Source organism: Carex rostrata, chromosome 16, assembly GCF_964058835.1.
Source record: "Carex rostrata chromosome 16, lpCarRost1.2, whole genome shotgun sequence".
Lineage (NCBI taxonomy): Eukaryota > Viridiplantae > Streptophyta > Magnoliopsida > Poales > Cyperaceae > Carex > Carex rostrata.
Genome location: NC_135933.1, coordinates 5,505,260 through 5,577,348, shown reverse-complemented (window position 1 = coordinate 5,577,348; position 72,089 = coordinate 5,505,260). Strand labels below are relative to the sequence as shown.

The following is a 72,089-nucleotide window of genomic DNA, read 5'->3' as shown; positions in this document are numbered from 1 at the left end:
TAAATCCATATGTTTTCTGAAGAAATATAATCAAAAAATTATAAATTAATGGGTGTATTAAAGATTAAAATCTTGCCTCTCCCCCAATCAGCGGGCTACAATCTTTTTCTGAATTCCCTTTTCTTCTCAATTTAACAACCCAATAACAAATTTCTCTCTCCTGAACAGTCCATGAAAGCAAAATAGAGTAGTGCATGAAATTAAATTCAGCAAATTGAATATAAACGATCCGTGCACATTGAATAAGATAAGAAGAGAATATAGGAACACTTGAATATTTAGACGTTAAGAAATTAAACATTCCAAGAATATTTATAAATTTAACTACTGCATACATTAACCAAGATAACGTCTTGAAAACCAACTTTTTATTTAGTGCTAAATGAAATGTTTTATATGTGAGAGGTATGTTTTATACAATTATTGTAATTTTTTTGAAGAGTTCATACAATTACTCTTCTTTTACGGAGACATATTTGTTATTATATAATTTATAGGCCGTATTTTAATTTTTTTTTTTATCTTTGACCAGTCTAGTTAATTTTGTTATTTATTCTGCTTTAATTCGGGTTGGTGTTTTAATTCCCAAATCTGAATTACCATAGGAAAATTTAGGCCGGAATAAGCATAAAAAACACTTGTTGTGTTCACAATTTAACATATTAGACATTCGAAGAAATATTTGTTATTATAATCTATAGTCGGTATTTTCTCTTAGGTAAACTAATCTGTAGCTTGTTAGAAAAGAAGGAAACAAAAAAAAAAAAATATATATATATATATATATATATATGATGGTAACTTTTTGTCAATACCACGTGGTCGATAATATCCCATGTGCATTAGATTGGACCACGTGTCACTGTTATTGTTTACATATTGTTATAATTGTTCCCATGTTCATTAAAATTTTCAATTTTTTTTTTAAAACATCTGAAAATGTTATATTTTCATTAAAACTAAATATTAATTGTAAGAATTAAATTAACTAATTCACTCTTTCTCAAATGAACAATTATTTTATTGTGTAATATAACAGAACATAACTATAGACAACCCAAAAAAGAGAGAGATTTGCGCAAATGCAAGTATCCAATTTCATTCTATTAGAAAATGTACTATAATTAGAGATGATCAAGTTCGGAGATAGCATTTAATATTCGAGTGTATAAGGACTATATAAGTATTTTTTATTTACTACTTTTAATCATTAGACTGTGTCAATTCATTAGACTGATAGAACATTTTATAGTCAATTCATTAGACTATATAAGCATTTAACATTCTATTTTTTATTTACTACTTTTAATCATTAGACTGATAGAACATTCTTCCATTTCCGACTAATCTAGCAATACAACTCATAAAATGTGTGAGTGCATATGATTCACACTTTTTAACTTGTTGCTAATTGAAATTGTGTGCTCCTATTTGTTGGTACAACGCGAGGCAGGGGCGGACTCAGGATTTTCATCAGGGAGGGCAAAAAATATATCGAATTGGGTTTAAATAGCTTATCGAATTTAAACTCATTAACTAATTGGATACTCGATAAAAAAACAATGTTTTAACTTATAAATCAAGCATCTAGAAAAGGCAGAGGGAGACAAAAACAATTTCATAAATGGGCAAAATCCATCAGTACCAATAGATCATCGCTAAAACTAGCCCCTGACGCGAGACAAAAATTTCTACGCCAATCCAAATCATTTCCCTTATTTTAAATACATATCATCTTGTAAGTTTCCTAGAGTACCAATAATATTAGCACTCTAAGATTAAAATATAAAACACATTGAAATTGAAAAATACATTATATGACCAAGCTGGGGCCTGGGGGTCATCATGACAGTTCAATAGTCAATTGCGAAATATCTTGAAGTAGAAAAAGAAGTACTGGTTGATCCCTTGTTGATGTACCAAATTAAGATATCATACTTTTCTTATGAAATATCTTGTTCTATATTGGTGAAATAGAGAAGAGCCTAATTGCGAAATGGAAATTTTGAGGGTCTACATTCAATATTTTCCTTTCTACTTTTTCATTTTTATATATTATCATTATCACTCTCTTTTTCATCCATGTCCAGACGAGTTCACCTATTATTTAACATTATTTTACGATATTATCTGATAGATTTCGATGCGAATAATAAGTATAGAAGTGATTAGTGTAGTAGTAAATAAATGTTGTATAGCCTCTTCCTTTCTAGCTAGGCACCCTTAATTTTTCTTCGCGTTATGTTTTGTTATAATGAAATAACTTAGAAGAAGAATAAATCAGTTAATTATTTTTTAATAAATGACTAATTACAAATTAAATGAAGAAAATAAGATAAAAAATAATTTATTAGGACCATAAATATTTTGATATATTAATAAACAAATTGAAGATCATAATTATTTTTAATTAAAATGATCAAATTTCATCATTTATAGGCTTATAGACTTATAGTTGATATTTGGGAGAATTTCATATATACCACTCAAAAACTGTGAAATTACATATTTATCATCCAAATTTTTGTAATTACATATTTACCAACTAAAAATCTAATAACTTACATATTTATCCAATATAACTTTAGTATATATCAAATATACCCAAATCTGAGATTAATTATGTTTAATTTTCTTAAAACTATAATTAATTAAGGACTAACTTAACACCCTATCTTTCTTTACTTAGAACCGTTCTCCTTTATAACTAATATAAAAGATTAAAAATAAATATTCCAAACTAAGCCAGTAACAAAACACATATGATCAAACTCAATTACTAATTTGATAACGGCTTGTGATATCATCTTGAATTCAGTATGAGTTATTTTGTTGGAAAAATTTGAGTGGTTATCTTATTTTTAGACGATCAAGCTAGAGTTGGAATCCTTAAATTCGAGTTTTGCTACCCATTCTCTCCGAGTTTAAGAGGGAGAGACGAGATGAGGAGAGAATTTAAACGAAAATGAGAAGTTATGTCAAAAAAGGCGTGAGGAAAATTTGTGCGCAAAAGAGGAAGAGGCAGAGAAGAAGAAGAGATTAAATAACTTATCAATTATATTTTAAATAATTTTAAACTTAATTAATCTCATTTTTTATTAATCGGGTAAATATGTTAGTTATTAAATTTTTAGATGCTAAATATGTAATTATAGAAATTTGGATGGTAAATATATAATTTTACAGTTTTTGAGTGGTATATATGAAATTCTCCCTTGATATTTCGTCTTAAATAATTCACATTATATTTTTCTTAAGCCCCTAAAAGGTTCTTGTCAAAAGAGGGTCCAGTAACTAGCCAGACAAAAAAATCGGTAAAGTACTAAGAGTAAGGCTTGGTTGCTATGAATAGCATAAGGACTTCCGTATTACGGTCTCAAAAATCTATCATATAAACTTCAAATTTTAATTTAAGTAGTTAAATAAATTGGTCATATAATAAGCTTGTAAGTTACTAATTTTTTACTATTTTTGAAATTTTTTTATTATTTTTTATAATTTATGAAAGATGGCCTAAAAATAAAAGAAAGTTGTCAATATTTTAAACTATTTTTTGTCATCTTTCATAAATCATAAAAAATAGTAAAAAAAATTCAAAAATAGTATTCTACAAGTTTATTATATAACCAATTTATTAAGCTACTTAAATCGAAGTTTGAAGTTTATATGATAAGCTTTTGAGGCTGTAGCACGAGATGACTTTATGCTATTCATAGTAATCAAGTACTAATATACTATTCAACCCGGATTTATATTATTAAAACCCTTTTGGATCGATCTGATTAATTAATTTGTCTTCGTCGAGGTACCCCCAACTTAAATGGCTAATATGATATTGTATGAAAAATATCCGAGCAAATATAACCAGCAGGGAGTTGGTAGCACATGTTGTCCTGTACAAAATACTAAATAGCAAAACAAAATGTCTGGTGCAAAGAGCGCAGATTTGCACGACTTGCATGAAACCGACTTCCTCCCAACCGTGATCTCTTTTTCTGGAAGAAGCACTGAACACAATCTCTATAGCCTTTCGTCCATCAGTACTGTACAGAGATAACGTACCGCCATACGGAGATCTTCACTGATGCTGGCACAGAAGATCGATGTACGAGATCTCATGCCTCGTCTGTATTGAACAAGCCAATGCAGTGTATCTGCGTCCATCCACTTGCGACAAATGAACACGAATGACACTCGTCTTTCATTGGAACTACTAATTATATTCTATAGTATTTTGATCTGAAGAGTATTCTTTTTGTTTGCCGGATGTGGACCGGATATAGTAAAAGAGAATGATTAGTGGTTCCTAATGAAGGATTAAGCAAATATTAATTCTAGCTGCTGATCATACACGCCTCCCCCCACACTCTCTTCTAACACCCTATTTGGATGGAGATATGAGAAAGGAATGTGAAAAATAGAAGAGAATGAAATGCATTAGAAATGAAGATTAATATATTTAAGTTTTTTTTGATTGGATGATTAATGAAAGAAAATAAATTTAATTTTTCTTTCTGTTTTATTTTTTGTTTGGTTGATTAAAATTTAGAAAGTTAATGTGAAATTCAGTGATTGTTGTAGGATTGTGAAAAAAAATTGTATGAAAATTATATAGGTAAGATATAGAGTTGAACATTTGTGTTATTTTTTTTTAAATATATTTGCAACAAAATTTCTTTCCATGCGTTACACTCCGAATTGAGAAAGAAACCGATTCTATTAATTATAATGATACAAGGTTAAACCTTTCACCTCCGACATAATTTTAACAACGAAACATGACATAATTTTCTTATTTTTTTTTCTTAATTATTTGCTGTAGTATGTAAAATGGAAAGAATCATAAAATTAAGATATGGAGTTGGATAACTACGTGTTATTTAATTTCATTTTATGAGAAAATTTACTTTTTGTATAAGTTAAAATTTTAAAAGGACAAAAGTAAAAAAAAAAAAAAAAATTCAATTCATATGAGGTGCTTAGCACCCCTTCCCCTCCATATACATCCACCCTGATTTGTAGGTTGCTATCGTAATTAATTAATTTTTGAATAAAACAGTGCAAAAGTATCACACAAAAAAAATGAATCTCTCTATCTGTTGTTTCATAAGAAATAATATGCATAAAAAAGGGCTTTTTTCTTGCTAGCAATCTGTTCATTTTGTAAGAACAAAAATTCCTTCCTTCTTGTTCAAGGTTAAACTGTGCTAAAATTATAATTTAAAATGTATGTTTCGAAAAAGGCAATTTTCATTAAAGCAAACTTTGAATTTTCAGATACATTTTTCACTCATGTATTACAACTAACCGTAAAAAGGACCTGATATGACAAACATAGATGGAGTGCTAATTATTAATTTATTGTTAAAAGAGTTCCGTTCTTGGCTCGTCCACTAATAAATGTGCATCACATTTGTCAAAATGCGAAATTTATCTTGTGTCAAGTGTGAACCACTTTTAGATTTCATATCTGATATAAAACATAGTCAGCACTTGTAATTAATTTGTGGATCGGTTGATGTGTCATAATTCCCCCAAATGACCAAAAAATCAATTTTAATTCTATAGACAATAAAATATAGTCATCCTTTCGCTTTAAATATGAAAGATATCGGCACATTAATTAACATTGAACTTTTTTTAACCATGCCAATAGAATATAATAAATTGTTGGTCAGTATAAATAATTAATGTTAGGATAAAGAGAGTTACAAATTTAATAATATTAAAGGCGTCGGGTTTGTTATAAAGGTTTGGGGGTGGGGCCCAACATTATACATGTGTGTTATTGTCAGTACAAGTGGGCCCACTGAAAGCTCAACTCCGCCGACCCCATTAATCATTTCTCTGACCACTCTCCGCTGTATATGTAACATAGCACTTACATCAAGCTACTAATTCTAATGCTCGCATTGGACATAGGCACATAGCCTTTGAATGATGCTTTCGATCATATAGTTTGACAAGATTTCTCATAATCATGTCACGTTGTTCATTCATCGTGGAATACGACGAACTAGAAGTAAATATAACAAAATATGGATAAACATTTGGGATGGGGAGGGCCGCAGGGGCGGAACTAGAATATATATTGAGTTGATAGATGTTAGAAAATAAATAGTAGTGCAATTTTATTTTATAGAGAAAACTAAAAGTATACATATAAAAATTATAAAATTCAATGAACAAAATTACAAATTTTTAATGCATGAGAATGACATAGCCTTTTTTTAAGTCCATTACCTTTCGCCTCTGAGGAGGGAGATCCATAGAGTTCGTATCCTGCCAAGTATAAATGAGTACAATTAGTTATTATTAAATCTCAGTCGAGTCGACCAATTGAAATTCCGTGTCCATTTAGATATAGGGGTCTGTTTCAAGATTCGTGTCAAGTTAAAACGGACGACTTAGATCTATTTGTACTAAGTTTCGTCAGGTATTGTACTGGATCTGAATTCTCATATATATAGCTCAAGTTACTGAAAGGTATAATTAGAAAATTCATTTTTTTTAAAATTTTTTTTGGAACAAATCTTAAAAATCAAAACGAACTCCCGATATCCATTAGGGGTGAACCTAGGATTTTCGTCAGGGGGGTCAAAAAAATATCGAATCGACTTCAAATAGCTTATCAGATTTAAACCCATTAACTAATTGGGTACTCGATAAAAAATAATGTTTTGACTTATATTTTTCAATATCATGACTTATAATTTATGATCCTATAACTTATAATTAATATAATTAATATTATCAATTATAATTCGAGAAATTTATTTTGATTTTAACACTAAATTTAACCCGAATTACAATTTAAACATCTAGAGGGGAGCAAAAAAATTTCCAGGGAGGGGCAAAGTCGATCCCCACCCCCCCCCCCCCCCCCCCCCCCCCATACTACAATAGATCTGCCCCTGATATCCACAGTAGGTACTAAATTTGTTTTGTTTCGGCTGAGACTAATTAATTCCAGACCGTTCTTTCTTAAGTGTACTCTAGAAAACGTGAGGAATCCAGATCGAGAGGGGAGAGAAGGATTCATCTCACATAATGTAACAATATATATATATATATAGAGTTAGGCTGGGGTGCTATGGATAGCATAGAGGCCTATATGCTACGGCTCAATATTCGAGTTTTCAAAATCCAAACGGTCGATCCGAACCGTTCATCTTATTCTCCATATTAATATCTGCTTGGAGACCAAATTTTACATTTTTCTGAATTGTTTTACTATTTATTAAGTATTTTACAAAATTGTTGATCCAACGGTGGCTGCACAAAACAGTAAAACCGTTGGATTAGCGATTTTCAAAGTGGCTTAATAAATAGTAAAAAAATTCAGAAAATTATAAAATTTTGTCTCCAAGCAGATATTAATATGGAGAATAAGATGAACGGTTCGGATCGACCGTTTGGATTTTGAAAACTTGAATATTGAGCCGTAGCACGGGAGGCCACTATGCTATCCATAGCACCCCAGCCTAACTCTATATATATATATATATATAAAGAGAGGAGGGTTCCAATGCCTCATGTCCTTCATACCTCATCATACCTCATATTTAATTTATATCTTCGTTTTTAAAGTCTAAATTATTGATCCGAACCGTTCAACATGATATCCATACTAAAATATAGTTGTAGATGAAATTTTATAATTTTTGAAATTTTTTTACTATTTTTTAAGATGAGTTGAAAATCACTGTTTTTTTAACGGTAAAAAAATAGTGATTTTGTACCTATCTTAAAAAATAGTAAATAAATTTAAACAATTATAAAATTTCATCCCTAGACATATTTGTAGCATATGTTGAGCGGTTCGGATCAACAATTTGAACTTTGAAAACAAATATATAAAATATGAGATATAATGAGGTATGGAAAACATAAGACATTAGAACCCTCCTCATATATATATATATAGAGAGAGAGAGAGTGAGTGAGAGAGATGAACGGTTCGATAAGAGTCCGCATGAATATTTAAAGAGCCGTGCATTCTACCTTAAATCGAATTAATCTTAATTTTAATATGACACTTTGCATCTAAACAAAAATATTATATTAACTCAGAGGATATGGACTCGGAGGGGGTGGGAATTTGGGAGTCCATACCCTATGATATATGAACTTTTTAGTTTATCTTAAAATATGTCAAAATTTTATACATAGCCTACTTAGATTTACGAAAGGAATATCAATACGAAATGAGTTGCTTCAAGTTCCATACTATGAGAATATGAACGGTACGGATTCTTAAAAGATTTATCGGAAGGACTAATTGTTATTAAATTTGATAATTCCCTTGTTAATGTTAACCATTCATCCGCTTCAAGATTCCTGGAAATTAAGGACGAGTTGTGAAACTTTTTAATAAATTATCTGTAAGATCAAATTAAAATTTTCTCTTTTATGATTTAGTGATAATATTATTTTAATAGTGATAATACTGATTTCATCATAAATTAAATTGCATTGTGTATAAGCTTTAAAAGGTTGGCACTCTTAATTCTTATATATTAACATGCCATTAAGTTTAACAATATTGGTCATGAGGTGCGTTTGTACAAATATTGGAGTTTCAATTCTAATTAATTTTGACCGGGTTAAAAGTTTGACATGCACTGATTAAATGGATATCTAATTCTTCCACTAATGCAATTATTTCATTTGTCATGAGAAAGCAATTGCAATAAGTTTAATAAGTTTAAGTGAGATACAACTTCCATAGAAAATATAATGAGATAATGACTCAAGGAATTTGACAATGTGCGGCGCACGCAATCATGATGAATTCCTCATAATCACTGTTTGAAATTTCTCATCTCTTATTTACTCTATTTAATTTATAATTATGGTCTTAATTTTACCCGCACGAATCTCAATGCAAAGTTGGGAAATTAATTAATATGCTGAGCTAGAATTCAAATTTTTTTTTTTTTTATCAATGAAATAAAATCCATATATAGTTAGGGGTGTAAACGGAGTGGATTCGGAGCAGATAATGCTAATATCATATCCGTATCCGTCTTTCAATGAGCGGATACGGATAGTAAATATATATCAAAATTTAAAACTATATCCGCCTTAAACGGATACGGAACAGATAATCTACGGATACAGATTGAATATGGATACGAAACAAATAATTGAGTTATGCACTTTAAGATATAAAAGAGTGACTTGTTGTTGTCTTGAAACAATGGCTAAAATCAATTTAGCAGAGACTAAAAACATACTACATTTACAAGCTAAAGTCTTGAATGGAAAAGAATAAAGATTGAAGAAATGGAGGTAAAAATGAAAGAAAATTGCATTATTGTAGCACCATCACCAGCGAAAAAGAGATTAAATTGAAAACTATATCGTATTATCATTTATGCCACAACTAAGACTGAAATGAATATGGGATAATATATAACAACTTCTATCTGGAGCAATAAAGTCAAAGCTGGTTGAAGTAATTTCGAATCCGGATAATTGCGGATTCAGATACGAATATTCACCTTCATCAAATTATCCGTATCCGCCATCTTTTCACCATATGCAAAAATTATCCGAATCCATAATTATCCATATCTGTTTAATCCAGGTTTTGATAATCTCCAAATACAGAACGAATGCAGAGTGGATAATCCATATTCGTTTACACCCCTATGTATAGTCCATTAGTCCAAATATTTTGAACTCTAAGGATGTTATCTTCTTAAAAGAACCAACAATATGGACTGGGGAACAAAATATATTTATGCAACACGATTACAAGGTAATTCGATCATACATTTTTATTCTTATATTAAGCAAATAGATGTCTTGATTCGTAGACAGTTCTGTTAAAAAATAAAAATTTAGATTGTAAATAATCTCTCCAATCAAATAATCTGCCTTTCTTAGATTCAATGCATCTTTTTGATATTTTTTTTATGTGTAGAAGTCTAAAATTAGTTGGACACATACTTTGATTCTAAGGATGCATAATAAGGTCAATCATGTGGTGAATAAATTGTTCAAGGGAGAGAGTATGAATATTTTAAAATCTAAAATTTTTACATTACCATTTTATTTTGTACCAAACTAAAGTTCTAATTTAACTCATAGCAAATCCTTGAGATTACTCAGTTTACCCTTAGGCCAGACCTTTGACCACTTGGTTGTTGCTCGAGGACGATCAACAATTCAAGTTGGGAGGCATGATCAAGACATATTTGTAACGAAATTACGTAGAGTTTTGCCTTGTTTTCTCACCTTTTTGTTTAATTTACCATTGTATTCACTTACTATTGCCCAAGTTTATGTTTTAATGCAGAAAACATGTTTTGGGGCTATTTTACATTATATGGAGCAAAAATCGGGTCGATTGGAGGTGATTGATAACATAAATTTATATAACAAAAATCACTACTTTTTAGTACGGAAAAATAGTGAAAAAACGTATACAAAGTACCAATTTTCCCGAAGTATTCATCCCAAACGTGTTTTTAGGCTATTTTGGCAGGTTTTAAAGAAAGTTGCATATTTAGGTCGAAAACAGAGCAAAAATGTCACATTTAGGTTAATTATGAAGGAAACGTCAAAATAGGGCATCACATGGAGGATGCAAGCACCTCACACGAAGTGCTCAACATGCAACATAGTGAAATAACTGAAATTTGGCTAAGTTAGAGTGCTTTGCGGTATAAGGTATACTGTTTGTGGGTTCCATGTGTTGGGGTTTACGGTGCTGTAACCAAAACCCGTTTAGGCTTAAGCTGCGGAATGACCGTAGAACAAAAATTTCTACAGCCAACTTAAGCTCAGGATTAAACGGGGTATGTCAGGAAACTTTCCAAGGCGGTCCACCTTCAGTATTCCTTTGGCATCAAAACCCAATTTAATCCTTTTTACAGATCTACTCCATGATTGATTTCTAAAACTTTAATCTACTTACCAATTAAATAGATTAATATAGCATATTTATACCTTGTTTCCAAATCACAGTTGGAATGCAGACCGAGCGAGTAGAGCCTCACCAAGGAAGGAATTGACTCGGAGTATCACACGTGTGATACCTCTATTGGTTATCCACCAGGACTAACCGGAGAGCGGTTTATTTCTTCTGCCAGAAATACCGTAAACCGCGGAATTATGCAAAAACAATATTCATGGGGAAAAAGACGAAAACCCGTAAACACGAATTTTCGGTTGCTCAGTTTCATCAATATGCAAAACTGACATACTGTGAAATTCGGTAAAACACTATTCATCAATCCTGTAAATATACTTCACAACAACTCGCAAGATTATACATCAACTACGTATAACTTTCTTTTCTCAACCGAAACACTATTTGGGAGAGAAACCGAGAAAGAGAGAAAATACCGATTCGTTTCTGCACGAAACGATACGTGTGAATTAGTGATTTTTCTCTCTACCCCTCCACCCCTCTTTATAGGGTTTAGGGTCGGTTGCCAAAAGACCAAAATGCCCTCCAAGTTCGGCCTATTTACAAGATATGCCATTGAATGGATAAGGATGACATGTCATGTGGATAAGATCGGTGACGTGTCATCTGGATAGGATCGATGACATGTCATGCAGATAAGGACGAATATGAAAAGACCCGAATGCCCTCGGCCCGAATACAAATAATATTCGTATAATTATTCTGAACAATTATATATATTTTTCTTGCGGTTGTTGTTTCAGTAATTTATACAACGTGTCCTGCACATTTATAAATTAACCGGTTAACTTTTATACAACGTGTCACACACGTTTATAAATTAACCAATGTTTTTGCTTGTTATTTTTACATAACATTTATAATTTAATTATAACACGTATAATTAATTATAACCATCTTACTATTGATCATAACCAATTTATAATCAATCACAATAAGATTCTCCGATTAACTCCTATATGGTGTGACCAAATATGATCTGTGTTATGTTGGTAAATAGAGTTAAAACTGTTTTAACTTCTATAATCATGAGCGGCATCTGGCAACACATCATGACCATCCAATTACACAGATGATGCTGTACTGTACAATATCACGATCCAGTAAATAATTTACTTGTGTCTGTTCTTCTGTCTCATAGCTATCAGATCAGTTTCAAGGTAGATGTGTGTCATCCTTGCTAACTGTATCTTTTCTTGATCTTGAGTAGATTATCAAATAATTACTCTTGTAATTATACCGCATGCAGATAATCTAACTCTACCAAGGGGCCCAGTGATGCTATAGCTCGTATAGAGATACGAGGGACAAATAGTATTCTTGGTAAACTATCACTTCCTCAGCTAAGCTATACATATGGAAAAGCTACCGTTATGACTGCTTTTTACGGACAGCGGTGGATAACAATCACATATACATATTTTTCAGTGGGAACGATAAATACCTCATACTGTAGAACGTGACACTGAATGAAAACATAAATGACACGAACACAATTCTATTTAATGTTTCATTCGGGGTCTGTCAAATACCATGTTCCTAGAACATGTATCTATGTGATTAAAATGACATCTTGTGTCAGGTGGTTTGTAAAACTTAACCATCTTTTAATCCACATACTAACCTTATCGCAGTAATTAGTGTTCCTGCTAATTACCTTGGTCAGTGACCTTTTAAGAGTATATATCATCTATATTATGGAGTTTCACAATTTCAGTCATGAATTCGAAATGATTCATAAATTCAATAATACTCAAGGCAACAAAATGATATATAAATAAACATTCAATTCATGAACAAAGCTTTATGATAATTTATCATAAATATGTGTGCCCTTGTGACCTAGGCATGGTCTAGTTTGGATTAAATCTCAGCCATTGAGCAGCAATTTTCTAAAAGGATGAACCTACAGATGTGGCAGGCCTTGCTATGATTGGAAGTCTATAATTGGAGCTCCATTTATGGCATGAGAGGCTAATATTAGCCATGTAAATGCTAAATATAGCCTCCATGTTTTCCAAAGCTACACCCTTAGGATTACTATACAAACCCCTCATGTAATATGATTTAGTGTGCATGTTTTAGTTGTGTAAGTCCATAGATTATAGTAGAATAGTGCGTGTAAATTCTGGAGTTGGAGAACGGAAAACGCTTGTGATCTAATCAGAAGTACAAATGAGTTTATAAATTTAAAAGCGCATAATACATTTAAGAGCGTCTGGAGGTGACACCAACTTAACCTTTTCCTTATGTTCTGACTCTCTCTTCTTGTTTATGGTTAGCTCCCTTCTTCCTTAACTCGATTATCTTCATTAGGAGTGTAAATTTCGTGAGTTGTTCTAAGATTGGACTCGACTAAGGCTAAAAACTAAAAATATCCTAAAATTTAAAAATTTAAAAGAAAATTGTCCGTGGTTGCCTCCCAGGCAGTGCTTCTTTCAAGTCACTAGCTTGACTAGTTTGAGGATCATCTTATATCTAGTGGTTTAGGCAGAATTCTCATGAGCTTGGATGCGTATGTGTCCCTTGGGGGACTGAATTTTAAATAGTAACTTACATGAGCTTTCCTTACACTATGTTCCTTATCTTTCGTCACTTGGTGCAATTGATACTTCCTATAAGGAACAAGTGTCATTAGTTTAGTTTTCCCTTTTGTTGATAATTTTCGTTGATCAACAGGGCTACTAGTCTTGGGTTTTAGGTCAAAGGGTTCAGGTTTGGACTTGTTATTAGCGAGAGTTTGTGTTTTAGATAAGAACGGGGACCACAGAATATTATCGTCTTGGAATGGATTGTTCGGATACTTGTCCTCGCATAAATAGTCTTCAACATAATTATCCTCATCTTCATCTAGGAATTCAAGACCATATGCTTGATCAGTTTCAGCGGGATAATTCATGGATCTTTTAATGTTGAATTCGGCTTTTTTGTCTCCCACTAGTAGAGCTATTTTTCTGTTCTTCACATCTATCACGGCGTTGCATGTGGCAAGGAATGGACATCCTTAGATGATAGGGATCTTATCATCTTCCTCCATGTCGATGACCACGAAGTCTACGGGGATCCATAGATCTCCAACTTGAATAAGGACGTCGATTAATATTCCTTCGGGGGTACCGGATGGAGCGATCCGCTAGTTGCAAGGTCATCTTTATTGGCGAGAGTTCTCCAAAGCCAAGCTTTTAGAAAATGGTCTTCGGCATAAGACTCACACTTGTGCCTAGATCACAAAGTGCCCACTTAATTATGGTTGTTTCGATTACACAATGTATCGAAAAACTTCTCGGATCTTTGAGCTTTCGCGGTAGTTGACTTTAGCACTGCACTCCATGTTTAGCGATATTGTCATGCAACTTCTGTCTATTGGAGGGTAACTACTTGTGGAACTTATGGTATGTGGGGATGCTAGTAATACCTTCTATGATAAGAATGAAAATGTTTAACTCTCCAACCCTCTCGATAAATTTTTTGAATTGCTTTTCGAGATTGGCTTTCATAATTCTTTGAGGGAATGACAGAGGTGGCTGATAAGGTGAGGTCCATGATTGGGTTTGCTTCACATTCACTATTTTAGGTGCTATTAATTTTACTCGTATTTATGACTAGAATTGGAGGCTTCATGAAAAATTCTATGAGGATTAATCGATCATTTTAGCTAGCTTTTGCACTTTTTCATTTTTAGGATTAGAAGCAATCAAATAAGAAATTGCTTGAATTGGTTAGGCTAAGGTTTAGACAATTGAACATGGCACAAAAATTCTGGATTTTAAAATTAGTAGTGATCTCAAAGTGAACCATTGATTGCTAACCATAACAGTTGACCAAAAATTGATAACCTTAGAACAACTATTTTGGGTAATTTAATTTGCAAAGTCTACTAAGTTTGAGGGTGTTGTAGATTAACCATTTATTATGGATAATTTCTTGTATGAATGAATACACATAATTGTACGTAATATTTATTTATTGCAATGTTTAAATTTTCAGAAAAATACAAAAGTATAAAAAAAATCTGAAAACTAAGAAAAGACAAAAAAAATAGAAAAATCAGAAAAAGAAAAAAAATATAATAAAGATGGAGGTTAGAAAATTGAGAAGACTGGCTATCGATAGGCTCGAAAGAACCTCCCAAATTTTAATTTTTGTACATAATTAAAATTACCAAAATTGTCACATGTACCAACAAACTTTGTTGTCATACTTTGCTCCAATCAATTGCGAAGGAAAATCAAAACTTATATCATTAGAATTTCTATTTGACTGGAAGGGATCGATTCATAATCAAAGAAGAAATTAATACTCTCGGATTTAGGGATATTTACGGGATAGGTTATTCAAAATAATTTTCTAAGGGATGCATACTAAGGTTAATCATGGGATGAATAAATTGTTCAAGGGAGAGAGCATGAATATTTTAAAATCTAAAATTTTTGCATGACCATTTTATTTTGTACCAAACCAAGGTTCTAATTTAATTCATAGCAAGTCCTTGAGATTACTCGGTTTGCCCTTAGGCCAGACTTTTGACCACTCGGATGTTGCTCGAGGACGAGCAACAATTCAAGTTGGGAGGCGTGATCAAGACATATTTGTGACGAAATTACGTAGGATTTTGCCTTATTTTCTCACATTTATGTTTAATTAATCATTATATTCACTTATTATTGTCCAAGTTTATATTTTGATGCAGAAACTGATGACTCTAAATGAGACTACTAACTTTTAGTATATAAAAAAATATACTTAGTTACCCTAATTCTACTATGTCAGATTACAAACGCATAATCCTCCCGTGTAGTAGTGTTGGGTGTTGATCCACATGGATAAATCTTAGAATGATTAACAACGTTATACTAGTCTAGGTTCTTCGGTTTGTTTGGTTGTGTATAAGTATAAAGTGATTTTACAGTTTACTTTAGTTAGGTTATAGGTGGAGATGCTGTAAACCAAAAAATTGGGAGCTTCTAGGGTTTTAGATGATATCCTTCTAATTATTTCAGAATATATTTGTGACAATCATGTTTACCCATATATGAAATTGTCACTAACCCGCATACGGTATAAACTACCCCACAGATAAAGCCGCACACCAGTACTATAATTCCCTACGGATGCCAGGGTTCAGTCTTACGCGTATTTGAAAGGTTCTCCGACTCTAAGGTCGGCTTGTGGGGAACAATTCAGATTGTCACAAGATATAATGTAATTAAACCACTCACACTAATCTAATTAATCACATTCCCCTATTACTCACTAAGTAATAACCTTATACACTACTTATTACGAAGTAATAAATAAATTCCTAATTATAATTCAACATGCAATCTAATCTATATCCTTCTAAGGGAGCCCACTATGTTCTAACCCTAGTCTTTGAACAGCTGCCAAGTCACGTTAACCGAAGTGCTTGGTACTTACTCTTATACGTCTATTACCATATACGATGGCCTTACACTTATTGGTATGTGGAGGGCATTGGCATATAATAGACAAAACTATGTATACAATGATATATTTCAATAATATCCAAAGAATAACGAAATCTCAAATAGATATAAGAGAAAAATAAATATATAAAGAGATAATATAGAATTCAATACATCCAAATTCTAGAGAAGAGAAGTTTAGCTACTCAAAGTCATGACAAAATAAAAAGAATAAAATAAGAAATACATAACCACAACCCTTGAAGATTGAAGACCCTTTTTCTTTAGATGACGCCTTCTTCTCCTACCTTGGACTTCGAGCGCTTTCCCTTCTCTAACTCCAGAGTTACACACACTATATAGTAATCCTAAGTATACAAATAGTTTAGCTACTCTAATATCTGAACTTACATAACTAAAACATGCATACTAAATCCTATTACATGTGGGGTTTATATAGTAATCCTAAGGGTTGAGCTTTGGAGATCATGGAGGCTATCTTTAGCATTTTGTGGCTAATATTAGCCTCTCATGCCATAAATGGTGCACCAATTATAGACTTCCAATCATAGCAAGTCTTGTCACAGTTGTAGGTTTATCCTTCATAAGGTTGTTGCTCAACGACCGAGATTTAATCCAACCAAGACAGTCCACAGATTCAATCCGTGTGCCTGTGTGGCCTAGGTGTGGAGCCCGCACGGCACTTGACTTAGCTGAATTTTCTGTGTTTTCACCATGTTGCATGTTGTGCACTTCATGTGAGGTGTTTGCATACTCCATGTGATGCTCTATTTTGACGTTTCCTTTAGAATTGGCCTAAATATGACATTTTTGCTCTGTTTTCGGCCTAAATACGCAACTTTCTCCAAAACCTGCCAAAATAGCCTAAAAACACATTTGCGATGAATAATTTGGAAAAATAGGTACTTTGCATACGCTTTTCCACCATTTTTCGTACTAAAAAGTAGTGATTTTTTCTATATAAATTGGCATTATCAGAAACCATATTTTGGGGCTATTTTACATCATATGAAACAAGAATCAGATCAATCGGAAAAGCGCAACATCAATTCTACATCTCTGTTATGGACCACATTGAGTGATGCAGAGGTGATGCTCATTACGGACATGCGATAGCCAAAATCTAGCGAACCACTGTATGGTTATAGACCGTACGACCTTCATATGGTCCGTAACAGCAGGCACCCTTTGGTGAATAACTGCTTTAGCTGTATCCAGATCAGATCCATTGGACTCCAACTCATCTCCAAACGCTCCCTCACTCCTATATATACCCTCTGGATTGAAGAACAATATAATCTTAGATCTACTTTGTATTCTTCTTGTATAGTTTAGTTGTGAGGAGTGAAAACATGCCGTTTCACGACTAAACAACTTGTTCTTAGGGCTAGGGTATAAACCTTGTTACTCATGATACTTTGATATATATTTTGTGTTTGATCATTGTTTAGTCTTTGTGGTTTGATATCTTTTGCACTTTATGTTCAATCTCTCTCGGTTTTGCTTTGTTATTCTAGATCGCCATTGTGATGGCCACACATGGTAGATAGTCACATTAAACTAACAGGATTGAAAAAGGGAGAATAAAAATACTAGACTATTGGGGGAGATCTTAACCGAAGAAGCCAATAGTCGGATTCACAAAAGTATGCATGGGAGTCTTGGCATTCGCAGACGAATATCGCATTATCTTGCCTTACCATGAGGACACCCTATAGGATCAGCCGAGGGACCTAGTCAAGTGAAGGTTGTGACTTTGGGCTAATCACAGATCTACTTGCTCTTCTCAAGTCAGGCCTTAACGGGAAGGCTTGATTGGTAGTGTGACTGAACCGTGAAAGCGCCAGTCATTGCGATAGGATTAGAAACCCTCTCACACATAATTGAAAACCAATCCAATCAAACCAAAAAAAGAATCAAAGCGAATTGAAGTAACAACGGTGTGCCGAAATCCTATGAATCCACATCTCCTTTTGACTACTCTATTTTATCTTTCGATTTAGAAATACAAAGTGCATCTCTGATTTAACAACTCTCAAGATCTGGTTTGTCTAGCCCATCAGCGGGTCATGATTTGATTGGCCAAGATGGATAACCTTATTCCCTGTGGATTGACACTCGATTATACTACTCGATAGAATCATGCACTTGTGATCTAATCAGAAGTACAAACGAGTTTATAAATTTAAAAGCCATAATACATTTATGCTCATTAGTACTCAGTACCACAGTTACTATGTATAGGGTATGATTAGAATTAAAATGAAATAGGCTTAAATTAGCGGTGTTCTAATGGAAAAACTATTAATATCTTAATTTTTTTGTTCCCCTTCAATTTTTTCTTTGATTTCCTGATCCTTTTAATATATATAATCTCACGAGTAAGGAATATTTTCTACATGCCATGAAACTGAAATAGGTAATTATTATTTTTCTTTGATTTGCTACATATTATAAAACTGAGAATTCTAGCTAGACAGTTTCATTACATTACATTAATGGTACATTTAAGTTTAAGTTGTACCTAATTTAAAAAAACATATCATAATTTAAGTGAAGAACCACCATTTTTATACGACATATAAGTATTGAGAATTAAATAATTTATGGTCTTAATAATCTTCAACATTCTAAATTTCTTGCTTTTTAAGTTGTACGAGAGTTTACAGAAACTTTTATACCTTGCACAAATATATTTTACTCTTGTACCCCTGCATGCATTATTTTACTGAGCAACATCCTCTAAGCACCATGAGACAAATTTAGTTCAATTAGAGAATAATGTAGCTTGATGATCTAATTTGTCGGTATATACAATAACTTCACCATCTAAAATAATTTATTTTCCTATTCATTTTCGAATTTAGTATATATTTTGTTTTAGTGTTGTAAATCCTAAAGGAAATAAAAATAAAATAAAATGTGTATATGTAATGAAAAACATAGAAGTTTGTTGAATTGAAACATGTCACTTGTTATTTCTTTTACTTCTAATTATTATTTGTTTCTCTGATCAATCTTATAATATGTCTCTGTGGCAACGCATGAACATGATACTAGTCTAGTATGTATGAACATTCATTTGATATCTTGAAAATAATTATCCGAATTAGAATTAGTACGTATAAGTACTCATCATTTCATAAAATACGATGTGCATAAATTTGGGTTAATTTGAGAGAGATTTGAGCTTCTATGAAGGAGACAATTTAAGATTTTAACTGTAGAGAATCAACCTTTGGTCTAATGACAAAGACAATGTTTTCTGTGTGAGAAGTTTCTGATTTGAAACTTAGAAGGAGTAATTCTTTGTAGATATTAAATAATTTAGTGGCTTGACTTCCAACCTTTACTCAAAAAAGATTTTAATTGTAGAGTTTAATAGCTCTATAATGTGTTAACAATCTAATTTTAAATTGTTACAATTTTAATATATGTACTTAATTATCTAGATAATGGAATATACCATATAAATTAGATGTACTTTATCTAAATAGTTATGCTTAACTTATATATATACCACAGTTCTCAGAATCCACTATTGTTGATAAAAAATACTGAAGTAGATACTGCTGCTTAAATTATGGTGTTGATAGAAATTAAATCTATAATATCTACATGTTACAAGTTACAGCTAGACAAGGTGTCATGTGAATAATAAACCAAAAATATATATGAATTTAAGTAATTCGATTGAGCTCATTTTATAGCGGCGGGTCCATGCTAGCTAGCTTAGGTGCTGGTTCATGCATTATAAATATTTTTGTTCTGTTTACTGGTCCAGTATATATATTTATAGCATTACTGTTAAGCTTGAATATTTTATAAGAACAGAAAAGATCTAAAACCTCTTTGATCCAATTTTTTTATTTTTTTATTTTTTTATGTTTCTACGGAACAACACGATATAAAGCAAAAATGCAAGGGGTTTATCTGTTGTCAAAATCTTAATTTGGGATTTTGTAAATTGTATAATACATCACAATCATATTAGAAATGATGTTCTGTTATCTTGAAAAATTATTACAGAAATAGTCATTTTTAGTTTGATGAACTGTCCTTTCTGTCTGTGCTTAATTGGCCAATTAGAATTTGCCACCGATCTCAAACTATACAAGTGGACATCTCCATTTCTGTCAAAACTGAAGACAAGGGAGTATTGCCACTTTACCAGCAAAATGTATGATTCTGTAGAAAATTTTCTAGAATATCTCAACTTGTATATATATTTTGCAAAAATTGCCTTGTTGGTGCTAACCTCCGTGCTGTTAATGTGGTAAGTTGTTGTGGTGGTTGCACAAGAGAAAAAAGGAGAGAATGTGGTGTGATAAACGATAGATTAAAAAAAAAAAAAAAAAAAAGACGAGATAGAAAAGAGAGAGAGATACTACGAACGAGGTAGTTTTTTGTGTGGTTTTCTTGGAGATTTTTAAGGTCGACTGTCATCCCTTGAGATGGTGTCTCCTCTCCCTCCTGAGTGCGTATCCTCTGAGATATCTCTTATTTTGCGTGACCGACGTGTCCGGTGTCTATTCAGGGGTGACGTGGGGGCCAATATTATTTGAGCTTTGAGATTCGTGCAGAACGTATTGTAACGGTTGAGATTTCCAAAAAAGTCAAGCAAAAAATGAGATATCTCAGAGGATGCGAATTCCTCCCTCCTACCCCCCTCTCTCTCACCTTTTCTTATCTTTTTTTTTCTCTTTCACCTCCTCTTTTGGTTTCTCTCTCCTCTCCCCATTCGCCCCACGTTTATTCCCTTTACAATTCTCTCCCCATCATGAGATACTGATTTCCATCTCCCTAGCAGCCTAGCTCTTCTTAGATATTATTTAAATAAAAAAAATAATAGTTCATCGATCATCTATGATTGAGATAATCATTCAACAAATATTGAACAAATTTTCAGATGACCATTAAAATGGACTTAAGGTCAACAATAGAAATGCATTTATGACTTGAAAAAATAGGTGTTCTTTTTTATATCTCTAACTCTTCTACAGCTGCAAAAATTATAGATTAGTTTGGATTGTTGTCAGATTATGAATTTTATTAGTATTTGTTACATGTCGAAAATTTGATAAATTTAATAGGAGTGTCAAAATTTTAAAATTTGGTCATTTTTGTTCCAGAATATTTCTAGATTTATGTATTTAATGTTTAATTATCTAGGATATCTATAAGTAGGGATCCATTCACAACATATTCTATAGTTACAACATCATATAACATAATTTTTCAAAGTCCAAACAACCCTTCAATCCATTCAACATGATCAATATATTAAAATGTGCTTGGAGATCAAATGTAACATTTTTTTAATTTTTGTTACTATTTATTAAGATGGCTACAAAATTCAATGGTCTGAAAACAACAATTTTGTAAAATACTTATGAAATAGTAAAAAAATTCAAAAAATGTAAAATTTGATCTCCATGCACATTTTTATATAGAAATCATGTTGAACGATTTGGATCAACTGTTTGGACTTTGAAAACTCATGTTGTAAAATTAAATGGTTTGGATCATGTTGAACGGTTTCAGATTTAAGAAAGTGTTTAAATCCAATGCTGAAATGTCAAATAAAATAAATAAATTTAGTCATACATATTGCTCTTTAAAATTAAATGGACAATATTACAATCATAGTTCAATTGTACAAGGTGTATAATGTAGGGTGTCGATGATATATATCAATCCGATTATTGTACCTGCATATTATTGGATAAGACTTTGACATAATAAGAGGGTTCAAATACCTCCATTTTTGATTCCCCTATCATGCCTTCATTTAAAAAAAAATAACTAAAAATTTAAATTATAAATGTAAAAATAAAACCGTTAGATGTGATCTATGATATTTTCTCTATATAGTCATAAAATATTATTACATTTCAATTTTGCTTTTATGTGAATTAATTATAAGTTGAAAAATCAACATCTAAAAATTATCCACATTAGTACATTTTTTTTACAATCTCTTGATGATAACCAAAACAAAGTTGAAATGTCGTAATATTTTACATGTGCATAGATAAAACGATGTAGATCATATCCAACAGTTTTATTTTGATTTTAAGTTTCAAATTTTTAGTTATTAAAATTTTTAAAAATGGAGGCATAATGGAGGCATTTGAAATTTTGAAACCTCCTCTTTTATTTATTTATTGGTTAACGTTACAAGTAATTAAACCTTACTTTTATACTCACTAATATCTGTAGTATATATCTATAGTAGCGAAATACAAATTAAATTATATAGAGTATTATACCCATTACACATTACCCTTTTTTTACTAATAGTTTAGTTAATAAACATAGTATGTTCATACGTAGCCAGGGTGAGATTGATTTATACAATATCTATATTTCATTAGTAATTGATGATCTTCTTGAAAATACATAATATGTAATTTTGTGTTACACACACACACACATATATATATTATGGTATTATGTACATTTCTGTCTGTGAGAATATATTAACTTTTTTTACTTTTATAGTTTTATTAGAGATAGATTAAATAATTAATTAATTATTTGTTAATTAAATATTTTTTATCCGTTATCTATTAACATTTTCAGATATAAATAAGTAGGTTTTCGATATAAATAAAACTAATTTTTCACACACAAACATAGATAAAAAAAAAAGTCTTTAATTATACAAATTCATGTGTTGTACTCGTTGGCACTCTTGAGTCATTGAGTGTGAATGTGACGTAACATATAGTCTGCATCATTCTCACAAATAAGTTGTCGTTTTGTAATAAAGGAACATATTTTCACATTAATACATTTTTAACAAATACTGATTATGGTATTTGTTTATCATTAATAGGGAGACAACTGGTGGATTAAATCGGGGAGACATCAATAGTTTCTCTCCAATTATTAATTAATTTTCTACATACATTGGCCCATCTGTGTGTTGTGTGCTTGTGAGGTTTGGTGGCTTCTCTCTATTCTTGCAAACAGCAAAACTAACCCATTAGCTGATTAGCCTATGCAGTGGGAAAAGTTCAATACAAAAAATAAAAATAAAGAAAAATCAGACCGAAAATGATCAGTTAACCACTATATAAATAACTAAACTATCCCAACCTCTCTCGACCTTCCTAATATTTTCTCTCGCACCGTCTCCTCTCTCTCTCCTTTCTTCTCACCTTTAATTTGTACTTCACCTTCAATTTGTCTATTTGCATATAAACTAGTACCCACAATGAGTATATCAGTTAATGGCCAGTCTTGTGTGCCGCCTGGCTTCCGATTCCACCCGACCGAAGAGGAATTGTTGAACTACTATTTGCGAAAGAAAGTCGGAAATGAGAAGATTGATTTAGATGTGATTCGCGATGTAGATCTTAACAAGCTCGAACCATGGGACATTCAAGGTATGTAATGCACTCTTTTTTAAGTTCAAATGTACTTAATTTGGTTCAAAATGGGTATATGTGCAATTAAACTGAGAGTTAAAGGGTGAGTGTGACAACTAGTACGTAGAAATAAAGATTTACAGTTTTGAGTGTGACAAGGTACGTGATACGTATAAATTAATTAGTACATGCTCCTTCAGAAAGTTCATAGATTACTATCATATATAATACTTGGTTTGCTCTTATTGGTTTGCTTTAATTGCCTGACCTCATCTTTGTTCAATAAACAATATTACTCAAAAGTCAAAATGAATATGAAATTAGTGAGGATCAAGAATATATAGATACATACTCTAGTAGTGCAAGTATCTAAAAGGTTTGTCATCCACCATTAATAATTTAATGTTGAGTATTTAATTATACTTTAATTTCTATTGATAAAAAGTTGCATCCTACACCAATTATTTTTTAAGCAGTCAAGAATTCACATCACAATTGCAAATTTGCAATATTTAGAAATGTTTTACATTAAAAGCATTTTATGAAAACGTATTGTTCTATGGTATCAAGTATTAATTTCTATGAGTATATGAATTATATATTCTCACAATATTAATTTTTTGTACGTGCAGAGAAATGCAAAATTGGTTCTACACCTCAAAATGACTGGTACTTCTTTAGCCACAAAGACAAGAAGTATCCGACCGGTACACGTACCAATCGAGCAACTGCGGCAGGCTTTTGGAAAGCTACTGGTCGAGACAAGGTCATATATAATAGCTTCAAGCGAATTGGCATGCGCAAAACCCTAGTTTTCTACAAAGGCCGGGCACCCCACGGCCAGAAATCCGATTGGATCATGCATGAGTACCGTCTAGATGAACTCACCGACACAAATTCTTACTCTCACTCTCATGTAAGTCTGCTAGAGAACTATTCAAATATTTTCTTTCACCAAAACATGCTAAGTTGCATTAATTTAATTGAACAAGCAATACTTAGACAAGTTGCATTTAACTAGCAACTTTTTGTGTGACTCTGATTAATCAAGAAGTATAACAATTAAATACATGTGTTACATGTGTACTTAATTGATATAATAATGAATGTAGGTGGCTAGCCCAATTGCAGAGGCAAATCAAGAGGACGGTTGGGTTGTTTGTAGAGTGTTCAAGAAGAAGAACCATCTCAAATCCATTAGTAGCCCAAAGAATTGTTCTTCTATCACAAGTGATGCAAAAACACAGCTCATGCACTCTACCAGCGATGAGGCACTGGATCACATATTACAGTACATGGGCCGATCATGCAAACAGGAAGCTGAAAAGTGTTCAAATGCATCTACTAGTCTCAGTTTTAAGTATCTCAAGCCGATCGAGACAATTGCCAGCATGCATGAGAGGTTCATGAAGTTGCCTGCACTAGAGAGCCCGACTTTCCAGTCGTCGGTCTCACCGACATGTAATAGTCAAGAGAGTTACATGCAAGATACGGTCCAAGCGGTGGTCAACATGGATCAAAATTGCAACTCCGGTGATGGTATCACCGATTGGGCCGCAATGGATAGGCTCGTTGCTTCACACCTTAACGGGCAGGCTGATCCAGCAAAGCATGAGCTCGCGTGCTTTGACGAACCGAATTTCAATTTCTACCCAACTAGCAGGCTGCTACTGAGCAGTGGTGCAGATGAGTGTACCCGAGGTGCAAGTGTTATTACTAGTAACACAGGTGGCGATGGCTGTGATGGTGATCTGTGGAGTTTTGCAAGGTCAGCTTCTTCAGGTTCGGGTAATTCAGAGCGACTAAGCCATGTTTCACTATAATTGAAAAAGCACCAGTTAATCGGGCTTTTCTAAATCAGAGATGATATGATTGGCACTGCTTTCATCATTCTCAGTTTGTTAGTCTCTACCACCATATTGGACCTATAGGTTGTTAAAGATCCTTGTATGCATACAAATTATTTAGAATTTTTTTTTTTTATTTCCATATATTCTTTCTTTTTGGGAACAGGAGGAAAGGGGGGGGGGGGGGGGGGGGGGGTGTTTGGGGTGTTTGGGGTGTTTGCGATGGACTGGCGCTATCCATAAATGGGGCCTGATCAAAATTTGTTAACACAAGGTAACTAGGCTGGCAAGAAAGAAATGTCTCTTAGTAGAATGGAAGAGCATCAGTTTAATTAGGGTGTGCAAGGAGTGTAATTTTTTTTTTTTTTTTTGGTCGTTTTCACATCCTCTCCATTTTGTACAAAAGAATATAGAGACGTGTGTTCCTCTATTATACCATATGTATCCTGACATGTTAATTTCCTTTTAGTGCTTGTAATATAGCGCGAGAATTTATAATCTTCTGCACATGATTATTCTATTCCATCATATATTTAACTTTTGGTATAATTATAGTTATCAAACAACCATCTTTGCAAATTTGATCTGCAATTATCTCAAGATATAATGCATCTCTTTACTTTAATTAATATGCATGCACTATAGCTTGTTGTTAATATGATGATCACTTGTTTGCGGCAGTTTGTACATAGATATATTATCCGAGAGGGAGACGTGTCTGATGGGCTTTCTGCCCGATTTTCTTCATGATGCATCATGCACGTATCATGAAACGAATCCGACAGAAGAGATCGGGTATCAAACCGATTTGAGTCCAATGCTTATAGGACGCGCCACGCTTCCATATCATCCCTTCCATTAATAACTAGTTGCTAATTAAATGGAGAAGATGATCAACTCATAGTACACTGTACACAAATTAATTGAGCAAATAATTAAGAGGGTTAATGATGGAGTAATAGAACCTACAAACTTTTGGTGCGCTGGATGCGGATGGTCATCTTTTTGTGGTGGTGACAAGAGAAAAAAGGTAGAGTCGAAAGGTGAGCTTCGGCCCCATGTGGGGTACCCTTCATTAATTTAAAGCTGGGCTGTCTTTGCCTCTCATGTCTCTCTCAAGTCACAACACACACACACTCACACACTCACACACTTGGTCTAGCTAGTGTGTATACCCCCTTGAGATATAGAGAGAGGGAGAGAGAGAGAGAGGTTGGCTTTTGTGGCTACCAAAATAATTCTCTAGAGACTAGAGAGAGTAGCGCCCAAAGGAGTTGGAAGTTCGACTACGTGATTATTAGATCAGATAACAACCTTTTTGTGTCTTTCTTCTCTTGCGAAACTTTTCGTACATCCTAGCAACTCCTGTATTTTGTAATTTTGTATGATCACATTTTCGATTATTAATATTTATTGGTGGAAGGTGTACACTGTAGAACCTACCTCTCAAGCATAAATTAGTAGAGGGGGCAATATGCAGGTGCAATCGGGTCAGATTGCATTAGATCAACTTAATTGACATGCGTCATTGAGTCTTGAATTGTTTCTGATGGAATTTTGGATCGCATTAAATTTTGAGTCATTTCAGTCTAGATGACTTGACTTGTTAACATTATCCGATCAGGTCCGTTCAGTTTGGGTAGAGTCGGATGAATTTTTGATTGCTTAGCGTACATTTACTTTGATAATTTTTAAAGAGGAGGAATTAAATGTCTCAGTACTATTAGTGTTCAACATGTTCTCCATATTAAATTATGCTTGGAGACCAAATTTAATTTACATTATGAAAAAACAGTGATTTTTAAAACTCCTTAAAAAATAGTTAAAAATTTCCAAAAAATGTAAACTTCTGATCTTCAAGCACATTTTATATGGAGATTATGTTCAATATTTCATATCGACTATTTAAACTTTGAAATTGCAAAAATACACTCGTTGTACCAATGTCTTCATCATATTTTGTGTCTATTTTGTGTCTCTATTTTGTCTCTATTATCTCTTTTTTGAGAACTACAATAATTTAAAATTTAAAACTTCAATATCAAAACAAAACTGTTAGATATAATTTGTATTATTTTCTCTATACACACGCAAAACACCACAACATTTCATTTTTCTTTGATTCAAAAGGTTGCAAAAATATACAAATGTGAATATATTCTAGACGTTGATTTTTCAACTTATTGATTCATATAAATAAAAAAGAAAAAAAATGATAATTGTTTAGGTCCATGTACAAAAAATAATATAGATCATATCTAACAATTTTATTTTGACATATGAATTTTAGTGTTTTTGTTATTAAAAAAATTAAAAAAGTGGATGCATGATGGAGGCACAAAAAATAAAGGCATTTGAACCCTCCCCCTTTTTAAAATCTTAAAAAATATTATACAAGCTAGAGTAATAAAAATATTGATATATTCTCAATTATTTAAATAGGACATTTATCAAATTTGAGTACATTTAAAATTGAAATGGTACTTTATAAAAAATACAGTTAAAATTCAACAATTAAATTTTTTAAGATATATAGTTTGATTAAAAAAAAACTACATAACTTCCAATCCAAATTTAGTGCTCACTCTACTAAAGAACATGTGTAAGATTTTAAGAATGGGATTGTCCACTAGAATTACACCTCTAATTTTTTTTTGTTTGAAATAACTAATTTAATGTCAATAAATACACATTCACCAATATTTTTCATTACGATTATGTTATAGATAACTATATTACTTTTAAAGACAACCAACTAAGTATTTACATATAAAACATATTTATTAAAAAAATAAAAATAAATGCATTAACATAAATAAAACTGAACACATTTCTCTATTTTTAAAGACAACCATCCGATGTGACTAAATATTACTCTGCCCCATCAGACGCCCCCACCACTATATAAACTGTACAACTATTTCACGTGTTTGGATATATTTTCAACTTTGAGACCTTGTATTTTCCTAGCCAAATGGTATATATCTCAGTGGGGTGGAATATAGAACGACGACAAATTAGCTCCTATCAAAACTGACAAACCAGATGTAGCCACGTGTAAAAGTGGTGACAAAATATGGCAGAGGAGGGACCTTGAATTGAGACCAACCCATGTTAGATTAAAAAAATTTAAGCAACTTTAGAAAAAGTGCCTCTACTATTGCTGGCTGGTAATGCCGTGCAATAGTTGACCTAATTATGCAATAATTGTACATTTCTGCTTATCTCGATCATAATTCAGAATCCAACTAATAATTTTCGGATGAGTCTATCATATTTTCTAAATATCAAATAAGAGTTACAATTTATTATTTGTTTTTAATGTGAATATTAAATCGAGTAGTCATATTGTGTGTGTGCTCTCAACCATGTCTTCATCATCCACTATCACGGTATATATTTTATTACATGAGATGCTTGAGCCGGGACTTGGTTAATATGTGGATTTTTTTTCTCTCTAATTGATGTCATTATTTTTTTCAAAATGATCATTTTCTCTTAATGAGATTATCAAGGTTAATGTTGAATAAGTTTTGAGGTCCTGTTGATTATTGTCCAATTTATTTTTGATAATTTGGCTCATATATGTGATCGTAAATGTGCGTCTATCTTGGAAAATTATAGAAACTTCATTTTATGTATCAAATGATAAGTGTCAATATTTCTTATCTTGATAATTAAGATCATAATAATTATATTCATATTATGTTTTCCTTTTTTTCTACCGTGAATTGACAAGTAATGTATTTATTATACTTGAACTTGTTAAAAAATAGATTATTGAAATCTAAATTATTTTTTTTTTAAAATGTTGCTTTTCTCTATAGCATGTTTTCTATGATTTTTTTTTAATAAAAATATAAAAAGGAAATATATATTTATTAAAATAACAACTCTTCTTTATTATCATAATTCATCGAAATATCTTTAAATTCTTTAGTAATTAATCAAATATATTAGTCTATTCCTGAATATCTCCATTTTTTATTCTAGCTGATAATATCAATATTATCTAGCTAAATGTAGAGAACGAGTAATTAATAGTTATTAGACGAATATATTTTTCAATTAATAGTTGTAGACGAATATATTTTGCTTTGATCTAGCATGTTCGTTGTATTGTACGAACATCACGTGCTTGCTTATGATTGTTCAAAGACAATTGTGTTGGAAAAACAATACATCTTGCTATCTACCTGTCTAATTTGTCAAAATCATTTTTTTTTATATTAACAACTATGATGGTTTGATGAACATGTAATTATTTTTTTATTGACAATTAATATCAATATGTATTACTTATAAATTATAGAGATTTGTTATTAATCCCATTCGTTTACTTAACATTTAGGTACTTATAACTAACATTAAAAAAAGTTATTATAACAAAATTGAGATTTTCAGACCATCTACATCCCAGCAACTCAAATGAGTTTCTAAATAACTGTTAATCACTTTTTAGAAATTAAGGTCTCTAAAGTTTTTAATTAACTCTCACATTTCTGAAATTAATTTTAGAGTTTCTATTAAGGCACATCAACAACAAATTAAAAATGAGAAATAATTTGAGCCAATTATTTGACTAGCATAGAGTTTATAAACAGTTTTTTAATTAAAAAAATTTTACTGCATAATTTCTTCTAAATAAGAAACTCTTTTACATCTCTCAAACTGAATTAAAACTGTTATAGTAGATTAAAAACTCTAATAATATTAAGAATGTAGATGCCCTCATATATAAATAGTAAATGAGTGGTGGACGTGTAAGTTTCATTAATTAATTTACTATGATGCGATGGCCAGAAGAAAAAAAGAAAAATAAAGAAGAAGAAGATGGTAAATGAGTGGAGATACTTGGGTGGACGTGTAAGTTTCATTTATTAATTATTATGCTGCGATCGGTATCCAGTTTTAAAAAAAAAAAAGACGGTTTAGTGGTGGTATATAAATAAAATATGCATGTCATCGAGGTGCAACTGTCATGCATGTAATAATGAATTAGTTCTCTGATATAAATATCATGAGCATAATCTTTTGTTAAGATCTCAGCATTATGGCAATTGATAGAGACTCTTGGACCATATATAACTCAAGTAGCTAGCTAGCATCAATATAATAATATCTGGTATAATATACTAACAACTTACGTCAGAAAGCGTGTTTATATAATTAATTGTGGTCCAAAGTGCTGCTTGCTAATTGAAATTACTTGCCTATGTGCACGTGCATCATATAAAAATTTAACATTCTCCTTTCTATTAAATAGAGAATAGTATGTACGTATTACTAATAACTTTAGTAATCTTCTTTAAATCCTTTACATGCATCCAGCAAATCTTTAAAATACATTTTGTAGTTAATCTTTAAGTTGTTAATTTACAAAAATAAAATAAATTATTGCTATTATAGTACCATAGCACATGGATAATTTAATATTGGAATTAATTGTTAGGAAGAGATTTCAAACACTGATAGGTGAATAACATATTTTATTTTATTTTAATTTTTTAGCAATTGCCAACTAACAAAATTTCATTATACAAAATAAATTTGAATTCTTGCGTGTAGATAAAATCTAAAACGAAATTAAGTAAGAAAGAAAGAAATAAATATATTATACAACAATATTTTTACCCTTATCTAAATCAATAACAATCTAACCAATCTCTAACATCTAAAGTCCCTCCCAGCCATGATCAATATATGGCTCTCCTTGATAAAGTAATCCATTTAAATATGATTGAATATTAGTCCATTCTTTTCATTCCGAAAAAAAAAAACCAGTTCATTTAAATTGAATGACTTGTTTAGTAAAATTTACTCAAAAAAAAAAAAAATAGTCCATTATTTTCATTCCATAATATTAGGTAACTAGCAGTTCAAATGGAATTCCTTGGGCCCTTGGCCAGGGGCGGACGCAGGATTTTTGTCAGGGCGGACCAATAATCGGATGCAAATAGCTTATCGGGTTCAAACCCAATAGCTTATCGGGTACAATTCAACATAACAAAACAAAAATACCAATCAATATAATAAAAATCCTAAATTACTTGAAAAAAATCAACAATTCAACATTTATAGGGAATTTGAAATCAATATTTTGGTTCAACTTGGCAGCCTCTGCCTTTGAATTAAAAAAAAAAATAAAAATAAAAATATTTTGGTTCAACTAATTTTCGCTATTTGGGATCAGCGCCTATTTGGGCTCTGCTAATTTGTTTCGCTCAGAGTTTATATGGGCTCCGTTCTGTCTATTAGAATTCCAAAATGGGCTACAGGGGGGCAATTTGAATTCCAGGGAGGGGCAGAGGTCCGAAAAGCATATTTTTAGCACTATTTTTGAAAATCCAGCGGGGGGCAGCTGACCCCCCCTGTGCTATAGTAGATCCGCCCCTGCCCTTGGCATGCCCGATTGGAATGTAATGATTCATTGGTATTACACTACAACAAAGTAGACACTTTTTGCGAGGGAAAAAGCGTTTTTATGACGGTCGTCCGTCACAAAAAATACCGTCGCAAAAAGAAAAAGCTGAACAATGAGAGTAATTCGTCCTCTCGAAAAGTGTCTATTCTTGTTGTGTTAATCCAAACATTATCCTTTAAATGGGGGTGAGAAAAAAAGGTTCACATGAAGTGAGATAGAAAATAAATCAAAAATGTATTTTCAATAGTAAGAGTTCAAAATAAATTGTGCACTTTCAAGGTGAGATGCAACACATTGCACACAATTAACAATTTTAGGTCTTTTGATCTATAAATTTATTGAACTGTGTCTGTCTAAACAGAGTACTTTTTTTAATAAGCAAAATCCATAACCACCTAAAGAAACAATTCATTAATTTGTGCTATCAAATCGAATAATAAATGCAATCCATATCCGAATAGCAAATTAATTTTGTTCCTGTAATATCATAAAACATTCGAGAATATATGAGCAGGAGCTCTGTATTATCTATGGTACAACAACAACTTATCTTCAAGACCAGTCCCTTTTAGTTTCTTTGGTTCACATTCACATGTTTCTTAATTAAAAGGTAGATACAAGAAAATTTTATTTCACATGTTCATATCAATTTTGAAGATTGTATTGGTAAAATTGTAACACTTATATGGCATCATGAGGATAAAGGGAGACCACAACCTCCCATGATATCTAATTATATTTTCTTAGGGGCTTGAAAAAATTAAAAATATAATTATACTCTAAGACAGAGGAAGACTACAATCTCCCATTATATCTAATTATATTTTCCTAGACACCATATAGATCCTAAAATTTTCATTTTTTTCTCCAAAGAGGTAAATATCTTTAGATCTAAATATAATAGAAAAGATTGACTTGACAAAAGGCTTTCATTATGTTAATTAATTCATTATTCGAACTGTTGTTATCATGGTGCAATTAACAAAGTTGATTAAGCTCTCACAACTTATTTAGACAAAGACTCGATTCCAGCCCTGCCCCTTGACAATGATACCTTTTTTTGTCATACTTTGGTTTTTATATAAATTAAAATTTGCTAGATAAGATAGTTTGGTAGGTTTTGAGTGTGACACTGAATTCCTACTTCAGTTCAAATTATACACCCACGCACTTGTTGCTTAAATAATTATGAAGAACGTAACTTTGCTTAATGCATTGAAATTTGAGCATATATATTTTGTATGATGGGAATATAAATATATACTTTTTTTAGTTGGATGCATTTGAAATATGGAACCAAAACTTTGGTTTTATTTTTCAGATTGATATTTAATGTGCATCACAATTAGGACCGGCAAAAAAACCCGCGGCTTGCTCATGCTTGGTTCGAAAACGAGCAAGTTATAGGTCACTGTTTTTAGCTCAACTCCAATATTAGCTCGTTCACGATGCATGATACGTTAATTTTGGAAACAAGTGAGCCACGAGCTACGTCTAACTCAGCTCGCTACTATCCAGAGGGCCAAATAGCACGCAGCTCGTGGCTCGCTCGGAAAAAGATTCGCTCATTTTTTGACTCGGTTTAAAATTGAACAAGCTATGAATCAACAAGTTTAACTTGAACTATAACATTAATTCGCTCGCTTTGAAAACAAGCAAGCCATGAATTACCCCTAACTCAGCTCAACTCGGCTCGTTGCCTGTTGTAATCACATCTTATCTACAACCACTAAATGAAAACTAAACTTAATTAGTTATATGGTAAACCACGTTGAAATGAGCCTGTTTAATGAGGTATGTAATTGAGCTTATGTCAATATTACCACAGTTTCTTCAAGAAATTTTCTCTTGATCAGATATTAATGATAATCAATGATGCCTTTTCCGGAGGCTTGAAGCAATTCTAAATCAATTAATGGTCCTGATAATCTTATAAATTAGGGAAATAGAAATGTGTAGACTAGACACCATGACGAGTAGGCGTGTTAACGGGTACTGATAATTTTGTAAATTAGGGAAATAGAAATGTATATAGACACCATCATGACTAGGGGTGTTAATGGGTACGATAAGAGTAGTCGTGATGGTGTCAACAAGTACGTTAAGGATCGGATGGATGTATTTTTATATTTGTATCCATCATTGTATTTATTCAAATTTTATTCTTATCTACTACAAATTATTTTATTCGTATTCAACTCTTATCCGTTGTAGTTATCAGAAAACGAAACAATAGCACATGTACTACGAGTAATTAATATTAATATAATAGTTATTTTTATTTATTATTAAATAAAACATTAAAACATATACATTCATGTCACACATGTACAGTACTTTATTGAAAAAAAATTATGATCACGCTAAGTGTAAGTAAACTAACGAAAGTACTATTTTCAATACTTATTAATATATATAACATATATAATTTTTTTTTATAATTACCTGATCGGGTAACGAGTATGAAATAGATTTTACCCGTACCCTTACATGTTTAAATAACAAAAAAAAATCTTTATCCGTACCTGTACCCAATAAGTTTATAAATAAAAAAAAAAATTACTCATACTCATCTTATTAGATACGATACGGATCGGATAAACAGATAAAAGAGTGTAATTGACACCTAATCACGACAGGACTAGGATATTTATTATTCTTCGAAAGCTTATAATGAATATTTTAGTTCAATGAATGCTCTCAAATGACTAATCACCTCAACTTCAGATTAGAAGATAATATTCTTCTGGATGACAAAGATATGAAGTGACAATTAATAATAACAGGAGTTCCTCCAAGACATTAATTTCTGTACGGTTTCATTGAATCTAGCTACAGATTTTTTTATTAATAACAATTGTTATAATATAATATATACTACTGCATATATTTTATTTATTTATGTTTTGATCTCATAAAAAAGTCGAAATACGATTCTTGTACAAAATAAAGAACTGAAAAAAAAAAAATACCACGGTACCATGCATGTCATAGAAAATACATATTTTAAAAAGAACTGATATTTTTTTCGATTCCTTTTGTGTGACCAAAACGAAGAATGTAATCCATCTAATATCATATATTATTTTATGATAATTTAAAAAAAAGGAAAAATCTAGGCGGTGACGTTGTATTTGATTGGAGTCGAGTGGTTGTAGTACATAGTATACATTTTGAGTTGCTGCAGAAAGAAATCGGGCCGTCCCTTTCTAATTGACATAAATATCAAAGGAACTCCATAATTTTTTAAATAGATCTGAATTTTAATTGAACAATTCAAATTTGAAACTCAAATTTTATGTCACTGTGGAAGATATTTGCTATTGTATACGGACCCAGTCAATCTATTAGTGTAACCCCAGTGATTGATGTTTTGGGTTTTGAGATTAAGAACAAGACTAGACTTACTAATAATTAGTATTTAATAGTTTGAAGGTTAATTATATTAATGGAACGAAGGTGACCGTTCTTCTTGTTTGTGTGTGTGGTGGAGCTGCACTATTGTAATATGCACAAATTAAAACTTCTCTATTAACATGCATTCGTATCTTTATTTTCAAAGTTGAAATCATTGATTCAAACTGTTCAACATGATGTCTATATTAAAATGTGCTTGAAGACTAAATTTTACATTTGTTAGAAATTTTTACTATTTATTAAGATATGCACAAAATTATTGTTTCAAAAAAAATATAAAATTTGGTCTCCAAGCACATTTTAATATAGAGATCATATTAAATAGTTTGGATCAAATATTTGAACTTTGAAAATAAAAATATGAGTACATATTAAAAGAGAAATTCTTATGTGCATATTACTAGCCCAGCTCTATATATTCACACACATATACACATACTCAAAATTTGAATAAAAACTTTTGGCCTAAAAATTCAACCGCCAGGAACTAAAAATAAATAAATAAGTTTACTATAATTTTTAAGAACAATAAATTTTAAGCAGTGAATGCGGACTCCTATTCCAGCAGAAAAAATTTAAAATTTCATCCACCATTTTCTCAAAAAAAAAATTGAAGAAAAGAAGAAGAAGAGAATATCTACTCTTGTCGCAAACTCTATAATAGTTTAGAGTTTGTTCGTCTGCATATATATATATATATATATATATATATCTTTTATTTTGAATTCATAACCACTACAATAGAAAAATGCACAAATTAGTATTTATTAACGCTTGTGTTATTAAGCTTCCTTGTAAAATTTCGAAGGCATTTACTCTTGTATTTGTTTTTATTTTATTTTTTAGCTCCTGAATCACATTGACTCTCTTTCGGTCGGAAATTTTTATTTTAGAGAAAAATAAATATCTAGCCTTCCAATTTCCAATGTTCATAAAAGATTTTCCATTCTCCATTCGAATTTTCAACATTTCATACAAATAATGTTGCCTTTTGCGGCCATTTTTATTAATATCCAAAAAATAAAAGTGAATTTTAAAAATAACCTCCAGTTCAATTTTTTTTCAAAAATAATCCAACCGCCAGGCCCATGGGTGACCCAGAATATTAGCAAACCGCCAGAACTACGGGCGGTCTCCCTGGGGACCAAACCACCCCCCTGGGCGGTCTGCTAGGGGTCTTTAATCCCGTGACTGTCTCGCTCTCTCCTTTCCTCTCTCTGTCTTAGCCTCCTCCTCTCCGCACCAGATGAACCCCAGACCCAAAAAAAAAAATCTCAGCGCCTCCCCACCCGCCTCCGCCGCCGGTGCTCCACCTGCCTCCACCACTGCTCTGCCCTCTCTCCACTCCCTCGATCTCTCTCTCTACCTTGCCGGTGCTCCACTCCCTCGATCTCTCTCTCTACCTTGCCGATGCTCCACTCACCTTCACCACCCGCCGTCTACCTCGCTGCGCTGCCGCTCCTCTCTCTCGGGTAATTTTTTGATTTGAATCAATTGAATATTAGTTGTAATTGTTGAATTCGAATCGATTTGATTCGATCCGATTGAATGTGATTGAATTCGATTAAATATGATTGTAATTGAATGCGATTTAATGTGTTTGTGTTTGTGATTGCGATTGTGATTATGATTGTGATGAAATTAGTAGTTGTAATTAAAAAAAATGTTAGGATTTTTGAACCAAAAAAAGAAAAGAAAATAGGATATGTGATTGTTTTATGATTAATATTAGGGTTGTGATTGTTTTAGGATTTTTGAACAAAAAAAGAATGTTAGGATTAAAGATTGGTTTAGTTTTAGGGTTTTTGAACCAAAAAAAAAAAAGAATTTGTGATTGTTTTAGGATTTTTGAAAAAAAAATGTTATGATTAATGATTGGTTTAGTTTTAGGGTTTTTGAAAAAAAAAAATAGGATTTGTAATTGTTTTATTATTAATGTTAGGATTGTGATTGTTTTAGGGTTTTTGAACAAAAAAAAAGGATTAATGATTGGTTTAGTTTTAGGGTTTTTGAACAAAAAAAATGTTATTTAGTAATTGGTTATAATTAAAATTCATGTGTTAGTTATATTAGTTGTTATATAATTAATATGTTATATTGTAAATATATTAAAAAATTATTGTAATAATTTTATAAAACTAGTTAAGTGCTCACGCGCTACTGTGGGGATAGCAAATTTGTTTTGATCATTTTCTTTAAATAGAATTAATATAAAAATTTGTTTTGATTACTTTCAAGAAATATTTAAAGAAATTTTTTTAAATATATATATTTTATAAAGAAATATTTAAAGAAAATTTGTTTTGATTTCTTTAAATATATATATATTTTAAATGTAGTATGCCCAGATCTAGACGGTGGGGAGCACGAGCTGCGCCTGCAGCTGGTCCAGATGCTGTCAATCCGACTGGAGCGGGCGGATCCTCGGTGGATCCGACTGTAGCGGGTGTTGGGGTTTACGCGGTGCTAACCGAAAACCCGTTTAGGCTTAAGTTGCGGAATGACCGTAGAACAAAAATTTCTACAGCCAACTTAAGCTCAGGATTATACGGGGTATGTCAGGAAACTTTCCAAGGCGGTCCACCTTCAGTATTCCTTTGGCATCAAAACCCAATTTAATCCTTTTACAGATCTACTCCATGATTGATTTCTAAAACTTTAATCTACTTACCAATTAAATAGATTAATATAACATATTTATACCTTGTTTCCAAATCACAGTTGGAATGCAGACCGAGCGAGTAGAGCCTCACCAGGGAAGGAATCGACTCGGAGTATCACACGTGTGATACCTCTATCGGTTATCCACCAGGACTAACCGGAGAGCGGTTTATTTCTTCTGCCAGAAATACCATAAACCGCGGAATTCTGCAAAAACACTATTCACAGGGAAAAGACGAAAACCCGTAAACACGAATTTTCGATTGCTCAGTTTCATCAATATGCAAAACTGACATACCGCTAAATTCGGTAAAACACTATTCATCGATCCCATAAATATACTCCACAACAACCCGCAAGATTATACGTCAAGTACGTATAACTTTCTTTTCTCAACCGAAACACTATTTGGGAGAGAAACCGAGAAAGAAAGAAAATACCGATCCGTTTCGACACGAAACGGTATGAGTGAATTAGCAATTTTTCTCTCTACATGCACCCCTCTATTTATAGGCTTTTGAGGAGGTTCGCAAAAGACCAAAATACCCCTCAACTTATGTCTATTTACAAGATATGCCATTGAATGGATAAGGATGACATGTCATGTGGATAAGATCGATGACGTGTCATCTGGATAAGATCGATGACATGTCATGCGGACAAGCACGAATTTGAAAAGACCCGAATGCCCTCGGCGCGAACACAAATAATGTTTGTATAATTATTCTGAACAATTATATATATTTTTCTGCGGTTGTTTGTTTCGGTATCGATGACGTGTCATCTGGATAGGATCGATGACATGTCATGCGGATAAGACGAATATGAAAAGACCCGAATGCCCTCGGCCCGAATACAAATAATATTCGTATAATTATTCTGAACAATTATATATATTTTTCTTGCGGTTGTTGTTTCGGTAATTTATACAACGTGTCGTGCACATTTATAAATTAACCGGTTAACTTTTATACAACGTGTCACACACGTTTATAAAATAACCAATGTTTTTGCTTGTTATTTTTACATAACATTTATAATTTAATTATAACACGTATAATTAATTATAACCATCTTACTATTGATCATAACCAATTTATAATCAATCACAATAAGATTCTCTGATTAACTCGTATATGGTGTGACCCAATAGGATCTGTGTTATGTTGGTAAATAGAGTTAAAACTGTTTTAACTTCTATAATCATGAGCGGCATCTGACAACACATCATGACCATCCAATTACACAGATGATGCTGTACAGTACAATATCACGATCCAGTAAACAATTTACTTGTGTCAGTTCTTTTGTCACATAGCTATCAGATTAGTTTCAAGGTAGGTGTGTGTCATCCTTGTAAACTTAATCTTTTCTTGATCTTGAGCAGATTATCAAATACGATTACTCTTGTAATCATACTGCGCGCTGATAATCTTACTCTATCAAGGGGCCCAGTGATGCTATAGCTCGTATAGAGATACGAGGGACAATAGTACTTTTGGTAAACCATCACTACCTCAGCTAAGCCATGTATACCGAAGAGCTACCATTATAACTGCATTTTACCGACAGCGTTTGATAACAATCACACATATACATTTCTTAGTAGGAAAGATGAATACCTCATACTTTAGAACTTAACACTGAATGAAAGCATTAATAACACGAACACAATTCTGTATAATGTTTCATTCGGGGTCTGTCAGATATCATGTTCCTGGAACATATATCTATGTGATTAAAATGACAACTCCTTGTCTATGGTCTATAAAACTTGACCATCATTTAATCCACATACTAACCTTACAGCGGTAATTAGTGTTCCTGCTAATTACCTTGGTCTGTGACCTTTTAAGAGTATATATCATCTATATTATGGAGTTTCACAATTTCAGTCATGAACTCGAAATGATCCATAAATGCAATAATACTCAAGGCAACAAAATGATAGCAATCATCCAATTCATGAACAAAGCTTTATATATAATCAATTATCATATTATTGACTTCTAGATTATTACACTAACAATGCCGCCACCTCCTGCAGGTAATTAGAAGTTAATATTAAAAGTAGGACACACACAATGGTTTTATTTTTCTCGAATTGTTTGTTCTAACTCAGTTAACTTTCAATTATGCAGATAATGACTCTGGTTGGGCGTTCCACCACTGGGTGTTGGGAACTAAAGGATGGGACACTTATAGAAATAAATATGGAGTTCCGGTAGAGCTTGGGCCGGTCAGTTACCGCTTTATATTATTTATTGCAGAGTTCATTGTATGTAGCAAATCTAACATTGTTTTAATTTAGGATAGAGCACCTCGTTGGAATGCCAATCCCAATTTTAGCGTGAATGATCTTCCCCCGTTCGATACAGATGCAGAGGTGACTGGCTCCCACAGACGGCGATATGGAGTGGAGATGGAGCACGACTTTGAGGCTGGTGGGAGTACATCTCAGACTGCATATGGCTTTTTCTCTGCATTATTTGGCGCACCGCCTCATTCTACGTATCCTCCAACATGGGAGCAAGATACATGGGAGCAGCGTACAGGCCCGGCCGATGCACAGTCAGCCGATTTCTTTGATCCATGGGCAGCCGGTACAGATACGCAGCACATGTATGCAGAGAATCTGGGTGGAGGATATGAGGATATGGAAGAGGAGAGTGGAGAGGAGGAATTAGGAGATGTGAGTCCGCAGGGGCAGATACAGAGGCGTGTGCAGCCGCACCGGGAGGGCAAAGGCGTAGCGGCACCTAGGTTGTCTCTATCCGGAAGGAAACGACGAGGATGATTGCAGAGTTTTTTTTATTGTGATATAGTTCTGACTCTGACTGTAGTATTTCGACTTTGGGATTGTTGTATTATATGTTTGTGATTATGTTGGCATCATGTTGGCATTATGTTTTTTTTATTTTTTATTCATGTTGGCATTATGTTGTTTGCACTTTACATTTCATCATTTCTATTCGAACAAAAACAACTTATTAGTTATAAAAATTATGTTGTTTTGCTTATGTGAACTGATTTATTTGGTTTGAACTAAGTTATAAACTTTAATATCGTTTTTTATTGTATTGTTGAACTATGTTAGACTATTTTAGAACTATACTTATTTCTAGCATATTCAAAAATAATGCAGCTCATGTACAACATAAATACTACAATATAAAATTCATAAAATCCAGATACAGTACAAAATAATACAATACCGTTGAGTCCATAAAATAAAACTGTTAGTGTAATAATCTAGAAGTCAATAATACGATAATTTATCATAAAGCTTTGTTCATGAATTGGATGATTAATATCATTTTGTTGCCTTGAGTATTATTGCATTTATGGATCATTTCGAGTTCATGACTGAAATTGTGAAACTCCATAATATAGATGATATATACTCTTAAAAGGTCACTGACCAAGGTAATTAGCAGGAACACTAATTACCGCTGTAAGGTTAGTATGTGAATTAAATGATGGTCAAGTTCTACAGACCATAGACAAGGAGTTGTCATTTTAATCACATAGATATATGTCCCAGGAACATGATATCTGACAGACCCCGAATGAAACATTATACGGAATTGTGTTCGTGTCATTAATGCTTTCATTCAGTGTTAAGTTCTAAAGTATGAGGTATTCATCTTTCCTACTAAGAAATGTATATGTGTGATTGTTATCAAACGCTGTCGGTAAAATGCAGTTATAACGGTAGCTCTTCGGTATACATGGCTTAGCTGAGGTAGTGATGGTTTACCAAAAGTACTATTGTCCCTCGTATCTCTATACGAGCTATAGCATCACTGGGCCCCTTGATAGAGTAAGATTATCAGCGCGCGGTATGATTACAAGAGTAATCATATTTGATAATCTGCTCAAGATCAAGAAAAGATTAAGTTTACAAGGATGACACACACCTACCTTGAAACTAATCTGATAGCTATGTGACAAAAGAATTGACACAAGTAAATTGTTTACTGGATCGTGATATTGTACTGTACAGCATCATCTGTGTAATTGGATGGTCATGATGTGTTGCCAGATGCCGCTCATGATTATAGAAGTTAAAACAGTTTTAACTCTATTTACCAACATAACACAGATCCTATTGGGTCACACCATATAGGAGTTAATCGGAGAATCTTATTGTGATTGATTATAAATTGGTTATGATCAATAGTAAGATGGTTATAATTAATTATACGTGTTATAATTAAATTATAAATTTTATGTAAAAATAACAAGCAAAAACATTGGTTAATTTATAAACGTGTGTGACACGTTGTATAAAAGTTAACCGGTTAATTTATAAATGTGCAAGACACGTTGTATAAATTACCGAAACAACAACCGCAAGAAAAATATATATAATTGTTCAGAATAATTATACGAATATTATTTGTATTCGGACTGAGGGCATTCGGGTCTTTTCAGATTCGTCCTTATCCGCATGACATGTCATCGATCCTATCCAGATGACACGTCATCAATACCGAAACAAACAACCGCAGAAAAATATATATAATTGTTCAGAATAATTATATGAACATTATTTGTGTTCGGGCCGAAGGCATTCGGGTCTTTTCAGATTCGTGCTTATCCGCATGACGTGTCATCGATCCTATCCAGATGACACGTCATCGATCTTATCCACATGTCATCATCCTTATCCATTCGATGGCATATCTTGTAAATAGGCCGAACTTGGAGGGCATTTTGGTCTTTTGGCAACCGACCCTAAACCCTATAAATAGGGGTGGAGGGGTAGAGAGAAAAATCGCTAATTCACTTGTATCGTTTCGTGTAGAATCGAATCGGTATTTTCTCTCTTTCTCGGTTTCTCTCCCAAATATTGTTTCGGTTGAGAAAAGAAAGTTATACATAGTTGACGTATAATCTTGCGGGTTGTTGTGGAGAATATTTACGGGATCGATGAATAGTGTTTTACCGAATTTCACGGTATGTCAGTTTTGCTCATTTGATGAAACTGAGTAACCGAAAATTCGTGTTTACGGGTTTTCGTCTTTTTCCCCGTTAATAGTGTTTTTGCAGAATTCCGCGGTTTATAGTATTTCTGGCAAAAGAAATAAACCGCTCTCTGGTTAGTCTTGGTGGATAACCGATAGAGGTATCACACGTGTGATACTCCGAGTCGATTCCTTCCCTGGTGAGGCTCTACTTGCTCGGTCTGCATTCCAACTGTGATTTGGAAACAAGGTATAAATATGTTATATTAATCTATTTAATTGGTAAGTAGATTAAAGTTTTAGAAATCAATCATGGAGTAGATCTGTAAAAGGATTAAATTGGGTTTTGATGCCAAAGGAATACTAAAGGTGGACCGCCTTGGAAAGTTTCCTGACATACCCCGTTTAATCCTGAGCTTAAGTTGGCTGTAGAAATTTTTGTTCTACGGTCATTCCGCATCTTAAGCCTAAACGGGTTTTGGTTACAGCACCGCCGAAATCCCAATAAAAACAACATAAAATTCATACAGCAACAACTAGTTCAAACATAGCAATTATACAAACCGTTACAATTCAAACATAAAACACTACAACAGCATACAATTTAAACTAAGCCTTACGAGCTGAGGAACTTGCTCCCTTCTTTTCCTCAGTCTGATGGAAACACGCAGGACACTCCCACTTAGTGAGACGAGTGTTATTCACCGGATCTGCATACGGGTCCATGCAATTGGGGTCAACAGCTTTGCCACATTTATAAGAAAATAACATATCCACCATATCTCCCTTTACGTCACATAAGTAGCACTGTCCCCATTCAGGGGGGAGGGACCCTGTCTACCCAGCCTTCCATCAGCATTTTTCTAATTGATAGATCAAGAGTGCTCATAAATTCTTCATTATTTTTGGGTGAAAACATTTTTTCCAAATTCCTCATCGCGTAGGCTTCAGCCGTCCAAAAATTATTAATAAGTGTTCTTTTTTCTTCACGTTCGGTTTGAGTTCTTCCTCTATTTTTTTCAACTTTGGGTTCCATTGTAATTAGGGTTTCAAATGACAATAATGGATTAGACTTATATTGATTCTAAATAAGGAATGGATTAGACTAATTGAACAGAAATCAACGGCTATTTAGAAAATAATTAAAAAATATTTAAATTATTAAAAAAAATTAAAAATATTTAAATTACCTGTAGCTGTAGTCGCCCTGAAAATCGCCGGAAATCGCCAAAAAAATCGCCTTTAGCTCTTTCTCCCTTCTCTCTACCTTTGAGGTGGGGTGGTAGAATGAGTTTGGAGTGAGGAGAGAAAGAAAAAATCATGTTAAATAGGCACGGTATGAACCCCTAGGAGACCGCCCGTGGGGGGGGGGGGGGGGGGGGGGGGGGCGGTTTGATATACATGCAATTTACTTGAAAAATATTGATATACATGCAGTTTACTTGAAAAAAAAAGTATGCATATTTTTTTTCAAAAATATTGATATACATGCAATTTACTTGCAAAATATATATATATATATATATATATAGAGTATGGCTAACGCGCTTCCTCTAGCATATGGGCCGAAATGCTTCCGGTGAAAATTTGAAATTTCAAAATTCAAAAAGTCGATCTGAACCGTTCATCTCCTTCTCCATATTAATATCTGCTTGGAGACCAAATTTTACATTTTTCTGAAATTTTTTACTATTTATTAAGCCACATTGAAAATCGCTGATCCAACGGTGGCTTAACAAAACAGTAAAACCATTGGATCAGCGATTTTCAAAGTGGCTTAATAAATAGTAAAAAAATTCAGAAAAATGTAAAATTTGGTCTCCAAGCAGATATTAATATGGAGAAGAAGATGAACGGTTCAGATCGACTTTTTGGATTTTGAAATTTCAAATTTCCACCGGAAGCATTTCGGCCCATATGCTAGAGGAAGCGCGTTAGCCGTACTATATATATATATATATATATTGATATACATGCAATTTATTTGCAAAAAAAAAAATATATTGATATGCATGTAATTTACTTGCAAAAAAAAATTATGCAATTTTTAAACAAATATTGATATACTTCAAAATAATTTGTATTGATATATAGATATCATTCGGGTGGGTTTTACTAGGTACCAAACCGCCTGTGAGGGGGGGGGGGGGGGGGGGAGGGGGTTTCCTCCCTAGTAGACCGTTCGTGGGCCAGGTGGTTTGCTTATTTATTGGGCTGCCAGTGGGCCTGGCGGTTGGGTTATTTTTGAAAAAAAACAGAACTGATGGTTATTTTTAAAATTAAGTTTTATTTTTTGAGTATTAATAAAAATGGCCGTGCCTTTTGTTGCTAGACTAAAATTAATTCTTATTTCTGTCTGAAACACTTATTCGTTGCACAAATTTGGATGTAATTTCTTTTGTGGCCGTAGCATATATATTCACAAAAGTTTTATGAGTTTTAGTAAGATAGCATCTTTATGTTTCGAAGTTCTTTATTCTGCGGCGATTTTTATTAATATCCCTAAAACAAATCAAAATTTTAAAAATGCCCCTGTCTCCAAATTTTTATCAAATCTGCCCTGACCGCCTGGAATTCGGGCGGCCCAAAAAAGCCCGTGAGGCGCCCCCCCATCTGGCGCTCCATACCACAAGTGAGGCGCCCCCCCATCTGGCGCCCCACTGCCCATCTAATAAACCCTAAACCCGTGAGCCCCTCCCCCTCCTCTCTGCCTCTTCTCCCCCTCCTCTCTGCCGAAAAAAACAGAAAAAAAAAGAGAAAAAAGAAGAAGAAAGAAGCCCTGCCGAGTCGACCCCTCTCTGCCTCGCACCACGCTCGTCACTGCCTCGCGCCTCGATTCGCTTCTCTCTCGATCGAACAAGTGAGTTTTCTTCTTTTTGATTCGATTAGGGTTTAGGGTTTCGGTTAAATGTGATTAAATGATGTAATGTGATTCGGTTTGGTTTGATTCAATGTTTAGGGTTAAATGTGAGTAATTAGTTGAATTGATTGAATTGGTCGAATTAGTTCGATTGGATTCTTGAATTAGATGGTTGAATTGCTTGATTGCTTAAATTAGATGCTTCAATTGCTTGAATTGGTTCAATTACTCGAATTGAGGATTATGATTTATGGTAAAATTGCTTGAATGTCATATGGTTCAATTTAGGGTTTATAGTTGTCAATTGTGAATTTATGGTAAAATTTAGGGTAAAATTTAGGGTTTATAGTTAAATTTAGGGTTTATGTTTGTCAATTTAGGGTTGAAATTTATGGTTCAAATGGTTGAACGGTTTAAGAATTTATTTTTTGGGTTTATGATTTAAAAATATGCATATTTATTTTTTGAAAATTATTTTTGTGATAGTTCATGAAAAATATGTATATATCAATACAAAATAATTTGAAGTAAAAGTAATTTTGTTTAAAAATGACATATATATATTTTTTATTGTAAGTAAATTGCATGTATATCTCATTTTTTTATTTTTAAAATTTAGGTCTGCAAAAATTTTGTGCGGTTTAAAATTTCAAAGAATTGCATGTATATCAAAATTGTGGACCATGCAAAAACAGTGATTTTCAATAAATCTAAAAAAAGTAAACCCAAAATAATTGCATGTAAATAAATTGCATGTGCATGTATATGCATTTTTTTTGTTTAAAAATTAATTTTGTTTTTTGTAAATTTTTTTTTTTTACAAAAAAAATGCATATACATGCAAAATTAATTTTGTAAAAAAATTGCATATACACCCAAAAAGTAAACCCAGAGTTGTATATGCATTTTTTTTTGTAAAGTTTATTTATTTTCAACAAAATTATTTTTTTTAAATCATATACATGCAATTATTTTGGGATTATATACATTCAATTCTTATTAAAAAAAATTTATATAAATTGTATGTTTTGATTAATATTTTTTGGCAAATGTAGTATGCCTAGAGTTAGACGGTGGGGAGTACGAGCTGAGCCTGCAGAGGGTGTAGATCCTGTGGATCCGAGTGGAGCTGACACGTCCTCGGTGGATCCGACTGGAGAGGGCCCGTCGTCGTATGATGATACGACTGGTAGGGGTTTTGAGGATCCGACTGGAGCTGATGACTCAGGTTGGGCGTTCCACGACTGGGTGCTGAATACCCAAGGATGGGATGCTTATAAAAATAAATACGGAGTTGCAGTAGAGCTTGGCACGGTCAGTCGCCAATTATACCATTATTTGTTGCAGAGTTCTTTGTATGTAGCAAAACTAACATTATTTTAATCTAGGATGGAGCACCTCGTTGGAATGCCGATCCCATATTTAGCATAAATGAGCTGGACCCGGCAGATACAGATGCAGAGGCGTATGGCTCCCACAGACCACGATATGGAGTGGAGATGGAGCATGACTTTGAGGCTGGTGGGAGTTCATCTCAGACTGCAGATGGCTTTGTCTCTGCATTATTTGGCGCACCGCCTCCTTCCACGTATTCTGCAAGCTGGGAGCAAGATCCATGGGAGCTGCGTACACAGCCCGCCAATGCAGAGTCAGCTGCTGGATTTGATCCATGGGCAGCCAGGACAGGTACGCAGCACATGTATACGGGGGACGAGGATGAGGATATGGGGGACGATGAGGAGGATTTGGGAGAGGATGCATTACGAGATGTGAGTCCGCAGAGGCGCGTGCAGCCGCACAGGCATGGCAAGGGCGTAGCGGCTCCTAGGTTGTCTCTATCCGGAAGGAGACGAAGATGATGATTGTAGAGTTTTTGTTTATTGTGATATATTTCTGACTGTAGTATTTTGACTATGGGACTGCTGTATTATGTTGACATTACGTTTTTTTATTTTATGTTCATGTTGGTATTATGTTGTTTGCACTTTGCATTTCATTATTATAACACAGTTCAACAATACAATTAAAGTTCAACAATACAATTAAAGTTCAACAATACAATTAAAGTTCAACAATATAATTAAAAGCTTAACAGTATACTTCAAGTAATTACAATCAAACTAAGAAATTATATTCAAGTAATTACAATTTCTTCACTATTTGCGACCCACACTCCCAGCAGACCGCCTGTGACAGGGGCGGTTTGCTAGGGTCCTGACCGCCTGGGCCACGGGCGGTCCACTAGGGATGCCTATTTATTCGTTTTTTTTCTCTCTCTTATCACTCCAACATCAGTCTACCTTCCACCTCAAAGGCAGAAAGAAGGGAGAAAGCGCTCAAGGCAATTTCGGGCGATTTTCTGGGCGACTACAGCTACAGGTAATTTAAATATTTTTTAAATTATTCTTTAAATATTTTTGGTAATTATTTTTTAAATATTTCTTTTAATTATTTTTAAAATATTTATTTCAATTATTTTTTATATATTTTCTAATTATTTTCTAATTAGCCGTTGATTACTGTACAGTTAGTATTTAATTACGCACATAATTAGCCTTCCTAATCAATTGCTGTCACTTGAAACCCTAGTTATAATGGCACCCAAAGTTGGAAAAAATAGAGGAAGAACTGAAACTGAACGCGAAGCAAAAAGAGCACTCATTAATAATTTTTGGACGGCTGAAGCCTACGCGATGAGGAATTTGGAAAGATTGTTTTCACCCAAAAATAAAGAAGCATTTCTGAGCACTCTTGATCCGTCAATTAGAAAAATGCTGATGGAAGGCTGGGTGGACAAGGTCCCTCCACCTGGATGGGGACAGTGCTGCTTATGTGAGCTGAACGGAGATATGGTGGATATGTTCTTCTGTTATAAATGTGGCAAAGCTGTTCATCCCAATTGCATGGACCCGCATGCAGATCTGCTGAACGACGCTCGTCTCACTACGTGGGAGTGTCCTGCGTGCGTCCGTCGGGCTGAGGAAAAAAAGGGAGCAAGCTCCTCGTCTCGTAAGGCTTAGACCCCAATTGTATGTTGTTGTAGTATTTTATGTTTTAACTGTAACGGTTTGTATAATTGATATTTGAACTGGTTGTTGCTGTATGAATTTTATGTTACCTTTTTCTATGGACTCGACGGTACTGTATTATTTAGTAATGTATTTCAATTTTAAATTCCTGGATTTATTATGAATTTTAATCCGTTTTTCTTCACAAAATTCTTCAAATCAAAATTATAAGATCTATATAAAAAAAACAAAAAAACCATGGGGCGCCCTTAGGGATGGCGCCTCACTTGCCTTATGGGGCGCCCCAGGGGGTGGCGCCTCACAGGGTATTTTGGGCCGTCCTGGGCCCAGGCGGTCAGGGCATTTTTAAAAAAAAAATTGGGAGCAGGGGCATTTTTAAAATTTTGATTTGTTTTAGGGATATTAATAAAAATCGCCGTTTATTCTGTAACTAATAAAAGTAAATATTTGGGCAATTTTGAAATAATAATTAATATAAATGTATAACAAATAAATTTACCCAAAATATATAACACCTATTAAAAATGTGTGCAAATATAATAATTACTCTGTAATTGTTCATTCTAAAATTGCCATCTTTTTTTGGGTTTGTGTTCCCCTATAAATGAAACATTAATTAGCAAAATTATGAGGACTCTAGAAATAAATCCTTCAATAACTTATCAAATTAAAATAAAAAACAAAAGAGGGGATATCCCTATATATCTTTAAATGCATTTCAGATCCATTATATGTTTCCCGCAAAATTAACCTCTTTACTAGATTAAAGACTTTTGTACATCATTAAAGCAATGCTAATGACACTTAAACTGATCAACTATTTAATAAAGTATGGCAGCTTTTAAACAAAAACGGAGATATGATAGCTAAACGTCGACAATATAAAAAGTATCTTTATGTGCTTTTTTTAATATGATAACAGCAATCTAACCACAAATTGTACGGATCCATTTGGAGTTTCATATTCAAACAAATTATGTTGTCTAGACTTTTATTTCAAGAAATATTAAAGTTAATTAATCTTCTAGATGTCGTATTTTGGTGAAATATCCTACTTTTGTTCAAGTGAAGTTTTTTCCATAAGAAAAGGTTCTTCAATAAAACACAAGGAACTCCAATAAAAATGACAAACTAAATTATATATATTTCGATTTCTGTGAAGATGAAAATCAGTTGTAATGCCGTTTTTTTCAAAAAAAAAAAAAAAAAAAAAACAGGGACAGGCATATCATGAGCTCCAATTAAACACATGTCACATATAAATGATAGAACTAAAACAAAAATTGCGCACAACAAAAGAAGTACAGATATTAAAATAAAAATGTTGTACATATATATATTTCGAAAAGAAATATTAAATTTATTTTGTAAATTTTTTATTCCCTAAACATCATCCAATTATTTTGTGCCAACTTTTATTCCGTACTATTCATGTGCATTATACAACAGTCAACCGTGCATTCTACAAAAATCTGTAATTTATAATTGTAAAAATACGCATTTACAAATGTCAAATGTACATTTTATAAGTAGTTTAATAAATGTGAAAATTTAAAACAACAAATGTTCATTTTATAGTTTTTTGTATATTTTGAAATAGTCAAAGTGTGCACACTTTGAGAGTTGGGTGTCAATGGATACGATACGGGTAAGTTGGAATCATTTTCAAAATCATACCCATTCAGAATTGATCTTACTCATACTCTATCCATACCTCTTAAAAATATGCTTTATCCTATCCATATCCATTAAGATTAGCAGGTAACGAAACAATAATGGATGAATAACGATAGTACATATATAATGATTTTTTTATTTTTTCAAATAATCCATCAAAACTTATCATGTCATACGTATACAATCACAATTACTAATATAAAATTAAAATACAAATATGCAATCAATCCTAACTAATAGTTTTCTATGAAGCAAAAAAAAAAAAAAAAAAAAAACAATCTCTTCTAACGGCCATTTTTATTAATACCCTCCAAAAAAAACTTAATTTTAAAAATGCACCTACATGCTATTTTTTTTTTTAATGCCCCAAACAGAGGCGGCCCAAAAATCCCACCAGACCGCCCCAAACAGAGGCAGGCCACACCACTACCAGACCGCCCTTGCCCGGGGCGGTCCTCTTTTTTTTTTTGTTGGAGATCTTAATATTTTTTTATTTAAATAATTTTGTGAAAAAAAAGTTTTCTTGTTTATAGTGTATGCCAAAAAATAAGACATTTGATATATTTATGAAGTGATGTCGTAACTCTTTATAACCTTGATTTGATTTGTCAGTTGGATATCACAAGTTTAACGATAACACTAATTAAGGACTTGGCCTTGATTCTAAAAATAATATTTTATTCATACATAAGAAAATATAGTTAGATTGCCTCAATGATATACATATACACATGAGGAGGGTTCAAATGCACCCTATCTTTCAAATCCTTTTTCTCCGTTTTCAAAGTCCAAATAGTCAATCCGAACCATTAGATGCGATCTATATATTAAGATGTGCTTGGAGACCAAATTTTACATTTTTTGGAATTTTTTTACTATTTATTAAGCCACTTTGAAAATCGCTGATTTTACATTTTCTGGACCATTAGATCAGCGATTTTCAAAGTGGTTTAATAAATAGTAAAAAAATTTCAAAAAATATAAAATTTGGTCTCCAAGCACATCTTAATATATAGATCGTATCTAACGGTTCAGATTGACTATTCAGACTTTGAAAACGGAGAAAAAAGATTTGAAAGATAGGGTGCATTTGGGTGCACAAAAATTTGGGTGCATTTGAACCCTCCTCTATACACATATAAATATATATACATATATATACATGTATTATATTATATATACATATATTATATTATATATAAAGGAATATGCTAGCATGCTACGCGTACCATAGAGGGCCTCCGTGCAACGGCTCAATATTCAACTTTTCAAAATCCTAACGGTCGATCCGAACCATTCATCTTGTTCTCCATATTAATATGTGTTGGAGACCAAATTTTACATTTTTTGGAATTTTTTTACTATTTTTTTAGATTTATTAAAAATTGTTGTTTTCAGCAAATCTGGATCATAAAAAAACAGCGATTTTCAATAAATCTAAAAAAAGATCGTAGTCGTGGTATCTTTTTCACTCAAGATTGGGTCTCTATGCCTAGTGTTATACCTGTGGCTTCAGGGGGTATCCATGTTTGGCATATGCCTGCTTTGACCGAAATCTTTGGAGATGATTCCATACTTCAATTTAGTGGAGGAACCTTAGGACACCCTTGGGGAAATGCACACAGTGCAGTAGCTAACAGGGTGGCTTTAGAAGTGTGTGTACAAGCTCGTAATGAATGACGTGATCTTGCTCATGAAAGTAATGAGATTATTCGAGTAGTAGCTAAATGGAGTCCTGAACTAGCCGCTGCTTGTGAAGTATGGAAAGCAATCAAATTTGAATTCAATCCGGTAGATAAACTAGATAAGGTGAAATAGAAAGATAAAAAAAAAATGCACATTATTCAGTAAGTTCTACCATAATTCAATAAGTTTTACTAAATTGATTGCAATTCAACTCGGCCTAATCTTTTCCTAAAAAAAGGATTGAGCCGACTCAAGTACAGATTTGATGAGAGCATGTGCATGGCTTGGTCAATCCCATTTCCGATAGGAGTGGTTGACAATGGTCCCATTCCTGAGCTATCCATAATAAAAAGTACAAAAAGAAGATCCGACTCCAAGTTGTTTAGGAGTAGTGGCCTTGAATTTCTCGACCCTATTAGTTAGTATTTTAGGCAGGGAAGGGATATAACTCAGTGGTAGAGTGTCACCTTGACATGGTGGAAGTCATCAGACTTCCACTTGACACCTATCGTAATGATAAACGGCTTGTCTCGTCGTGACCTTATATGTATTCTTGACACGTCCCTCTTGGCAGTGATATGTTTTTTATATGTAAATCCTAGAAAATAAGCATAATTCATCTACGAAAGAATTTAAAAACAGAAATCTATATGAAAAAATAAAGAAAGAAGGATCCATCTTTTTCTTATTCTTTCATTAAGACCGATCTTTTCGTAATTCTTATCATAATTGGCTAAAATCACTTTAGTTAGTTAAGCTTTCAAATTCTATTTTTCGAAGATGATTACTTTCCATTTCGAAGCTAATAAAGGAAAGCTTATAAGAATTTGAAGTATCCTTTATTGATCTATTCCATCTATTGAATAAAATAAAGTTATTGATAGATAAGAGATAAGGAAAAAGGGGATTATGTAGCATTTTGCTATCGATCGAAGCTACGTTGCTATGCCATAGCAAGGGTAGTTATACTAATTCGGTATACTCGAAAAAAACTTTTGTTACAAAATGAACGATCTCACAAAGATAGAAAAAAATAGTAGTACAGTAGTTTTCTATTTACTGATCCATCCACTGCTCAGAGGAGCATCCTACTCTAGTCTAGCGTACTACTGCTTTACTTTTTTTAAGCAGTGGTCAATCGTTAGACACTGAAAAAATTATCTTGCAAGCTCAGCAATGTGTGAACGCAATATATTAGTAGTTTATACCAATCATATCTACCTTGGTCCACCATAGTGGTTTATTTTAAATTCTAATTGAATCATGAGAAGTTGCAAAAATTTCAAAATTCTATTTGGACTCGAACCTAGATATGTTCATTACTGCTAAGAACAGCATGTCTCCTAATTTTAATAGAAAACATGGTAACTTAATTTTTTGAATTCATAAGAAGCTATCAAGATTCAAAAATCCAATATTGAAATAAGAATTTTGAAAATCAATATTGGATTTTTTTTTAGTGATATAAAAAAAATACAACATATGTTAACAAATTTTTGACGACACCGTGAAGATCATTTCTACAATTTCTTATGCGAGTTTTTTTCATATGTTATTGAGTGAAAAATAAGAAAATATAACATATGAAAAAAAGGTTAATAATAAAGTTCTTTGTAGAACTTGTGAAAATCCTTTTTTTGAATTGATTTTATTAATGGATTTTCTCTCATATTAATGGATTTTTCTTGTCCTATTAACTTAACGAATTAGCTATTTTCGGAAAAAAAAAATCATATTGAAATTTGACTTCGTGCTCTGAATGAATGATGGTTTACTCAATACAATATCTCTTCGGCAGAGGATATCTCAATCGGGGAAGAGAAGGGGTTTTAAAGAAAGTAAAATAAATGGTAAACTACCCTATAAATAATTTGTACCAAAATGGATTATTATTCTCATACAATTCAAGCTATGGAGTTTCAGGCTTAAAAATTTGGATATTTAGAAACTAGAATTAATAAAGTAGAAAAAAAAATGACTTTGTTTTTTTTCTTTTCAAATTAGTTAGGGTTAAATAAAAATTTGATTGACTCTTTTAATATAATTGCAATGCTTAGTGTGTGATTCGTTAGTTTTTTCTTTAAAATTTAAAAAATAAGAACTGGAAAAGTCAACTAATCCTTACTAAAAACTTTTTTTTAATAAAAAAAAAAACCAACCTATTGCTTCGTATTATCAAGATCCCAAGAAAAAGTCACTATAATGATTTAAATATGAATAAATCATATATTTGTAGCAACTGAAATATCTTCTTTTTTCTCTAATTCATAAGAGAAAAAATTCAATTATTTATTTAATTTTTTTACATAAATATATATAAAATAAATAAATTATAAGTAAACCTAAAACTTGGAATGAGATTTTTTCTTCTTACTTCAAATGAATAAGTTGTTTTGTTTCACTCATATAACTATCTGGTTTAACTCATCAACCTGAATGATGAATAAAAAAATAAGAATATCTATTTAATACATTGAACCTCTTTTTGTTCTTTGATTTCTAAAAGAAAAAGAGGTAAAAGTTCATATTCCAACGAATCACACGTAAAGATATTGATAATACACATAGAGTTAATGATATTTCATAACTAATAGATTGAGCAGCAGCTCGTAGACCACCTGAAAATGAGTATTTATTATTCGATCCATATCCTGACATAAGAAGATCAATAGGAGCAATACTTGAAATGGCAATCCATAAAAAAACACCTATATCGAGATCAGCTAAAACAATACGATACTCAAAAGGAATTACTAAATAGCTTAGTAGAACTGATATGACTGCTATAGATGGTCCAACACTAAACAGACAAATATCTCCTCGCATCTATTGCATAAGTTCAAATCATACAATTGCAAAAAAAATTTTACCAACATATGTGTTATCAAATTAAATAAGGCATCTAAAAGATAAACATGATATCCAACACTGTCTATGTCTTGACTCAAAAGTACGCTACCAAGTAGATTAATTGAATGGATTTAAACAAAATAAATATACGAAATTAGCAAGTGAAAATTTCCAAATTATAAATAAACTTACTCAAGTAACAACTGATCTTTTAGTCTATACTCTATATGACAGCAAGATTTCTGAAATGAACTAAATCAACCACCAATTTCCTTCTTGCAACCAACCAAATGATCACTCATTGATTTTAATTGCATAAATATCTCATGAGTTCACAGAAATATCAATAAAATATCGTTCAAAATTAAGTATTATCTTCTTACATTGAGTTTATAGAGAAATAGAGAGACCGAGAGAAAAGATGAGAGACCAAAACTTGCTTTAATATTAATTTTAAAAATGATGAGAGACCAAAAGGAGAGAAATAGAATGAATTGTTAGTATAAACAATGAAATATTTTACATTGTCTATTTTAATATTAAAACACTCAAATTTTTATTTTTCATTTTAAATCAAAATGCTTTCTTATTCTTTGTTATGTTCATTATATCTCAAAATTTAAAGTTTTATTAACTGTTTAGTTATATTTAATCGTTGATATATATATATATGAGAGGGTTCAAATGCCTCCATGTTTTTGTGCCTCCATCATGCCTCCATCTCTTTCCATCATTTTCAAAGTTCAAACAGTCGATCCAAACCGCTCAACCTAACCTCCATACTAAGATATGTTTGGAGACCAAATTTTATATTTTTAGGAATTTTTTTACTATTTTTTTAGATAGGTACAAAATCAGTAAATCTGAACCATCTAAAAACAGTATTTTTGTACCTATCTACAAAAATAGTAAAAAAATTCCTAAAAATATAAAATTGGGTCTCCAAACATATTTTAGTATGGAGGTTAGGTTGAGCGGTTCGGATCGATTGTTTGAACTTTGAAAATGATGGAGAGAGATGGAGGCATTTGAACCCCTCTATATATATATATATATATATATGTTTTGCCAAAAAGAAAAAATGAACACGTCCATTTGATTTGCTACATTTTGTTCATTACAATGTTATTATCCCTAGTGCGAGTCATGCAATCTCTATTCTATCTCTATCTCTCTGATAATAATTTTTGTATTGATTAACATTGTCTTCTCCTTTGTATTTGTTGGTTTTGCGGAACAGTGATGGAAATAAATGAGACAATGAATTGAGAAATGAACAACTGTATGTCGTTGATTTTTACAGTGAGCTTTTATAGCTGTGATGTACAAAGAGCTGTTGGAACATAACGGTAACTTTTTGAAAAGAATGAGGTATAAAGGTTGAGTAACTTTATTGACTTTAGTTGCTCCCTTTAATGCTCATACTAGCCTATGATGAATAAAATACCGTAATGGTATAATCTGAGGCTATTATTAGTCCCTAATCCTAATTAGTTCTTAACACTCCCCCTCAAGTTAGGCGTATAGATATCAATCAAGCCTAACTTGCCTATATTTTCTTCAAATAATTTCGGATCTAACCCTTTAGTAAAGACATCCGCTAATTGATTCTCACTTCTAACGAATGGAGTTTCAATTTCTTTCGCTTGAATTTTTTCTCTAATGAAATGGCAATCAACTTCGATATGTTTAGTTCTCTCATGAAATACTGGATTTGATGCTATGTGGCGAGCCGATTGATTATCGCAAAACATTTGCATTGGCGTATTAATTTTAATTCCCAAATCCGAAAGCAGTTGCTTGATCCATGTCAACTCACTTGCGGTGGACGCCATGGCAAGATATTCTGCTTCGGCGCTTGATCGTGCCACGACGTTTTGTTTCTTGCTTTTCCATGTGACTAAGTTTCCGCCTACAAATGTGCAAAATCCGGTTGTCGATCTTCGATCGAAGCTACCGGCCCAATCTGCATCGGAATAGCCACACACATTGTTAGAATTATTGTTTCTCATGTAAATTCCTTTTCCCGGGGTCCCCTTTAGATATTTTAAAATTCTAGTAATTGCTTCTAAATGAGGTGTTCTTGGTGAGTGCATAAATTTTCTAATTTGGCTTACCGAAAAAGAAATGTCCGAACGAGTTACGGTTAGGTATATTAATTTTCCCACAAGTCTTTGAAATTGATTAACATCTTCTAAAGGTTCTCCATCCTCAATATTTAACTTGTACCTACCGTCTATTGGTGTGGAGGCCAGTTTGCACCCTATCTTACCGGTTTCTTTCAATAAATCTAAAATATATTTTCTTTGAGAAATAAATAACCCCTCTTTTGAGTAAGCTATTTCTATACCTAAAAAGTATTTTAAATAACCTAGATCTTTAATGTCAAATTGTTCCCTCAATTGAGATTTTATCCTTTGAATTTCTTCTTGATTATTTCCGGTTGATTATTTCCGGTAATTATAAGATCATCTACATATACTAATACAATAGTGGTGTTGGTTCCTAAATTTTTTACAAATAATGAGTGATCGGCATCACTAATTTTAAAATTACAAGAAATTAAATAAGAGCTTAGTTTGCCATACCATGCCCTTGGAGATTGCTTTAATCCATAGATTGACTTCTTCAATTTGCAAACTAATCTATGTTCATTTTCTTTCTCATGGCCGGGTGGTAAATTCATATACACTTCTTCTTCAAGTGTTCCTTGAAGAAAGGCATTTTTTACGTCCATTTGGTATAGTTTCCAATTTTGGTTTACCGCAATAGAAAATAAAATCCTTACGGTATTCATTTTGGCCACCGGTGCAAATGTCTCATAATAGTCTATACCATAACTTTGGGTGTACCCTTTGGCAACCAAGCGTGCCTTGTACCGTTCTATGGTACCGTCACTATTATACTTAATTTTATATATCCATCTACACCCTACGGGTTTTTTATTATTTGGTAGTTGTACAATTACCCATGTTTCATTTTTTTCAAGTGCCTCCAATTCTTCTTTCATGGCCTTAATCCAAATAGGATTTTTTACGGCTTCAAGGTAATTATTTGGTTCAGGTTCTTTAGAAATAGAGGTAAGAAATAATTTATGTGGAATTGAAATTCCATCATAAGAAATAAAATTCTCAATAGGATATTGTACCTTGTATGTTACAAAGTCTCTTAACCTTGTTGACGGTTGTATGGGCCTCGTTGATCTTCGTAGTGGAGTTTCCTCTTCATTAGTTCCCTCCATAGTTTCCTCATTGGTCTCATTTTGTGAGGTTTCTTCTATCTCCCTTTCATTTTCAATTTGGGGTCTATCTTTCTCCAAGAATTCGATTTGTGGAATTATGGATAATTTTTGTGGTTCTTGAATGTTGATTTCTTTTTCAACATTTTTGTAATATGGTTCATTTTCAAAAAAGGTCACATCTCTAGAGATATAAAACTTGTGATTAATTGGATCATAGCATTTATAACCCTTTTTTTGTGATGAGTATCCCAAAAAAATTATTTTAATTGACGTATAATCCAATTTATCTTGTCTTTGTTTGTGTACAAAACAAGTACAACCAAATACTCTCAAATGGTTTATCTTGATTTTTCTTTGATAAAGGAGTTCTAATGGACTTTTATACTCTAGTATAGCACTTGGTAATCTATTTATTAGATATGTTGAGGTAAGAACGGCATCCGACCAAAATTTCTTAGGAACATTATTTTGAAATAATAAAACTCGTGTCATCTCTAGAAGATGACGATTTTTCCTTTCCGACACTCCATTTTGTTCGGGTGTATATACACAAGTAGTTTGATGCAAAATTCCTTTTTGTTTAAAGAAATTTGAAAAATTTTGATTTACAAATTCCGTTCCATTGTCGGTTCTAAATACTTTAATTTTTGCATTAAATTGATTTTCTACGAAATTGTAAAATTCTTGAAAATGTGAAAAAACTTCACTTTTATTTTTCATTAAGTACAACCAAGTTGTGCGAGTAAAATCATCAATAAAGAGAACAAAATATTTGTTACCATTAAATGATTCTATGGGTGCCGGTCCCCATACATCCGAGTGAATTAATTCAAAATGTTTTTCACTCTTACAACTTGAAGAATAAAATGGTAGTCTAGTATGTTTTCCTAATTTACACACCTCACAATTACTACAATCTATCTTTGAAAAATTAAAAATACATTTTAAGATTTTGTCGGAAGGATGCCCAATTCGTCTATGCCAAAGAGTGCTTAGATCATCTTGTCTCTTGGCACTTAGACTAATTTTTTCTTGACTCAACATATAAAGTCCATTCTCTAAAACTCCTTTACCAATCACTCTCTTTGTTATCCATTCCTAAAAAATCACACTCTTAGATGTAAAAATAGCTTCACATTCCAATTCGGTTGTGATTTTACTAATGGATAACAAGTTCGATGAACAATTTTCTAGATATAACACATTTGGTAATTCTTTGGAAAAAATGTTAATTGTACCTATCCCTTTGATTTGCATTTTATCACCATTTGCTACGGTAACATACTTGTCATTTGTGCATTCCTTAAAATTTTTTAACAAGGTCTTATTACCGGTCATGTGGTCAGTTGCACCCGAGTCTAAGATCCAATTTGTTGAATTTAAACTATGAATTAAGTGTGTTGCCATACCAGAATTTTTGCTATTATTCCTTAGCAGCACAGATAGAGACTCAAGCAACTGCCTCATAGGATCCGAAGTAGATGTGGTTGAGTCGGTTTGGTTCGACCCGTTCCCCTGACTTGAGCCCGACTCAAATTGAGTCGCCGATGCCACAAATCCCCTCTTCTCCTTCTTCTCATCGCGACCTTCCCACTGTCTCTTCTCTCCCCCTTTGTTGAAACCCCTGTTCCCCCTGCGATTAGGTCGGAGATGAGGGTAGAGGAACCAGCATCCCTCCCGCCGATGTCCTTCTTTCTTGCAGTGATCGCACCTGAGGGCTGGATCTCCTCTCATCTCCGTTCTAGGGTTTTGAGTGGGTTGAGTTTGTGCTTTGAAGGCTTTGTTTTCAGAAGCTTGGGGTTCTTGCAGGTTCATTAGGAGTCGTCTAGATTCCTCTCGATCAATTGTTGCCACCACTTCATCAAATGATGGCATTTCGGTTGTGAGAAGAATTTGTGACCGGATTGCTTCATAACTCGAATCAAGGCACCCCAGATAAGTAAATATCAGATCTTGATCGGCTCTTTTTTGTATTTCATCGGGATCATCTGTTGGTGGGAGGTATATTTTGAGTTCCTCCCATTTTGTGGTGATTTCGGTTACAAGTTGTGAATTTGTCTGGGTTGTTTGCTTGATTTGTGCTAATTCTTGCTTGAGATTGAATATGTGAGCAAAATTACGTTGTTGCCCGAATCGTTTTTTTGCTTTCTCCCATACCTCTTTTGATGAGTCGGCATACATGAATGGTTGGGCAATTTGGGACTCCATTGTGTTGATTATCCAAGACATGACCATGTGGTCTGTCTGTTGCCATTCCTCAATTTTTTCTGTTTCTTCGGCAGTTGGCTCCAGTGGTTTAGCTGCCACTGGTTTTTTCTTAGTACCAGTGACAAAGCCCAGTTTGCCTCTGCCACTGATACCTATGGTTACTGATCTGGACCATGGGATGTAGTTTTTGCTGCCGTTGAGGGTTATGGATGTGAGTTTGGAATTATCAAATTGTTGAGACATATTGATGAAACTCAGTTTTTCTGATATGGGTGCTGAATTGAAACAGTCTTTGGAGTTTGTTTTTGGGTGACTGTGTCAGTATTTTCTGCACATCTCTTTGGTGGCCTCTTTGAGGCTCTTGATTGTTTTACTGATGGATCAGTGCTCTGATACCATGTTGGTTTTGCGGAACAGTGATGGAAATAAATGAGACAATGAATTGAGAAATGAACAACTGTATGTCGTTGATTTTTACAGTGAGCTTTTATAGCTGTGATGTACAAAGAGCTGTTGGAACATAACGGTAACTTTTTGGAAAGAATGAGGTATAAAGGTTGAGTAACTTTATTGACTTTAGTTGCTCCCTTTAATGCTCATACTAGCCTATGATGAATAAAATACCGTAATGGTATAATCTGAGGCTATTATTAGTCCCTAATCCTAATTAGTTCTTAACAGTATTTACAATGAGAAACAAAAGAAAGCGCTTATGGATTACATATATTGTTAATCCGTTCTCAACCTCAATTTAATCAACATTGTGCAAGTATTTGACAATGTCAACCCATAATTAATTTTTAGATGCCAGGTTAATTAATACTAAAAATAATAACATAGAGGGAGGGACTAAGGTTGCATGAATGATGCTAGGTATAAATATAACGAAAAGGAACAGATTGTTGCAACTCAAATGAACGCAGAGGCGGAACCAGGATTTGAATTTTGGGGGGGCCAAAATTTTTTGGGGGTGTTTCGGGGGTGCTAATCGGTATGCATCTGTAAACAACTGTGTATAAATGGAGTGCTATTCATAGTTTGACTGTGTATAGATGAGCTCAAGCAGTGCTATTCGTAGTTTGATGAGGGGGTGCCTAGCCCCCGCTTGCACCCCCTTGGTTCCGCCCCTAAATGAACGGGTCCAGTTAAAAATAGGGCAAACATGTATTTCAACTATTAATAAAATTAACATCTTAAATTTAAAATTTCAGATTTATTAAACATAAATAAAAAATAAGAAAGTATTTTAATCTAAAATGGAGATATAACAGATTTAAATGTTTTAGTGAAAAACAACTTAAAATATTTCAATAATCATACCAACAATTATCTCTTGAAAACAATAAAATGTAGAGAGGGTTCAAATGCCTCCATTTTTTGTGTCTCCACTATGCCTCTATTTTTTTAAACTTTAATAACTCAAAATTTAAAGCTTAAAAGTCAAAATAAAACTGTTAGATGTGATCTATATTATTTTCTCTATGTGCTCATAAAAAATTATCACATTTCAATTTTGTTTTTATGTGAATCAATAAGTTCAAAAATCAACGTCTAGAAATCATCCACATTAGTGCATTTTTTATAAGCTCTTGATGACAATCAAAATAAAATTGAAATGTCATAATTTTTTGCACATGCATAAATAAAATGATGTAGATCATATCTAACAGTTTTATTTTAACTTTTAAGTTTAAAATTTTGAATTATTAAAGTTTTAAAAAATGAAAGCATGATGAAGGCACAAAAAATAGAGGTATTTCTGTATTTCAACCCTCCTCTCTATCAGACATGTAAATATATATTAGTACAAATCCAAAGTAATGATGATGAGTGCCATAAAAAATTTGAATGGAGATTTTCATGAGGCGGAAAAAAATAGAGATCATTTATGGTGGACAAGGTGGATGAAAAAAATGGGTGTACTCGCATGTGTGCTCACAAAACACATCTGTGAATTTGCGCTCTGTTTCATGTCTAGGGATGGCAATGGGCCGAACCCACAGGATTTTTGTCAATCTCAGGCCTGACCTGCCTGTTAAAAATTAACGGCCCGCCTGCCTGGCCTGATTTGACGGGCCTGAAAATTGAGGCCCGGCCCGCCCATGGGCTTTCCCATCATTCCTGTGCCTGCCTGCGCCTGCCTGTCTGCGCCAATGGGCCGCCTTACCCGTCCCGGCCCGGCCTGCCTGATCCCAATTTACACAGCATACAAAGCAATTTACACAGCATACACAGCAAATCCATACAAGTGCAGAATACGAGTTAACACTAAAACACATACACAACAAATTATAATTTAACACTAAAATCCATACAAACAGTGATAAAATAGAGAATACGAGTTAGCAAATACAAAACAAATACAAACAGTGCAGAATACGAGTTAACACTAAAATCCATACAAACAAATACAATTTAACACTAAAATTCATACAAAGCAAATCGCCAGAATCTGTTTCTTCTCTTGTGCTTCCTCTTGATTAGTGGGTTCTTGCAAAGTTTCCATTACAATATCTTGTGGGGTTTCCATTTTTCCTATCAAAATAGAAGTATTTGATCAGTTGCTGCTGAACATTAATAAAAAAAAAATTCAGATAAGCAATTTCATTCAAATTAGTCACTGTCTTACTATCTAAAATAACATGATCCTATATTGTCTTAACATCTCAGAATAAAACAATAGTAAAAAAATAACTTATAACAGATTACTACTATGTAAAACTTAACAAATAAGAAAACTATACAACAAATATTATTAAACTAACTATATATGTTTACCTAAGCTCTCACTACTACATATAAAGATGACATTTGATATCATAGAATTGTGCAATTTGAAAATTAGTTGTTTGAGACAGTAAGGCAGTGACAAATTAATTCAGCAAACATTAATCTCCTCTAATCAAAGTAAAAATTCACCCTTATTAACCATCTAATATTTCAGATATCAAATTAATATTCACACTACAATATTTAGTATATGAACAAATTTAACAAGTCACAACATTTACATTTTAAATAATTAAAAATAACTATGAACACAACATTTACATTTACATTTTACTAATTTATTTTCCCTGTTCTTACTTTTAGCGAGTTTATTTTTCTTTTATTGCAGTATAGTTTTATGGGCCAGAAAATATAGCAAATAAAGCTAAAAATAATAAATAATATAAAAGTAACAAAGCTAGAAAAGCAACCTGATTGCAATCAACGACTCCAGATAAATGTTGATAAACCTCTGTATATTGTAATCTTTGGATAGCTCAGATAGTACTTCAAAATATTGAATCCCTTTAGAAAAAGAAAAAGCGAAACCCTATTAGAATGCCAATGGTGATTAGGAGCGAGGGGGCAGAGTTGGGAATAGAGAAAATACCTAATTTCTTGTAGAACTGTAACAGTCTTCTTAGGGAAAATTTGGGAGCCGTGGAGGAAGAACCGTGGCGGAGACTAATGGCGGGGCAGATCGGTGGTTTTTGATCGATGGTGAAGCTTGTCGGAGAAAGGCGCAGCCGCGCAGATCGGTAGTTTTTGATCGACTGTGGTGGACCTGGTGGTCGCCGTGGAGGAACCGAGGAAGAGCGGCTAGGTTTAGGAGATGGCTTTTGATTTTCGGAAAGAGAGAAAGAGCGACTAGGTTTAGGAATTAGGAGACTCAGTAAGGCTACGCTAAAAATTTTGGGTAAGGGTAACGAATTGGGCTGCACTAAAAATTTTGGAAGACATATTATAAAAGAAAGGCCCGTCAGGCAGCCTTTGGGCTTTGATAAAATCCCAAGCCTGGCCTGGCCTGTTTCGAAGCCTGGCCTTACCTGGCCCATTACAGTGCCGGGCTGACCAGGTAATGGGCGGGCCAGGCAGGTATGACCGGGCCGCCGGGCCGAACGGGCTTTTTTGCCATCCCTATTCATGCCTCTGTTTTTGCATATAAACCCTATAAAAAATATGAATGTTGGCTAAGTACATAAAGTGATAGTAGTGCCTCAAGAACCGCTTATGATATAGTGGGGCCCACAAACAAGGCAGTAGGCACCAACTACAACGGAGAGTTGTTGAGAGAGAGCTAGGTTACGCGAGCTCTCTGTTCTCTGGCTATGTCTCACACTACTGCTTATAATTTGCACTCTGTTTAAGAAACAGAGCATTAGTGGGGTACACCATACACGTCACCTCCATGTACAAGAAAAGCGCAAACGTACAAGTACAATTATCTTTACTAGACTTAGACTTCAATCTTGGCGAGCTTTTTTGGCATATAATGAGGAAATTAAAATCTTTTTGTCGGTATTGAATTTTTTTATTATTATTATTATAGCTGTAAGTTACATACATTTTTTTTGTCTTTGATAGAGATCAAACCTACTTCTTCCGTGAAAGATGGAGTGTCTTATTAGCTGCCCTAAATAACAGTAACGTTATTGAACTTGTTGGATACTGAGTTGTGAACTTGTGATGAATACTCGTGAATTTGACATTGAGGTCTAAGTTACTATTTTGTTTTGTTTTTTTATTGGGTTTTTAGATCTAAGTTTTTTTTTTTTTTGGGGGGGGGGGGGGGGGGGGGGGGGGGGGGGGGGGGGGTTTCTTAGGTCTTAAGTTTAAGTTGAATACTTCTTATTTAACAAATGTGATTGTCTTTACTAGACTCGAAAGAGTTTAATCTTGGCGAGTTTTTTGGCATATAATGAGGAAATTAAAATTATTTCGTCGGTATATATTAGTTGTTGTAGTGTTCTACATAATACGTTATAATGCGTTATAGTAACAAAATAGTATTTTCATAATCTAAAATGTAAGTTATGGGATAGAAGTGTGATAATTCAGCTACAACTGCTATAGTAATAATAGTAATTTGCAATAGTGCATAACATATAGCGCAAATAACTCACGTTATGCTATATAGATTTTTATTTAAAGTCTCAAACTAAAATTATTTTTTAAAGATCAAAGTTTTTTCAAGGCCAAAATTATTTATGTCATAATCCTTAGATTATTTTGAATAGAAAATTAATAAATAGTTTATGATATTACTAGAGATATTCTGAATAGCAATTGTACTTTTACATATTTAATATGAATATTATAATTTTTTAATTAATTTGATGTTACTTACTACTCTATGAGACTTTAGATAATGCTGATAATTAGTATAAATATAAATATATATATATATATAGAGAGAGAGAGAGAGAGAGAGAGGGAGAGATAGATAGAGAGAGAGAGAGAGAGGTTGGCTAAGATCAAAGTGGTAATTCCTGAGCTTTGGTGCTACCAATTTGTTTTTCAATTTTTAAAGTTCAAAACGTCGATCCGAACCGTTCAAGTCAATCTCTATATTAAAATATGCTTGGAGACCAAATTTTACATTGTTTTTTGAATTTTTTTACTATTTATTAAGCCACTTTGAAAATCACTGATCCAACGGTGGCTTAACAAAATAGTAAAATCAGAAGCCACCGTTGGATCAGCGATTTTCAAAGTGACTTAATAAATAGTAAAAAAATTCAAAAAACTGTAAAATTTGGTCTCCAAGCATATTTTAATATAGAGATCAACTTGAACGGTTCGGATCGACATTTTGAACTTTGAAAATTGAAAAACGAATTGATAGCACCAAAGCTTAGGAACTACCACTTTGAACTTAGCCAACCTCACATATATATATATATATATAGAGAGAGAGAGAGAGAGAGAGTTAGGCTGGGGTGTTATGGATAGCATAGTGGCCTCTATGCTACGGCTCAATATTCGAGTTTTCAAAATCCAAACGGTCGATCCGAACCGTTCATCTTATTCTCCATTTTAATATCTGCTTGGAGATCCAAACGGTCGATCCGAACCGTTCATCTTATTTTCTGAATTTTATAATATCTTCTTGGCCTCCATTGCATGCTATGCATAGCATAGAGCCCCTCCATGCAACGGCTTGGATTTCGACGTTTCAAAATCCTAACGGTCGATCCGAACCGTTCATCTTGTTCTCCATATTAATATGTGTTTGGGGACCAAATTTTACATTTTTTGGAATTTTTTTACTATTTCTTTAGATTTATTGAAAATCGCTGTTTTCAGCAAATCTGGACCATAAAAAAACAGCGATTTTCAATAAATCTAAAGAAATAGTAAAAAAATTCCAAAAAATGTAAAATTTGGTCTCCAAATACATATTAATATGGAGAACAAGATGAACGGTTCGGATCGACCGTTAGAATTTTGAAAAGTCAAAATCCAAGGCGTTGCATGGAGGGGCTCTATGCTATGCATAGCATGCTAGCATATTCCATATATATATATATATATATATATCTATATATATATATAGAGGTGGGCTATGGTGAGTTGCGAAGTAAAACGCGTTTCTACTTCACGTCGTATTTTTATTTTGAAAGTCCAAACGACCGATCTGAACCGTTAGATGTTTAATCCATATTGAAATGTGCTTGGAGACCAAATTTTATATTTTTTTGGAATTTTTTTACTATTTATTAAGCATTTTTGAAAATTGTTGTTTTACTGTGAACAGTAAAAAACTGTAAAATTTTCTGGACCATCAGATCAGCGACTTTCAAAATTGCTTAATAAATAGTAAACAAATTCCAAAAAATGTAAAATTTGGTCTCCAAGTACATTTCAATATGGAGAACAAGATGAACGGTTCGGATCGACGTTTTGAACTTAAAAATCGCAAAATATGAGCGTGAAGTAAAATAGTCGCTTTACTTCGCAACTCACCGTAGCCCATCTATATATATATATATTAAATACTATGTATGATAACTTCTGCTATAACTATAATATTCGCGATAGGTTTTTTTTCTTGGCTTTTCCACAATAACACGATAATTACTTTCTTGAATATTGAATTGTTGGATACTGAGTTGAACACTAATGGATTTGACATTGAGATCTAAGTTGTTGAATACTTCTGATTTAACAAATGTTACATGAAATTAGAAAAAATATAAAATCTTTTTTTTTTCCTTTCTATTGAAAAATGTTGTCAGGGTTGGTGAAGGAGAATTAGTAAAATTATGTGAAATTGTAATCCAAGTGGAATTAAATGCAATTGTGGAAGGTAGAATTGTTAAAATAAATTTACAGTCAAATTCTATACTTTTTTTCACTCTATATACATTCAGGTAAAATAGACTATATTATGATGGATATAATAATAAAAGAGCATCTTTTTTTATAAACTATAATTGCTCCAATTTCATTCTTCTAGTAATATATACTTGTCAAATATGGTTCAAATCTTGTACAATAGAAGGATGATAACTTGTTTAGTTTTTACTATTTCAGTGAAATACTTAGTCTCAAATAAAATTAAAGATATATCTGCTTCGTAAAGATTGACAATTATACATTTTTTTAAGAAGATAAATAGAAGTCTAGTTTATCAACTTCTATTTGATGTCTATAATAAACTCTTCAACTAAATTTTGAACTTATGACCTCCCACTCAAAAGCTATTGTATTTTGTCACTATATCAACGACTGATTCTTAAAAATTATACATTTATGACTCCTACAGGATTATAATTATTATGCATCACTACATATATCCCAAAAAAAAAAAAAAACAATACATCTAATTGGACAAGCTAAGGTCACACATAATTATGATACATCTCTGTTTTGTAAAGTTCAAACAATCAATCTGAACAGTTAAATATAAACTTAATGTGAAAATATACTTGGGACCAAAAAGTTTATGGTTTTTAAAATTTCTTCTACTATAGATAGGTAGAAAATCAACTTAGCAAAAAAAATTGGACCATTCAAAAGTAGTAGTTTTTTACCAATCTAAAAAAATAGAGATCCATCTATTATTTTATTCCCTGGAGAATAATTTTGATAAATAAATAGAGATTACCAATAACTTCAACGCTTAATTAACACGTCCGTTCTCTAAAATTTAATTATACTTTTGTTAGTGTACGTGAGCTATTACGGATCAATCCGTATTATGTATTTATATTTTTTTTAAAGTTCAAATAGTCAACCTAAACCGTTTTAATAAGTTATTCATATGAAATTTATATGGAGATCAAATTGTACCAAGGTTCTAAATAGTGATTATCGCGTTATCGCGGAAAGACTAAAAAAAAAAAAGCTATCATGAATAGCGTAGTTATAGTGAAAGTTATCCTATCCTTGAAATACATTTTCAGTTTAGGCCTTTAAATAAAAGTCTATTATGTAGCATAGCGTGCGCTATAGCACATAGCCTGTAGCGCAAATAGCGGTCCGCTATTACCGCTATAGCGATCGTAGCTTGAATAGCAAACACTACAACAATGTAGATACTTTTTGCGAGAGAAAAAACAAATTTATGACGGTACTCCCTCTCGAAAAGTACCGTCGCAAAAAGAAAAAGCTGAAGAATGAGAGTAGTCCGTCGCAAAAAGTCACTTTTTTATCCTCGCGAAAGGTGTCTCATTCTTGTTGTGAAAATTTTATATCATAACTTAGCATTTAAGGTCCGAAAACGCTATAGCACCGCTATTATGTCACTATAGCACGCTATTTAGAACACTGAACATTTTTTAGATTATGTTTAGTGTTTTTTTTAGATAGGTAAAAAAATCACTACTTTCGACAAATTTTTAGATCAAGTGATTTCTATTTATCTAATTTAGAACATAATAAACAAATTATAAATTAAATAATGTAAATTTTGGTCTGCAAGTATATATTTTTATATGACAATTATATTAAGTTGTTCTGGTTAATTGTTTGAATTTTAAAAATGAGTATATGAGTTCATAGCATGGGTTGCTGCATAATGTGCATATCACCATAGCCTCGCTCATTTTTTTTATACTAATTCGAACCACTGCGTCTTTACTTTATTGTAGAAAATTACAATTTGATATACGAGGTACAAGGTGCAATTAATGTATAAGAAAGGGTATTAATTTGGCTTCTTCAGAATTATACTAAACTTGTCTTAAGGCAAGAAAAAGACAGCTATGGCATCATTCTTTCAAATTTTACAGTTGGACCAGAAATTTCATTCCAGGCATTTCTCGTTGGAGTAAAACTAGGCATAGGAACTGTGGTAAATTTTATATATAGAATACAAAACAAAATATATGGAGAGAGGGGACCAGAATGAATGGTGACAATACCTTCTCTTGTTTCGTTTGTGTTAAACAGCCTTTTTCTGTGTCGACATCGACTCGTGCAATGTTTATTTTTCTCTGTTAGGTATGACATCGGCTGTCTCTTTAATTCAGAATGTATACCCTTCTAGTACGTACGCTCCTAAAAGTTAAATAGATATATCCGGTTATTAACGTATTTATTGTACAACATGCCAAATGCCAATACATACCGTCAGTTTTAAGTTAGAATGGTCATGGATAGGTAAGTTTCAGGATCTTTTTGTTTTGCTATCTTTTTTGTGTGCTTGGTTATTAGTAAAAAAAATCGTAGCAGGGGTGAAACTAGAAAATTAAGATTGGAGATGCTAAATAAGTATAATATGATATTATTCTATAAGGAGAACTAAAAGAATGCAACAATATGGCTAAGTCAGAGTTTGAAGAATGTATATATTATTCTTTAAGCATGCATTATTTTAATTATATCATTTTTATTTTTTTAACTATCTCTAATTAAATATCGTTTGAAGAATGAGAATTGAAGTTTATATACCCTGATCTTATTCATGCATGATGGGCAGGTCTTATAGTTTTAAACATGGATTTTTGAAATTCCAACGACTGACTTAATTATAAACTACTCAATACATATAATATATGTACTAAATCCTTAATATATATAGTTTGACATTTTGATAGTACCCAGATGGTTAATTAGGTGCAATTATTCCTTCAATTGATACACTCACAACTAATCTAAATATGGGTACAATTTGAACTCGCATCAAGGACAGTTTCGTTTCCTACAAGTGTACTGTAATATGTCTTGTTTGAACCAAGAGAGCTCTATCATTAACTTTAATTTTAAACTAGATGGTATAGGGTTTAGGGTTTAGGGTTACAAATTATTTCTAATATATTATTTGGGGTTAATTTTCTATATGTTCTTCAAAACCACTTCAATTTCCTATTTCTCCTTAAACTTTTTAATGTATTGTATTTGTCCCTTAACTCTTATTTCTCTTTCATATTTGTCTAAACAAATAAAATTAACACTAGTTGATATGTACATTCTCCACTGTAAATTGACGAAAGTAAAGTTATTGATGATCATCTCTCTTTCTATTTTTTTTTTTGCTGCCAGCTAACCTTATTGACAATACTAAGCTTATTGGTTTTTTTATTGTGTAATTTTCTATTGGATAGCTGCTATTATGTATTTCTAAAGAGAGATGTATTTGACAGACTGATATCAATAAGGTTAGTTTCACTAATTTACAGAGATAGACAGTTAGTTTGTACATTTCAATTAGTGTTAATTTTATTTTGTTAGTTCTAAGAACAATAATGAAAAACAAAGAAGAGTTGAAGGACAAATATAATATATTAAAGAGTTTGAGGAGAAATAAGAAATTGAAAAAGTAATTTTGACAGGCATAAAGAAATTAACTCTCTTTTTTTCTTTCTTTGAAGATTCTAAATTCGAATTCATCTAATATAAAAACTCAACTTAATTTGCTTCAACTATAATTTTTTATACTCAGTCAAGAATTACAAGAAATTTAATAAGTCACGAGGGAGTGGAAAAAAGGTTCAATCAGGCCCTGTTCGGCCACGTTACTGTTCCCGTAAGAAAAGAAAAAATTCAGTTCAACTGAATTTTTTTTTTCCCACGTAAACAGTACTTTTCAGTTCAATTTCTGTGCCCATTCCCAATTGGAGTCCGAACAGGGCCTCAACGAGGTCAAATCCTGTATAATAACTTGTACCAGAATTTTTATCAGTATTGTATTACAAGAATTATAAGAAAGGGTTTTATTGCTTAAACTTATTTTTAGAGAGGGCTTCTTTGTAAATTTGTCACGTATTGACCCATTATCTGCATATTTGACTGGCGTGTGTGAGAGAGAAAAAGAAAGAGAAAGAGATGCACAGACAAAGAGCATTTGACCACTGTCGTTTGTTTCTTGGGGTTTTATTGGTTACACCTAAACTCAAGCATAGATAGTTCAATTCGTATCCCCACCATTAGAGAGACAGAGAGCTAAGTATCCTTAAAAAGGTACTTTTTCCCTCTTCTCTCTCTTTCTTTTGGCTCAAAGGTATGTACCAAATGGCACTAGTAGTACGTTCTTCCTTTAATTCCTTTCCCTTTCTTTTCCTTTTTGTTTAATGCCACCTGTAAATCATCTATGCGTGCATCCTCACTGAAACAACTTAACTGATACAACATCACAGCTTACCTTTTTAACCACATCAATGTATATCATCATATATGAAAATAAATCTGCTGTAATTCTTGGGGAATTACAGGACCTTGTAATTCCAATCTGAACCGTTG

At 32.7% G+C, this 72,089-nt stretch overlaps 2 protein-coding genes across 2 annotated transcripts; one reads left to right on the top strand and one right to left on the bottom strand.

Annotated features, from left to right (window-relative positions):
* Positions 1-23,359: 23,359 nt before the first annotated feature.
* LOC144567381 (NAC domain-containing protein 43-like) lies at positions 23,360-26,175 on the top strand. Its single transcript, XM_078317508.1, has 3 exons — positions 23,360-23,783; positions 24,398-24,681; positions 24,878-26,175. Exons 1-3 carry the CDS (start codon positions 23,612-23,614, stop codon positions 25,586-25,588), a joined length of 1,167 nt encoding a protein of 388 aa, XP_078173634.1. The 5' UTR covers positions 23,360-23,611; the 3' UTR covers positions 25,589-26,175.
* A 33,828-nt stretch (positions 26,176-60,003) lies between these two features.
* LOC144567689 (uncharacterized) lies at positions 60,004-60,878 on the bottom strand. The gene is made up of 2 exons (XM_078317855.1): positions 60,139-60,878; positions 60,004-60,037 (listed from the first exon to the last, which is right to left on the bottom strand). The coding sequence occupies exons 1-2, from the start codon at positions 60,876-60,878 to the stop codon at positions 60,004-60,006; spliced, it is 774 nt and encodes a 257-aa protein (XP_078173981.1).
* Between the last annotated feature and the right edge of the window lie 11,211 nt (positions 60,879-72,089).

Bases quoted from the DNA above. Each gene is read 5' to 3' on its own strand.
- LOC144567689 (XM_078317855.1), bottom strand. From the start codon at position 60,878: ATGTCTCAACAATTTGATAATTCCAAACTCACATCCATAACCCTCAAC. The intron at 60,038-60,138 runs GTGCGATCACTG...GTTTCAACAAAG, and splicing joins AGAGGAGATCCAGCCCTCAG to GGGGAGAGAAGAGACAGTGG.
- LOC144567381 (XM_078317508.1), top strand. From the start codon at position 23,612: ATGAGTATATCAGTTAATGGCCAGTCTTGTGTGCCGCCTGGCTTCCGA. The intron at 23,784-24,397 runs GTATGTAATGCA...TTGTACGTGCAG, and splicing joins CGAACCATGGGACATTCAAG to AGAAATGCAAAATTGGTTCT. The intron at 24,682-24,877 runs GTAAGTCTGCTA...TAATGAATGTAG, and splicing joins ATTCTTACTCTCACTCTCAT to GTGGCTAGCCCAATTGCAGA.